Source organism: Saccoglossus kowalevskii, chromosome 1 (genome assembly GCF_978046115.1).
Source record: "Saccoglossus kowalevskii chromosome 1, keSacKowa6.1, whole genome shotgun sequence".
Classification (NCBI taxonomy): Eukaryota; Metazoa; Hemichordata; class Enteropneusta; family Harrimaniidae; genus Saccoglossus; species Saccoglossus kowalevskii.
Window position 1 is genome coordinate 45,749,335 of NC_140641.1, and position 60,948 is coordinate 45,810,282.

The following is a 60,948-nucleotide window of genomic DNA, read 5'->3' on the forward strand; positions in this document are numbered from 1 at the left end:
GGCTAAGTCTCAGAACAGCGACAGGGATTATGTTTTGCCACGGTTAAATCTCAGAACAGCGACAGGGATTATGTATTGCCATGGCTAAGTCTCAGAACAGCGACAGGGATTATGTATTGCCACGGCTAAGTCTCAGAACAGCGACAGGGATTATGTATTGCCATGGCTAATTCTCAGAACAGCGACAGAGATTATGTATTGCCACGGTTAAGTCTCAGAACAGTGACAGGGATTATGTATTGCCATGGCTAAGTCTCAGAACAGCGACAGAGATTATGTATTGCCATGGCTAAGTCTCAGAACAGTGACAGGGATTATGTATTGCCATGGTTAAGTCTCAGAACAGCGACAGGGATTATGTATTGCCACGGCTAAGTCTCAGAACAGCGACAGGGATTATGTATTGCCATGGCTAAGTCTCAGAACAGCGACAGGGATTATGTATTGACATGGTTAAGTCTCAGAAAAGCGACAGGGATTATGTATTGCCATGGTTAAGTCTCAGAACAGCGACAGGGATTATGTATTGCCATGGCAAAATCTCAGAACAGCGACAGGGATTATGTATTGCCACGGTTAAGTCTCAGAACAGCGATAGGGATTATGTATTGCCACGGCTAAGTCTCAGAACAGCGACAGGGATTATGTATTGCCATGGCTAAATCTCAGAACAGCGACAAGGATTATGTATTGCCACGGTTAAGTCTCAGAACAGCGATAGGGATAATGTATTGCCACGGCTAAGTCTCAGAACAGCAACAGGGATTATGTATTGCCACGGCTAAGTCTCAGAACAGCGACAGAGATTATGTATTGCCACGGTTAAGTCTCAGAACAGCGACAGGGATTATGTATTGCCACGGCTAAGTCTCAGAACAGCGACAGGGATTATGTATTGCCACGGCTAAGTCTCAGAACAGCGACAGGGATTATGTATTGCCACGGCTAAGTCTCAGAACAGCGACAGGGATTATGTATTGCCACGGTTAAGTCTCAGAACAGCGACAGAGATTATGTATTGCCACGGTTAAGTCTCAGAACAGCGACAGTGATTATGTATTGCCATGGTTACGTCTCAGAACAGCGACAGGGATTATGTATTGCCATGGCTAAGTCTCAGAACAGCAACGGGGATTATGTATTGCCACGGTTAAGTCTCAGAACAGCGACAGGGATCATGTATTGCCACGGCTAAGTCTCAGAACAGCGACAGGGATTATGTATTGCCACGGTTAAGTCTCAGAACAGCGACAGGGATTATGTATTGCCACTGTTAAGTCTCGGAACAGCGACAGGGATTATGTATTGCCACGGCTAAGTCTCAGAACAGTGACAGAGATTATTGTATTGCCACGGTTAAGTCTCAGAACAGCGACAGGGATTATGAATTGCCACGGTTAAGTCTCCGAACAGCGACAGAGATTATGTATTGCCACGGCTAAGTCTCAGAACAGCAACAGGGATTATGTATTGCCATGGTTAAGTCTCAGAACAGCGACAGGGATCATGTATTGCCATGGCTAAGTCTCAGAACAGCGACAGGGATTATGTTTTGCCACGGTTAAGTCTCAGAACAGCGACAGGGATTATGTATTGCCACGGCTAAGTCTCAGAACAGCGACAGGGATTATGTATTGCCACGGCTAAGTCTCAGAACAGCGACATGGATTATGTATTGCCATGGCTAAGTCTCAGAACAGCGACAGGGATTATGTATTGCCACGGTTAAGTCTCAGAACAGCGACAGAGATTATGTATTGCCATGGTTAAGTCGCAGAACAGCAACAGGGATTATGTATTGCCACGGTTAAGTCTCAGAACAGCGACAGGGATTATGTATTGCCACGGCTAAGTCTCAGAACAGCGACAGGGATTATGTATTGCCACGGTTAAGTCTCAGAACAGTGACAGGGATCATGTATTGCCACGGCTAAGTCTCAGAACAGCGACAGAGATTATGTATTGCCATGGTTAAGTCTCAGAACAGCGACAGGGATTATGTATTGCCACTGTTAAGTCTCGGAACAGCGACAGGGATTATGTATTGCCACGGTTAAGTCTCAGAACAGCGACAGGGATTATGTATTGCCACGGCTAATTCTCAGAACAGCGACAGGGATTATGTATTGCCACGGTTAAGTCTCAGAACAGCGACAGGGATTATGTATTGCCACGGTTAAGTCTCGGAACAGCGACAGGGATTATGTATTGCCACGGCTAAGTCTCAGAACAGCGACAGAGATTATGTATTGCCACGGTTAAGTCTCAAAACAGCGACAGGGATTATCTATTGCCACGGTTAAGTCTCAGAACAGCGACAGGGATTATGTATTGCCACGGCTAAGTCTCAGAACAGCAATAGGAATTAGGTATTGCCACGGTTAAGTCTCAGAACAGCGACAGGGATCATGTATTGCCATAGCTAAGTCTCAGAACAGCGACAGGGATTATGTTTTGCCACGGTTAAGTCTCAGAACAGCGACAGGGATTATGAATTGCCACGGTTAAGTCTCAGAACAGCGACAGGGATTATGTATTGCCACGGCTAAGTCTCAGAACAGCGACAGGGATTATGTATTGCCATGGTTAAGTCTTAGAACAGCGACAGGGATTATGTATTGCCACGGCTAAGTCTCAGAACAGCGACAGGGATTATGTATTGCCACGGCTAAGTCTCAGAACAGCGACAGGGATTATGTATTGCCATGGTTAAGTCTCAGAAAAGCGACAGGGATTATGTATTGCCACGGTTAAGTCTCAGAACAGCGACAGGGATTATGTATTGCCATGGCTAAATCTCAGAACAGCGACAGGGATTATGTATTGCCACGGTTAATCTCAGAACAGCGATAGGAATTATGTATTGCCACGGCTAAGTCTCAGAATAGCGACAGGGATTATGTATTGCCATGGCTAAATCTCAGAACAGCGACAGGGATTATGTATTTCCACGGTTAAGTCTCAGAAAGGCGATAAGGATTATGTATTGCCACGGCTAAGTCTCAGAACAGCAACAGGGATTATGTATTGCCACGGCTAAGTCTCAGAACAGCGACAGAGATTATGTATTGCCATGGTTAAGTCTCAGAACAGCGACAGGGATTATGTATTGCCATGGCTAAGTCTCAGAACAGCGACAGGGATTATGTATTGCCATGGCTAAGTCTAAGAACAGCGACAGGGATTATGTATTGCCACGGTTAAGTCTCAGAACAGCGACAGAGATTATGTATTGCCACGGTTAAGTCTCAGAATAGCGACAGGGATTATGTATTGCCATGGCTAAATCTCAGAACAGCGACAGGGATTATGTATTTCCACGGTTAAGTCTCAGAAAGGCGATAAGGATTATGTATTGCCACGGCTAAGTCTCAGAACAGCAACAGGGATTATGTATTGCCACGGCTAAGTCTCAGAACAGCGACAGGGATTATGTATTGCCACGGCTAAGTCTCAGAACAGCGACAGGGATTATGTATTGCCACGGCTAAGTCTCAGAACAGCGACAGGGATTATGTATTGCCACGGTTAAGTCTCAGAACAGCGACAGAGATTATGTATTGCCACGGTTAAGTCTCAGAACAGCGACAGTGATTATGTATTGCCATGGTTAAGTCTCAGAACAGCGACAGGGATTATGTATTGCCATGGCTAAGTCTCAGAACAGCAACGGGGATTATGTATTGCCACGGTTAAGTCTCAGAACAGCGACAGCGATCATGTATTGCCACGGCTAAGTCTCAGAACAGTGACAGGGATTATGTATTGCCACGGTTAAGTCTCAGAACAGCGACAGGGATTATGTATTGCCACTGTTAAGTCTCGGATCAGCGACAGGGATTATGTATTGCCACGGCTAAGTCTCAGAACAGTGACAGAGATTATGTATTGCCACGGTTAAGTCTCAGAACAGGGACAGGGATTATGAATTGCCACGGTTAAGTCTCAGAACAGCGACAGGGATTATGTATTGCCACGGCTAAGTCTCAGAACAGCAACAGGGATTATGTATTGCCATGGTTAAGTCTCAGAACAGCGACAGGGATCATGTATTGCCATGGCTAAGTCTCAGAACAGCGACAGGGATTATGTTTTGCCATGGTTAAGTCTCAGAACAGCGACAGGGATTATGTATTGCCACGGCTAACTCTCAGAACAGCGACAGGGATTATGTATTGCCACGGCTAAGTCTCAGAACAGCGACATGGATTATGTATTGCCATGGCTAAGTCTCAGAACAGCGACAGGGATTATGTATTGCCACGGTTAAGTCTCAGAACAGCGACAGAGATTATGTATTGCCATGGTTAAGTCGCAGAACAGCAACAGGGATTATGTATTGCCACGGTTAAGTCTCAGAACAGCGACAGGGATTATGTATTGCCACGGCTAAGTCTCAGAACAGCGACAGGGATTATGTATTGCCACGGTTAAGTCTCAGAACAGCGACAGGGATCATGTATTGCCACGGCTAAGTCTCAGAACAGCGAAAGGGATTATGTATTGCCATGGTTAAGTCTCAGAACAGCGACAGGGATTATGTATTGCCACTGTTAAGTCTCGGAACAGCGACAGGGATTATGTATTGCCACGGTTAAGTCTCAGAACAGCGACAGGGATTATGTATTGCCACGGTTAAGTCTCAGAACAGCGACTGGGATTATGTATTGCCATGGCTAAGTCTCAGAACAGCAACAGGGATTATGTATTGCCACGGTTAAGTCTCTGAACAGCGACAGGGATCTTGTATTGCCACGGCTAATTCTCAGAACAGCGACAGGGATTATGTATTGCCACGGTTAAGTCTCAGAACAGCGACAGGGATTATGTATTGCCACGGTTAAGTCTCGGAACAGCGACAGGGATTATGTATTGCCACGGCTAAGTCTCAGAACAGCGACAGAGATTATGTATTGCCACGGTTAAGTCTCAAAACAGCGACAGGGATTATCTATTGCCACGGTTAAGTCTCAGAACAGCGACAGGGATTATGTATTGCCACGGCTAAGTCTCAGAACAGCAATAGGAATTAGGTATTGCCACGGTTAAGTCTCAGAACAGCGACAGGGATCATGTATTGCCATGGCTAAGTCTCAGAACAGCGACAGGGATTATGTTTTGCCACGGTTAAGTCTCAGAACAGCGACAGGGATTATGTATTGCCACGGTTAAGTCTCAGAAAAGCGACAGGGATTATGTATTGCCATGGCTAAGTCTCAAAACAGTGACAGGGATTATGTATTGCCACGGCTAAGTCTCAGAACAGCGACAGGGATTATGTATTGCCATAGCTAAGTCTCAGAACAGCGACAGGGATTATGTATTGCCATGGTTAAGTCTTAGAACAGCGACAGGGATTATGTATTGCCACGGCTAAGTCTCAGAACAGCGACAGGGATTATGTATTGCCACGGCTAAGTCTCAGAACAGCGACAGGGATTATGTATTGCCATGGTTAAGTCTCAGAAAAGCGACAGGGATTATGTATTGCCACGGTTAAGTCTCAGAACAGCGACAGGGATTATGTATTGCCATGGCTAAATCTCAGAACAGCGACAGGGATTATGTATTGCCACGGTTAATCTCAGAACAGCGATAGGGATTATGTATTGCCACGGCTAAGTCTCAGAATAGCGACAGGGATTACGTATTGCCATGGCTAAATCTCAGAACAGCGACAGGGATTATGTATTTCCACGGTTAAGTCTCAGAAAGGCGATAAGGATTATGTATTGCCACGGCTAAGTCTCAGAACAGCAACAGGGATTATGTATTGCCACGGCTAAGTCTCAGAACAGCGACAGAGATTATGTATTGCCACGGTTAAGTCTCAGAACAGCGACAGGGATTATGTATTGCCACGGCTAAGTCTCAGAACAGCGACAGGGATTATGTATTGCCATGGCTAAGTCTAAGAACAGCGACAGGGATTATGTATTGCCACGGTTAAGTCTCAGAACAGCGACAGAGATTATGTATTGCCACGGTTAAGTCTCGGAACAGTGACAGGGATTATGTATTGCCACGGCTAAGTCTCAGAACAGCGACAGAGATTATGTATTGCCACGGTTAAGTCTCAGAACAGCGACAGGGATTATGTATTGCCACGGTTAAGTCTCAGAACAGCGACATGGATTTTGTATTGCCACGGCTAAGTCTCAGAACAGCAACAGGGATTATGTATTGCCACGGTTAAGTCTCAGAACAGCGACAGGGATCATGTATTGCCATGGCTAAGTCTCAGAACAGCGACAGGGATTATGTATTGCCATGGCTAAGTCTCAGAACAGCGACAGGGATTATGTATTGCCACGGCTAAGTCTCAGAACAGCGACAGGGATTATGTATTGCCATGGCTAAGTCTCAGAACAGTGACAGGGATTATGTATTGCCACAGTTAAGTCTCAAAACAGCGACAGAGATTATGTATTGCCATGGTTAAGTCGCAGAACAGCAACAGGGATTATGTATTGCCCCGGTTAAGTCTCAGAACAGCGACAGGGATTATGTATTGCCACGGCTAAGTCTCAGAACAGCGACAGGGATTTTGTATTGCCACGGTTAAGTCTCAGAACAGCGACAGAGATTATGTATTGCCACGGTTAAGTCTCAGAACAGCGACAGGGATTATGTATTGCCACGGCTAAGTCTCAGAACAGCGACAGGGATTATGTATTGCCACGGCTAAGTCTAAGAACAGCGACAGAGATTATGTATTGCCACGGTTAAGTCTCAGAACAGCGACAGGGATTATGTATTGCCACGGTTAAGTCTCGGAACAGTGACAGGGATTATGTATTTCCACGGCTAAGTCTCAGAACAGCGACAGAGATTATGTATTGCCACTGTTAAGTCTCAGAACAGCGACAGGGATTATGTATTGCCACGGTTAAGTCTCAGAACAGCGACATGGATTATGTATTGCCACGGCTAAGTCTCAGAACAGCAACAGGGATTATGTATTGCCACGGTTAAGTCTCAGAACAGCGACAGGGATCATGTATTGCCATGGCTAAGTCTCAGAACAGCGACAGGGATTATGTATTGCCACGGTTAAGTCTCAGAACAGCGACAGGGATTATGTATTGCCATGGCTAAGTCTCAGAAAAGCGACAGCGATTATGCATTGCCATGGCTAAGTCTCAGAACAGCGACAGGGATTATGTATTGCCACGGCTAAGTCTCAGAACAGCGACAGGGATTATGTATTGCCACGGCTAAGTCTCAGAACCGCGACAGAGATTATGTATTGCCACGGTTAAGTCTCAGAACAGTGACAGGGATTATGTATTGCAACGGCTAAGTCTCAGAACAGTGACAGGGATTATGTATTGCCATGGCTAAGTCTCAGAACAGCGTCAGGGATTATGTATTGCCACGACTAAGTCTCAGAACAGCGACAGGGATTATGTATTACCACAGCTAAGTCTCAGAACAGCGACATGGATTATGTATTGCCATGGCTAAGTCTCAGAACAGTGACAGGGATTATGTATTGCCACGGTTAAGTCTCAGAACAGCGACAGAGATTATGTATTGCCATGGTTAAGTCGCAGAACAGCAACAGGGATTATGTATTGCCCCGGTTAAGTCTCAGAACAGCGACATGGATTATGTATTGCCACGGCTAAGTCTCAGAACAGCGACAGGGATTTTGTATTGCCACGGTTAAGTCTCAGAACAGCGACAGGGATTATGTATTGCCTCAGTTAAGTCTCAGAACAGCGACAGGGATTATGTATTGCCATGGTTAAGTCTCAGAACAGCGACAGGGATTACGTATTGCCACGGTTAAGTCTCAGAACAGCGACAGGGATTATGTATTGCCATGGCTAAATCTCAGAACAGCGACTTGGATTATGTATTGCCACGGCTAAGTCTCAGAACAGCGACAGGGATTATGTATTGCCACGACTAAGTCTCAGAACAGCGACAGGGATTATGTATTGCCACGGTTAAGTCTCAGAACAGCAACAGCGATTATGTATTGCCACGGTTAAGTCTCAGAACAGCGACAGGGATTATGTATTGCCACGGTTAAATCTCAGAACAGCGACAGGGATTATGTATTGCCACGGCTAAGTCTCAGAACAGCAACAGGGATTATGTATTGCCATGGCTAAGTCTCAGAACAGCGACAGGGATTATGTATTGCCACGGCTAAGTCTCAGAACAGCGACAGGGATTATGTATTGCCACGACTAAGTCTCAGAACAGCGACAGGGATTATGTATTGCCACGGTTAAGTCTCAGAACAGCAACAGAGATTATGTATTGCCACGGTTAAGTCTCAGAACAGCGACAGGGATTATGTATTGCCATGGTTAAATCTCAGAACAGCGACAGGGATTATGTATTGCCACGGCTAAGTCTCAGAACAGCAACAGGGATTATGTATTGCCATGGCTAAGTCTCAGAACAGCGACAGGGATTATGTATTGCCACGGTTAAGTCTCAGAACAGCGACAGGGATTATGTATTGCCACGGCTAAGTCTCAGAACAGCGACATGGATTATGTATTGCCACGGCTAAGTCTCAGAACAGCGACAGGGATTATGTATTGCCACGGTTAAGTCTCAGAACAGCGACAGAGATTATGTATTGCCACGGCTAAGTCTCAGAACAGCGACAGAGATTATGTATTGCCACGGTTAATTCTCAGAACAGCGACAGGGATTATGTATTGCCACGGCTAAGTCTCAGAACAGCGACAGGGATTATGTATTGCCACGGCTAAGTCTCAGAACAGCGACAGGGATTATGTATTGCCACGACTAAGTCTCAGAACAGCGACAGGGATTATGTATTGCCACGGTTAAGTCTCAGAACAGCAACAGAGATTATGTATTGCCACGGTTAAGTCTCAGAACAGCGACAGGGATTATGTATTGCCATGGTTAAATCTCAGAACAGCGACAGGGATTATGTATTGCCACGGCTAAGTCTCAGAACAGCGACAGGGATTATGTATTGCCACGGTTAAGTCTCAGAACAGCGACAGGGATTATGTATTGCCACGGCTAAGTCTCAGAACAGCGACAGGGATTATGTATTGCCACGGCTAAGTCTCAGAACAGCGACATGGATTATGTATTGCCACGGCTAAGTCTCAGAACAGCGACAGGGATTATGTATTGCCACGGTTAAGTCTCAGAACAGCGACAGAGATTATGTATTGCCACGGTTAAGTCTCAGAACAGCGACAGAGATTATGTATTGCCACGGTTAAGTCGCAGAACAGCAACAAGGATTATGTATTGCCACGATTAAGTCTCAGAACAGCGACAGGGATTATGTATTGCCACGGCTAAGTCTCAGAACAGCGACAGGGATTATGTATTGCCACGGTTAAGTCTCGGAACAGCGACGGCGATTATGTATTGCCACGGCTAAGTCTCAGAACAGCGACAGGGATTATGTATTGCCACGGTTAAGTCTCGGAACAGCGACGGCGATTATGTATTGCCATGGCTAAGTCTCAGAACAGCGACAGGGATTATGTATTGCCATGGTTAAGTCTCAGAACAGCGACAGGGATTATGCTCTGCCACGGCTAAGTCTCTGAACAGCGACAGGGATTATGTATTGCCACGGCTAAGTCTCAGAACAGCGACAGGGATTATGTATTGCCACGGTTAAGTCTCAGAACAGCGACAGGGATTATGTATTGCCACGGTTAAGTCTCAGAACAGCGACAGGGATTATGTATTGCCACGGTTAAGTCTCAGAACAGCGACAGAGATTATGTATTGCCATGGTTAAGTCGCAGAACAGCAACAGGGATTATGTATTGCCCCGGTTAAGTCTCAGAACAGCGACAGGGATTATGTATTGCCACGGCTAAGTCTCAGAACAGCGACAGGGATTTTGTATTGCCACGGTTAAGTCTCAGAACAGCGACAGAGATTATGTATTGCCATGGTTAAGTCTCAGAACAGCGACAGGGATTATGTATTGCCACGGCTAAGTCTCAGAACAGCGACAGGGATTATGTATTGCCACGGCTAAGTCTAAGAACAGTGACAGGGATTATGTATTGCCATGGCTAAGTCTCAGAACAGCGTCAGGGATTATGTATTGCCACGGCTAAGTCTCAGAACAGCGACAGGGATTATGTATTGCCACAGCTAAGTCTCAGAACAGCGACATGGATTATGTATTGCCATGGCTAAGTCTCAGAACAGTGACAGGGATTATGTATTGCCACGGTTAAGTCTCAGAACAGCGACAGAGATTATGTATTGCCATGGTTAAGTCGCAGAACAACAACAGGGATTATGTATTGCCCCGGTTAAGTCTCAGAACAGCGACACGGATTATGTATTGCCACGGCTAAGTCTCAGAACAGCGACAGGGATTTTGTATTGCCACGGTTAAGTCTCAGAACAGCGACAGGGATTATGTATTGCCTCAGTTAAGTCTCAGAACAGCGACAGGGATTATGTATTGCCATGGTTAAGTCTCAGAACAGCGACAGGGATTACGTATTGCCACGGTTAAGTCTCAGAACAGCGACAGGGATTATGTATTGCCATGGCTAAATCTCAGAACAGCGACAGGGATTATGTATTGCCACGGTTAAGTCTCAGAACAGCGATAGGGATTATGTATTGCCACGGCTAAGTCTCAGAACAGCGACAGGGATTATGTATTGCCATGGCTAAATCTCAGAACAGCGACAGGGATTATGTATTGCCATGGTTAAGTCTCAGAACAGCGATAGGGATTATGTATTGCCACGGCTAAGTCTCAGAACAGCGACAGAGATTATGTATTGCCATGGTTAAGTCGAAGAACAGCAACAGGGATTATGTATTGCCCCGGTTAAGTCTCAGAACAGCGACATGGATTATGTATTGCCACGGCTAAGTCTCAGAACAGCGACAGGGATTTTGTATTGCCACGGTTAAGTCTCAGAACAGCGACAGGGATTATGTATTGCCTCAGTTAAGTCTCAGAACAGCGACAGGGATTATGTATTGCCATGGTTAAGTCTCAGAACAGCGACAGGGATTACGTATTGCCACGGTTAAGTCTCAGGACAGCGACAGGGATTATGTATTGCCATGGCTAAATCTCAGAACAGCGACTTGGATTATGTATTGCCACGGCTAAGTCTCAGAACAGCGACAGGGATTATGTATTGCCACGACTAAGTCTCAGAACAGCGACAGGGATTATGTATTGCCACGGTTAAGTCTCAGAACAGCAACAGAGATTATGTATTGCCACGGTTAAGTCTCAGAACAGCGACAGGGATTATGTATTGCCACGGTTAAATCTCAGAACAGCGACAGGGATTATGTATTGCCACGGCTAAGTCTCAGAACAGCAACAGGGATTATGTATTGCCATGGCTAAGTCTCAGAACAGCGACAGGGATTATGTATTGCCACGGCTAAGTCTCAGAACAGCGACAGGGATTATGTATTGCCACGACTAAGTCTCAGAACAGCGACAGGGATTATGTATTGCCACGGTTAAGTCTCAGAACAGCAACAGAGATTATGTATTACCACGGTTAAGTCTCAGAACAGCGACAGGGATTATGTATTGCCATGGTTAAATCTCAGAACAGCGACAGGGATTATGTATTGCCACGGCTAAGTCTCAGAACAGCAACAGGGATTATGTATTGCCATGGCTAAGTCTCAGAACAGCGACAGGGATTATGTATTGCCACGGTTAAGTCTCAGAACAGCGACAGGGATTATGTATTGCCACGGCTAAGTCTCAGAACAGCGACATGGATTATGTATTGCCACGGCTAAGTCTCAGAACAGCGACAGGGATTATGTATTGCCACGGTTAAGTCTCAGAACAGCGACAGAGATTATGTATTGCCACGGCTAAGTCTCAGAACAGCGACAGAGATTATGTATTGCCACGGTTAATTCTCAGAACAGCGACAGGGATTATGTATTGCCACGGCTAAGTCTCAGAACAGCGACAGGGATTATGTATTGCCACGGCTAAGTCTCAGAACAGCGACAGGGATTATGTATTGCCACGACTAAGTCTCAGAACAGCGACAGGGATTATGTATTGCCACGGTTAAGTCTCAGAACAGCAACAGAGATTATGTATTGCCACGGTTAAGTCTCAGAACAGCGACAGGGATTATGTATTGCCATGGTTAAATCTCAGAACAGCGACAGGGATTATGTATTGCCACGGCTAAGTCTCAGAACAGCGACAGGGATTATGTATTGCCACGGTTAAGTCTCAGAACAGCGACAGGGATTATGTATTGCCACGGCTAAGTCTCAGAACAGCGACAGGGATTATGTATTGCCACGGCTAAGTCTCAGAACAGCGACATGGATTATGTATTGCCACGGCTAAGTCTCAGAACAGCGACAGGGATTATGTATTGCCACGGTTAAGTCTCAGAACAGCGACAGAGATTATGTATTGCCACGGTTAAGTCTCAGAACAGCGACAGAGATTATGTATTGCCACGGTTAAGTCGCAGAACAGCAACAGGGATTATGTATTGCCACGATTAAGTCTCAGAACAGCGACAGGGATTATGTATTGCCACGGCTAAGTCTCAGAACAGCGACAGGGATTATGTATTGCCACGGTTAAGTCTCGGAACAGCGACGGCGATTATGTATTGCCACGGCTAAGTCTCAGAACAGCGACAGGGATTATGTATTGCCACGGTTAAGTCTCGGAACAGCGACGGCGATTATGTATTGCCACGGCTAAGTCTCAGAACAGCGACAGGGATTATGTATTGCCACGGTTAAGTCTCAGAACAGCGACAGGGATTATGCTCTGCCACGGCTAAGTCTCAGAACAGCGACAGGGATTATGTATTGCCACGGCTAAGTCTCAGAACAGCGACAGGGATTATGTATTGCCACGGTTAAGTCTCAGAACAGCGACAGGGATTATGTATTGCCACGGTTAAGTCTCAGAACAGCGACAGGGATTATGTATTGCCACGGTTAAGTCTCAGAACAGCGACAGAGATTATGTATTGCCATGGTTAAGTCGCAGAACAGCAACAGGGATTATGTATTGCCCCGGTAAAGTCTCAGAACAGCGACAGGGATTATGTATTGCCACGGCTAAGTCTCAGAACAGCGACAGGGATTTTGTATTGCCACGGTTAAGTCTCAGAACAGCGACAGAGATTATGTATTGCCATGGTTAAGTCTCAGAACAGCGACAGGGATTATGTATTGCCACGGCTAAGTCTCAGAACAGCGACAGGGATTATGTATTGCCACGGCTAAGTCTAAGAACAGCGACAGAGATTATGTATTGCCACGGTTAAGTCTCAGAACAGCGACAGGGATTATGTATTGCCACGGTTAAGTCTCGGAACAGTGACAGGGATTATGTATTGCCACCGCTAAGTCTCAGAACAGCGACAGAGATTATGTATTGCCACGGTTAAGTCTCAGAACAGCGACAGGGATTATGTATTGCCGCGGTTAAGTCTCAGAACAGCGACATGGATTATGTATTGCCACGGCTAAGTCTCAGAACAGCAACAGGGATTATGTATTGCCACGGTTAAGTCTCAGAACAGCGACAGGGATCATGTATTGCCATGGCTAAGTCTCAGAACAGCGACAGGGATTATGTTTTGCCACGGTTAAGTCTCAGAACAGCGACAGGGATTATGTATTGCCACGGTTAAGTCTCAGAACAGCGACAGGGATTATGTATTGCCATGGCTAAGTCTCAGAAAAGCGACAGCGATTATGCATTGCCATGGCTAAGTCTCAGAACAGCGACAGGGATTATGTATTGCCACGGCTAAGTCTCAGAACAGCGACAGGGATTATGTATTGCCACGGCTAAGTCTCAGAACCGCGACAGAGATTATGTATTGCCACGGTTAAGTCTCAGAACAGTGACAGGGATTATGTATTGCAACGGCTAAGTCTCTGAACAGTGACAGGGATTATGTATTGCCATGGCTAAGTCTCAGAACAGCGTCAGGGATTATGTATTGCCACGGCTAAGTCTCAGAACAGCGACAGGGATTATGTATTGCCACAGCTAAGTCTCAGAACAGCGACATGGATTATGTATTGCCATGGCTAAGTCTCAGAACAGTGACAGGGATTATGTATTGCCACGGTTAAGTCTAAGAACAGCGACAGAGATTATGTATTGCCATGGTTAAGTCGCAGAACAGCAACAGGGATTATGTATTGCCCCGGTTAAGTCTCAGAACAGCGACATGGATTATGTATTGCCACGGCTAAGTCTCAGAACAGCGACAGGGATTTTGTATTGCCACGGTTAAGTCTCAGAACAGCGACAGGGATTATGTATTGCCTCAGTTAAGTCTCAGAACAGCGACAGGGATTATGTATTGCCATGGTTAAGTCTCAGAACAGCGACAGGGATTACGTATTGCCACGGTTAAGTCTCAGAACAGCGACAGGGATTATGTATTGCCATGGCTAAATCTCAGAACAGCGACAGGGATTATGTATTGCCACGGTTAAGTCTCAGAACAGCGATAGGGATTATGTATTGCCACGGCTAAGTCTCAGAACAGCGACAGGGATTATGTATTGCCATGGCTAAATCTCAGAACAGCGACAGGGATTATGTATTGCCATGGTTAAGTCTCAGAACAGCGATAGGGATTATGTATTGCCACGGCTAAGTCTCAGAACAGAGACAGAGATTATGTATTGCCACGGTTAATTCTCAGAACAGCGACAGGGATTATGTATTGCCATGGCTAAGTCTCAGAACAGCGACAGGGATTATGTATTGCCACGGCTAAGTCTCAGAACAGCGACAGGGATTATGTATTGCCACGACTAAGTCTCAGAACAGCGACAGGGATTATGTATTGCCACGGTTAAGTCTCAGAACAGCAACAGAGATTATGTATTGCCATGGTTAAGTCTCAGAACAGCGACAGGGATTATGTATTGCCACGGTTAAATCTCAGAACAGCGACAGGGATTATGTATTGCCACGGCTAAGTCTCAGAACAGCAACAGGGATTATGTATTGCCATGGCTAAGTCTCAGAACAGCGACAGGGATTATGTATTGCCACGGTTAAGTCTCAGAACAGCGACAGGGATTATGTATTGCCACGGCTAAGTCTCAGAACAGCGACAGGGATTATGTATTGCCACGGCTAAGTCTCAGAACAGCGACATGGATTATGTATTGCCACGGCTAAGTCTCAGAACAGCGACAGGGATTATGTATTGCCACGGTTAAGTCTCAGAACAGCGACAGAGATTATGTATTGCCACGGCTAAGTCTCAGAACAGCGACAGAGATTATGTATTGCCACGGTTAATTCTCAGAACAGCGACAGGGATTATGTATTGCCATGGCTAAGTCTCAGAACAGCGACAGGGATTATGTATTGCCACGGCTAAGTCTCAGAACAGAGACAGAGATTATGTATTGCCACGGTTAATTCTCAGAACAGCGACAGGGATTATGTATTGCCATGGCTAAGTCTCAGAACAGCGACAGGGATTATGTATTGCCACGGCTAAGTCTCAGAACAGCGACAGGGATTATGTATTGCCACGACTAAGTCTCAGAACAGCGACAGGGATTATGTATTGCCACGGTTAAGTCTCAGAACAGCAACAGAGATTATGTATTGCCATGGTTAAGTCTCAGAACAGCGACAGGGATTATGTATTGCCACGGTTAAATCTCAGAACAGCGACAGGGATTATGTATTGCCACGGCTAAGTCTCAGAACAGCAACAGGGATTATGTATTGCCATGGCTAAGTCTCAGAACAGCGACAGGGATTATGTATTGCCACGGTTAAGTCTCAGAACAGCGACAGGGATTATGTATTGCCACGGCTAAGTCTCAGAACAGCGACAGGGATTATGTATTGCCACGGCTAAGTCTCAGAACAGCGACATGGATTATGTATTGCCACGGCTAAGTCTCAGAACAGCGACAGGGATTATGTATTGCCACGGTTAAGTCTCAGAACAGCGACAGAGATTATGTATTGCCACGGCTAAGTCTCAGAACAGCGACAGGGATTATGTATTGCCACGGTTAAATCTCAGAACAGCGACAGGGATTATGTATTGCCACGGCTAAGTCTCAGAACAGCGACAGGGATTATGTATTGCCATGGTTAAGTCTCAGAACAGCGACAGGGATTATGTATTGCCACGGCTAAGTCTCAGAACAGCGACAGGGATTATGTATTGCCACGGCTAAGTCTCAGAACAGCGACATGGATTATGTATTGCCACGGCTAAGTCTCAGAACAGCGACAGGGATTATGTATTGCCACGGTTAAGTCTCAGAACAGCGACAGAGATTATGTATTGCCACGGTTAAGTCTCAGAACAGCGACAGAGATTATGTATTGCCACGGTTAAGTCGCAGAACAGCAACAGGGATTATGTATTGCCACGATTAAGTCTCAGAACAGCGACAGGGATTATGTATTGCCACGGCTAAGTCTCAGAACAGCGACAGGGATTATGTATTGCCACGGTTAAGTCTCGGAACAGCGACGGCGATTATGTATTGCCACGGCTAAGTCTCAGAACAGCGACAGGGATTATGTATTGCCACGGTTAAGTCTCGGAACAGCGACGGCGATTATGTATTGCCACGGCTAAGTCTCAGAACAGCGACAGGGATTATGTATTGCCACGGTTAAGTCTCAGAACAGCGACAGGGATTATGCTCTGCCACGGCTAAGTCTCAGAACAGCGACAGGGATTATGTATTGCCACGGCTAAGTCTCAGAACAGCGACAGGGATTATGTATTGCCATGGTTAAGTCTCAGAACAGCGACAGGGATTATGTATTGCCACGGTTAAGTCTCAGAACAGCGACAGGGATTATGTATTGCCACGGTTAAGTCTCAGAACAGCGACAGGGATTATGTATTGCCACGGCTAAGTCTCAGAAAAGCGACAGCGATTATGCATTGCCATGGCTATGTCTCAGAACAGCGACAGGGATTATGTATTGCCACGGCTAAGTCTCAGAACAGCGACAGGGATTATGTATTGCCACGGCTAAGTCTCAGAACCGCGACAGAGATTATGTATTGCCACGGTTAAGTCTCAGAACAGCGACAGGGATTATGTATTGCCACGGCTAAGTCTCAGAACAGTGACAGGGATTATGTATTGCCATGGCTAAGTCTCAGAACAGCGACAGGGATTATGTATTGCCACGGCTAAGTCTCAGAACAGCGACAGAGATTATGTATTGCCACGGTTAAGTCTCAGAACAGCGACAGGGATTATGTATTGCCACGGTTAAGTCTCAGAACAGCGACAGGGATTATGTATTGCCACGGCTAAGTCTCAGAACAGCAACAGGGATTATGTTTTGCCACGGTTACGTCTCAGAACAGCGACAGGGATTATGTATTGCCATGGTTAAGTCTCAGAACAGCGACAGGGATTATGTATTGCCACGGTTAAGTCTCAGAACAGCGACAGAGATTATGTATTGCCACAGTTAAGTCTCAGAACAGCGACAGAGATTATGTATTGCCATGGTTAAGTCTCAGAATAGCGACAGAGATTATGTATTGCCACGGTTAAGTCTCAGAACAGCGACTGTAGTACATGTGGCTTCGCTTCTTTTGTTTGGACTCGAACCAAAGTGAAACAATTGTTTAACTTATACAACAATGTAAGTAATTAGAGTGACAGTAAAAAAGGGGGCTACCTATGTGGAGTGATAAGCTAAAATATTGATAATAGTGTTTGTAAATTATTATTCATGAATTTACACTGATAATTTGCGGCTCTTTTTTCTATTTTTCGATTTTCAACTTCATGTTTAATTTGGTTCACAGTCATCCTTTGGTTCTTAATTTTGGATTTGTGTCCCTGACTCAGATTTGATGCATTATGCTGATTCTACACTTCCAGGTTAAGATTGGCAGAATTTATGTGACAACCTCTTTTCAATGTTTTGCGATTTACAACTGCCAGCATAGACTGTCAATCAGAGGTCATTTCTAAATGACTAAACTATTAATACTTAATTAATAATTACTGACCAGTTCTCGCGAGATTTGAGGTCATCGGGGATGACAATAGTTGATTGCTTAGTGCCAATTTCTATCAATACGAAGTATTTTTTTTCAACAACATATGGCGCATCCCGGGAATGCTACCGCTAGTGGAGCTGGACAGATTCAAAGTAGTATGGAACGTCTACGTAAGTATCACCACATACACGATGGGAATTCACAATCAACACTCAAATTTATCTCATATTAATCTCCAAAAATACTGTCTAGCATTATTTAGCATATACAGGTCGCGGCTGGTACAGGGTCACCAGATAAAGTTCACTATATCTAAATAGTAAATATCCGTATTTTTAGATATATTTTTACAGGTGAAAAAATAATGGTCGTTTAATGACTAAACTGATGCACATCTAAAGTATACGCTTCTACATTATCAGTGAAATAAGAATTGCTTATAACTCAATAGTTGGCATTATAAAGAAATACATTTACACTTAAAATTTGTATTTATATGTTTGCTATATTTCTATATATTTAGAACAAAGAAATTCTAATTACACCCATATTATCAATATTAGTAATGTTTGGAATTTATGAAATCAAATGAATATAACCAAAGTATGGCCACACAACTAATTGGTAATATAACATACTAGTAATCATTAATGTCAATGGGGCTCTGTAGTAATTGGGTCACGTGGATAAACACTGACTGCCATACACGGTCATACCCTGCGCCCTCATACGTTCATATCAAGACTAAATAAATGATTATTTGGTTTGCAGAATTAGATAACACCACGGCTAAAATACGGATAGAGACTGGTGACATTAAAGACTGTGGAACTAATGCACAAGTATATGTAACTATATATGGTGATAAGGGAAATACAGGGGAGATCTCACTAGGTCAACCAGATGGTGGATATTTTGAGCAGGGTGTTACTTCAGTATTCGGAGTAAGTGGATTTTACAACACATACATATATTTTGAATTGTTGAGCCCCATTACTAAAACAATGTCTTATGTTAGCATAGTGCTGCTTGAATTCAGGTATCTAGATCATTATTTACATATTTATTTATTTTCTTTTTACCAACAATAAAAACTATTAATATTTTAATATATAAGATAATATTTGTTCACGTGGGTTAAAAGTAATAAAATGTAACCTGTGTTTACGTTTGGTGAGACCAATATTGAGCTAACATCTGATGTAATTATAGTAATAAGTTTAACAAGGTTATACTCAAGCAGACTAATAGTTCAATTCTATTAGTGTATATGTTTATAAAATCACAGATACACTTAAACGTAAAAAAAACATGTTTGAATTCCAGTTGAATAGTCTGATGAACTAAAATTGCAAGCGTATCCAGACGTGAAAGCGATCCAGACGACGCGGTCACGTTCATCTTGAATAAGCTTATTAAGCGATCAGCGGTGCGTTACCCTACTCCTCCAGGAATAAACCACAGCCCCTGTCACCCTTCGTTTTTACTGATCGGGGGGTGGTACTAGCAAGAACTTTCCAGCCAGGCATCTAAGGGGTCTATAAATTATGTACCATATCTAGCAAGGGGTCATTGTTTACAAGATTTTGAACTAGTGTATATTTGTATTGTTATATTCAGTTGACTATATTTTGTTATTAACTATACGATTTCATGTTGAAATAAAGATATTAACTAAACAATGTAATATGATGGTTTTTTGATTCAAGGGATAGATTTTTTATTTAAAATTTGTTTCAGCGGTACTTTTTATGAATTTGGTCCCCCGGACTATGATTTTCACTAAAACTTGGTGCCTCGAATAAACATACATATTAATAATTGATGTCGTTCATTAGCAAAGGTCCGAGGTTTTCACTTACCACAACAATATTTTTCTCTCAAGATGATTCACCCGATATGCATTGTTATATCTGCTATACATACACGATATGCATTGTTGTATCTGGTATACATACACGATATGCATTATTATATCTGGTATACATACACGATATGCATTGTTATATATGGTATACATACACGATATGCATTATTATATCTTGTACACATACACGATATGCATTGTTGTATATGGCATACATACACGATATGCATTGTTATATATGGCATACATTCACGATATGCATTGTTATATCTGATATGCATACAGGATATGCATTTTTATATCTGATATACATACACGATATGCATTATTATATCTGGTATACATACACGATATGCATTGTTATATATGGTATACATACACGATATGCATTATATCTGGTATACATACACGATATGCATTGTTATAACTGGTATACATACACGATATCCATTATTATATCTGGTATACATACATGATATGCATTGTTGTATATGGCATGCATACACGCTATGCATTGTTATATATGGCATACATACACGATATGCATTGTTATATATGGCATACATACACGATATGCATTGTTATATTTGGTATACATCCACGATATGCATTGTTATATCTGGTATACATACACGATATGCATTGTTATATCAGGTATACATCCATAATATGAATTGTTGTATCTGGTATACATACACGATGTGCATTTTTATATCTGGTATACATATATGATATGCATTGTTATATCTGGTATACATCAATAATATTCATTGTTATATCTGCTATACATACACGATATGCATTGTTATATCTGGTATACATACACGATATGCATTATTATATCTGGTATACATACACGATATGCATTGTTATATCTGGTATACATACACGATATGCATTCTTATATATGGCATACATACACGATATGCTTTGCTATATATGGTATACGTACACGATATGCATTGTTATATATGGCATGCATACACGTTATGCATTATTATATCTGGTATACATACACGATATGCATTATTTTATCTGATATACATACACGATATGAATTGTTATATCTGGTATACATACACGATATGCATTATTATATCTGGTATACATACACGATATGCATTGTTATAACTGGTATACATAAACAATATACAATGTACGGCAAAGCAGTGGCAAAATATTGCAAAGTAGTGGTAAAGTACGGCAAAGTAGTGACAAAGTATGCGAAGTAGTGGTAAAGTAGTGCAAAGTAGATATGCATTGTTATATATGGTATACATACACGATATGAATTGTTATATATGGCATACATACACGAAATGCATTGTTATATCTGGTATACATACACTATATGCATTGTTATATCTGGTATGCATACACGATATGCATTGTTATATCTGGTATACATATACGATATGCATTATTATATCTGGTATACATAAACGATATACAAAGTACGGAAAAGTAGTGACAAAGTATGCAAAGTAGTGGTAAAGTAGTGCAAAGTAGATATGCATTGTTATATGTGGTATACATACACGATATGCATTGTTATATATTGCATACGTACACGATATGCATTGTTATATATGGCATGCATACACGCTATGCATTATTATATCTGGTATACATACACGATATGCATTATTTTATCTGATATACATACACGATATGAATTGTTATATCTGGTATACATACACGATATGCATTGTTATATATGGCATACGTACACGATATGAATTGTTATATATGGCATACATACACGATATGCATTGTTATATCTGGTATACATACACGATATGCATTGTTATAACTGGTATACATACACGATATGCATTATTATATCTGGTACACATACATGATATGCATTGTTGTATATGGCATGCATACACGCTATACATTGTTATATATGGCATACATACACGATATGCATTGTTATATATGGCATACATACACGATATGCATTGTTATATTTGGTATACATCCACGATATGCATTGTTATATCTGGTATACATACACGATATGCATTGTTATATCAGGTATACATCCATAATATGAATTGTTGTATCTGGTATACATACACGATGTGCATTTTTATATCTGGTATACATATATGATATGCATTGTTATATCTGGTATACATCAATGATATTCATTGTTATATCTGCTATACATACACGATATGCATTGTTGTATCTGGTATACATACACGATATGCATTATTATATCTGGTATACATACACGATATGCATTGTTATATATGGTATACATACACGATATGCATTATTATATCTTGTACACATACACGATATGCATTGTTGTATATGACATACATACACGATATGCATTGTTATATATGGCATACATTCACGATATGCATTGTTATATCTGATATGCATACACGATATGCATTGTTATATCTGATATACATACACGATATGCATTATTATATCTGGTATACATACACGATATGCATTGTTATATATGGTATACATACACGATATGCATTATATCTGGTATACATACACGATATGCATTGTTATAACTGGTATACATACACGATATGCATTATTATATCTGGTATACATACATGATATGCATTGTTATATATGGCATGCATACACGCTATGCATTGTTATATATGGCATACATACACGATATGCATTGTTATATATGCCATACATACACGATATGCATTGTTATATTTGGTATACATCCACGATGTGCATTGTTATATCTGGTATACATACACGATATGCATTGTTATATATGGCATACATACACGATGTGCATTGTTATATCTGGTATACATACACGATATGCATTGTTATGTCTGGTATACATACACGATATTCATTGTTATATCTGGTATACATACAAGAAATGCATTGTTATATCTGGTATAAATCCATGATATGAATTTTTATATCTAGTATACATACACGACATGCATTGTTATATATGGCATACATACACAATATGCATTGTTATATCTGGTATACATACACGATATGCATTGTTATATCTGGTATACATACACAATATGCATTGTTATATCTGGTATACATACACAATATGCATTGTTATATCTGGTATACATACACAATATGCATTGTTATATCTAGTATACATACACGACATGCATTGTTATATATGGCATGCATACACAATATGCATTGTTATATCTGGTATACATACACGATATGCATTGTTATGTATGGCATACGTACACGATATGCATTGTTATATATGGCATGCATACACGCTATGCATTATTATATCTGGTATACATACACGATATGCATTGTTATATCAGGTATACATCCATAATATGAACTGTTGTATCTGGTATACATACACGATATGCATTGTTATATCTGGTATACATACACGATATGCATTGTTATATATGGCATACATACACGATAAGAATTGTTATATATGGCATACATACACGATATGCATTGTTATATCTGTTATACAAACACGATATGCATTGTTATATGTGGTATACATATACGATATGCATTATTATATCTGGTATACATAAACGATATACAAAGTACGGCAAAGCAGTGGCAAAGTATGCGAAGTAGTGGTAAAGTAGTGCAAAGTAGATATGCATTGTTATATCTGGTATACATACACGATATGCATTATTATATCTGGTATACATACATGATATGCATTGTTATATATGGCATACATACACGATATGCATTGTTATATCTGGTATACATACACGATATGCATTATTATATCTGGTATACATACACGATATGCATTGTTATATATGGTATACATACACGATATGCATTATTATATCCGGTATACATACACGATATGCATTGTTATAACTGGTATACATACACGATATGCATTATTATATCTGGTATACATACATGATATGCATTGTTATATATGGCATGCATACACGCTATGCATTGTTATATATGGCATACATATGTTACAATGCATATCATGTATGTATGTATACCAGATATAATAATGCATATCGTGTATGTATACCAGTTATAACAATGTTATATCTGGTATACATATGCGATATGCATTGTTATATCTGGTATACATACACGATTTGCATTGATATATATGGCATACATACACGATATGCATTATTCTATCTGGTATACATAAACGATATGCATTGTTATATATGGTATACAAACACGATATGCATTATTATATCTTGTACACATACACGACATGCATTGTTGTATATGGCCTACATACACGATATGCATTGTTATATATGGCATACATACACGATATGAATTGTTATATATGGCATACATACACGATATGCATTGTTATATCTGGTATACATACACTATATGCATTGTTATATCTGGTATACATACACGATATGCATTGTTATATCTGGTATACATATACGATATGCATTATTATATCTGGTATACATAAACGATATACAATGTGCGGCAAAGCAGTGGCAAAATATTGCAAAGTAGTGTTAAAGTACGGCAAAGTAGTGACTAAGTATGCGAAGTAGTGGTAAAGTAGTGCAAAGTAGATATGCATTGTTATATATGGTATACATACACGATATGCATTGTTATATATGGCATACGTACACGATATGCATTGTTATATATGGCATGCATACACGCTATGCATTATTATATCTGGTATACCTACACGATATGCATTATTTTATCTGATATACATACACTATATGAATTGTTATATCTGGTATACATACACGATATGCATTGTTATATATGGCATACATACACGATAAGAATTGTTATATATGGCATACATACACGATATGCATTATTATATCTGGTATACATACACTATATGCATTGTTATATCTGGTATACATACACGATATGCATTGTTATATGTGGTATACATATACGATATGCATTATTATATCTGGTATACATAAACGATATACAAAGTACGGCAAAGCAGTGGCAAAATATTGCAAAGTAGTGGTAAAGTACGGCAAAATAGTGACAAAGTATGCGAAGTAGTGGTAAAGTAGTGCAAAGTAGATATGCATTGTTATATCTGGTATACATACACGATATGCATTATTATATCTGGTATACATACATGATATGCATTGTTATATATGGCATACATGCACGATATGCATTGTTATATCTGGTATACATACACGATATGCATTAGTATATCTGGTATACATACACGATATGCATTGTTATATATGGTATACATACACGATATGCATTATTATATCTGGTATACATACACGATAGGCATTGTTATAACTGGTATACATACACGATATGCATTATTATATCTGGTATACATACATGATATGCATTGTTATATATGGCATACATTCACGATATGCATTGTTATATCTTGTATACATACACGATATTCATTATTATATCTGGTATACGTACACGATATGCATTGTTATATATGGCATACGTACACGATATAAATTGTTATATCTGGTATACATACACGATATGCATTATTATATCTGGTAAACATACACGATATGCATTGTTATATCTGATATACATACACGATATTCATTGTTATATCTGGTATACATACACGACATGCATTGTTATATATGGCATACATACACGATATGCATTGTTATATCTGGTATACATCTATGATATGAATTGTTATATCTGGTATACATCCACGATATGCATTGTTCTATCTGGTATACATATACGATATGCATTGTTATATCTGGTATACATACACGATATGCATTGTTATATATGGCATACACACACGATATGCATTGTTATATTTGGGATACATCCACGATATGCATTGTTATATCTGGTATACATACACAATATGCATTGTTATATCAGGTATACATCCATAATATGAACTGTTGTATCTGGTATACATACACGATATGCATTGTTATATCTGGTATACATATGCGATATGCTTTGTTATATCTGGTATACATACACGATTTGCATTGATATAAATGGCATACATACACGATATGCATTATTATATCTGGTATACGTAAACGATATGCATTGTTATATATGGTATACATACACGATATGCATTATTATATCTCGTACACATTCACGATATGCATTGTTATATATGGTGGTCATACACGATATGCATTATTATATCTGGTATACATACACGATAGGCATTGTTATATTTGACATACATAACGATATGCATTGTTCTATCTGATATGAATACACGATATGCATTTTTATATCTGATATACATACACGATAGGCATTTTTCTATCTGATATACATATATATGCATAACATTTAAAGCTATGTCTCCTTTACAAATAAATCTGCAAAACTTAACTAAAATATAAAACTATAAAATCATTAAATAACAAACTATACCATTAATAAACATGTAATAAGTATTCAATAAATGTGTATGTTACAGTTGAAACTGCCAACTGATATTGGACGACCATATAAACTACGATTACGTCATGACAACAGTGGAAAGAAGGCCGACTGGTATGTGGACAAGGTAAGTAGAAATATAGCTATGCATCGAGTTACGGTAAAGTGAACAATGTAATGGCACACATACAGCAGTGGTCTAGGCACACACAGAAGTGATTTCTTACACATGTTTACTGATAGATAGTATTATACTGCCACACGTACAGAAGTTATTCCTTACACATGTCTACTGATAGATAGTATTATATTGCCACACGTACAGAAGTGATTCTTTACACATGTCTGCTGATAGATAGTATTATACTGCCACGCGTACAGAAGTGATTCCTTACACATGTCTACTGATAGATAGTATTATACTGCCACACGTACAGAAGTTATCCCTTACACATGTCTACTGATAGATAGTATTATACTGCCACACGTACAGAAGTTATCCCTTACACATGTCTACTGATAGATAGTATTATACTGCCACACGTACAGAAGTGATTCCTTACACTTGTCTGCTGATAGATAGTATTATACTGCCACGCGCACAGAAGTGATTCCTTACACATGTCTACTGATAGATAGTATTATACTGTCACAAGTACAGAAGTGATTCCTTACACATGTCTACTGATAGATAGTATTATACTGCCACACGTACAGAAGTGATTCCTTACACATGTCTACTGATAGATAGTATTATATTGCCACACGTACAGAAGTGATTCCTTACACATGTCTACTGATAGATAGTATTATACTGCCACACGTACAGAAGTGATTCCTTACACATGTCTACTGATAGATAGTATTATATTGCCACACGTACAGAAGTGATTCCTTACACATGTCTACTGATAGATAGTATTATACTGCCACATGTACAGAAGTGATTCCTTACACTTGTCTGCTGATAGATAGTATTATATTGCCACACGTACAGAAGTGATTCCTTACACATGTCTACTGATAGATAGTATTATACTGTCACACGTACAGAAGTGATTCCTTACACATGTCTGCTGATAGATAGTATTATACTGTCACACGTACAGAAGTGATTATTTACACATGTCTTCTGATAGATAGTACTATACTGCCACACGTACATAAGTGATTCCTTACACATGTATACTAATAGATAGTATTATACTGCCACACGTACAGAAGTGATTCCTTACACATGTCTACTGATAGATAGTAATATAGTGTCATACGTACAGAAGTGATTCCTTACACATGTCTGCTGATAGATAGTATTATACTGCCACACGTACAGAAGTGATTCTTTACACATGTCTTCTGATAGATAGTATTATACTGTCACAAGTACATAAGTGATTCCTTATACATGTCTACTGATAGATAGTATTATACTGCCACACGTACAGATGTGATCCCTTACACATGTCTACTTATAGATAGTATTATACTGCCACACGTACAGAAGTGATTCTTTACACATGTCTGCTGATAGATAGTATTATACTGTCACACGTACAGAAGTGATTCCTTATACATGTCTGCTGATATATAGTATTAAACTGCCACACGTACAGAAGTGATCCCTTACACATGTCTTCTGATAGATAGTATTATACTGCTACACGTACAGAAGGGATTCCTTATACATGTCTTCTGATAGGTAGTATTATACTGTCACACGTACAGAAGTGATTCCTTACACATGTATACTAATAGATAGTATTATACTGCCACACGTACGGAAGTTATTCCTTATACCTGTCTACTGATAGACAGTATTATACTGCCACACGTACGGAAGTTATTCCTTATACCTGTCTACTGATAGATAGTATTATACTGCCACACGTACAGAAGTGATTCTTTACACATGTCTACTGATAGATATAATTATACTTCCACATATAAAGAAGTGGCTCCTTACACAGGTATGCATATTGATAGTAATGTACTAGCACACTTTCAGAAGTTGCCTCAGGTTAAGGTGAATTTTCTTTCTAGGTGATATTAGAAAAAGAAAATTTCACATTGGATTTTTTGATTGATGGATGGTTATCAAATAAGAAAGGAAATAAAGTAATCATTACAGAAGTGGCTTCAACTGAATCCCGTTTAGAGGGTGAGGGGTATTCTTTAGTATTTTAGGTGATTGGAAGTGTCATTCACTGGTATTGTGGACAATTATATGAATGGTAAGTGTCATTGAATAGACGATTCCTGGACGGTAAGTGTCATTGATTGGTATTTTGGACAATTATCTGATCGGTAAGTGTCATTCACTGGTATTTTGGACGATCCTTGGACGTTAAGTGTCATTGATTGGTATTTTGGATGATTATCTTAAGGGTAAGTGTCATTCACTGGTATTTTGGACAATTATCTGAAAGGTAAGTGTCATTCACTGGTATTTTGGACAATTATCTGAAAGGTAAGTGTCATTCACTGGTATTTGTGACAATTATCTGAAGGGTAAGTGTCATTCCTGGTATTGTGGACAATTATCTGAAGGGTAAGTGTCATTGATTGGATGTATTCCTGGACGGTAAGTGTCATTGATTGGTATTTGGGACAATGATCTGAATGGTAAGTGTCATTCACTGGTATTTTGGACAATCATCTGAAAGGTAAGTGTTTATTCACTGGTATTGTGGATAATTATCTGAAGCGGGAGAGTCATTCACTGGTAGTTTAGACGATTTGTTGAAAGATAAGTGTCATTGATTGGTATTTTGGACAATTGTCTGAAAGGTAAGTGTCATTCCTGGTATTGTGGACAACTATCTGAAGGGTAAGTGTCATTGTTTGGACGTATTCCTGGACGGTAAGTGTCATTGATTGGACGTATTCCTGGACGGTAAGTGTCATTGATTGGTATTTGGGACAATTATCTGAAGACTAAGTGTCACTCACTGGTATTCTGGACAATTATCTGAAGGGTAAGTGTCACTCACTGATATTATGAACGATTCCTAGATGGTAAGTGTCATTGATTGGTATTTTGGACAATTATCTGAAGGGTAAGTGTCATTCACTGGTACTGTGGACAATTATCTGAAGGGTAAGTGGCATTCACTGGTATTTTGGACAATTATCTGAAAGGTAAGTGTCATTCCTCGTATTGTGGACAATTATCTGAAGGGTTAGTGTCATTCACTGGTAGTTTGGACAATTATCTGAAAGGTAAGTGTCATTCACTGGTATTTTGGACAATTATCTGAAAGGTAAGTGTCATTCACTGGTATTTTTGACAATTATCTGAAGGGTAAGTGTCATTCCTGTTATTGTGGACAATTATCTGAAGGGTAAGTGTCACTGATTGGACGTATTCCTGGACGGTAAGTGTCATTGATTTGTATTTGGGACAATTATCTGAAAGCTAAGTGTCACTCACTGGTATTCTAGGCAATTATCTGAAGGGTAAGTGTCATTCACTGGTATTTTGGACAATTATCTGAAAGGTAAGTGTCATTCACTGGTATTCTGGACAACTATCTGAAGGGTAAGTGTCATTGTTTGGACGTATTCCTGGACGGTAAGTGTCATTGATTGGACGTATTCCTGGACGGTAAGTGTCATTGATTGGTATTTGGGACAATTATCTGAAGACCAAGTGTCACTCACTGGTATTCTGGACAATTATCTGAAGGGTAAGTGTCACTCACTGATATTATGAACGATTCCTAGATGGTAAGTGTCATTGATTGGTATTTTGGACAATTATCTGAAGGGTAAGTGTCATTCACTGGTACTGTGGACAATTATCTGAAGGGTAAGTGGCATTCACTGGTATTTTGGACAATTATCTGAAAGGTAAGTGTCATTCCTCGTATTGTGGACAATTATCTGAAGGGTAAGTGTCATTCACTGGTAGTTTGGACAATTATCTGAAAGGTAAGTGTCATTCACTGGTATTTTGGACAATTATCTGAAAGGTAAGTGTCATTCACTGGTTTTTTTGACAATTATCTGAAGGGTAAGTGTCATTCCTGTTATTGTGGACAATTATCTGAAGGGTAAGTGTCACTGATTGGACGTATTCCTGGACGGTAAGTGTCATTGATTTGTATTTGGGACAATTATCTGAAAGCTAAGTGTCACTCACTGGTATTCTAGGCATTCAGTGTCATTCACTGGTACTGTGGACAATTATCTGAAGGGTAAGTGGCATTCACTGGTATTTTGGACAATTATCTGAAAGGTAAGTGTCATTCCTCGTATTGTGGACAATTATCTGAAGGGTAAGTGTCATTCACTGGTAGTTTGGACAATTATCTGAAAGGTAAGTGTCATTCACTGGTATTTTGGACAATTATCTGAAAGGTAAGTGTCATTCACTGGTATTTTGGACAATTATCTGAAAGGTAAGTGTCATTCACTGGTATTTTTGACAATTATCTGAAGGGTAAGTGTCATTCCTGTTATTGTGGACAATTATCTGAAGGGTAAGTGTCACTGATTGGACGTATTCCTGGACGGTAAGTGTCATTGATTTGTATTTGGGACAATTATCTGAAAGCTAAGTGTCACTCACTGGTATTCTAGGCAATTATCTGAAGGGTAAGTGTCATTCACTGGTATTTTGGACAATTATCTGAAAGGTAAGTGTCATTCACTGGTATTCTGGACAATTATCTGAAGGGTAAGTGTCATTGATTGAACAATTCCTGGACGGTAAGTGTCATTGATTGGTATTTGGGACAATGATCTGAATGGTAAGTGTCATTCACTGGTATTTTGGACAATCATCTGAAAGGTAAGTGTTTATTCACTGGTATTGTGGATAATTATCTGAAGAGTGAAAGTCATTCACTGGTAGTTTAGACGCTTTGTTGAAGGATAAGTGTCATTGATTGGTATTTTGGACAATTATCTGAAGGGTAAGTGTCATTGATTGGACGTATTCCTGGACGGTAAGTGTCATTGATTGGTATTTGGGAAAATTATCTGAAGACTAAGTGTCACTCACTGGTATTCTGGACAATTATCTGAAGGGTAAGTGTCACTCACTGATATTATGAACGATTCCTAGACGGTAAGTGTTATTGATTGGTATTTTGGACAATTATCTGAAGGGTAAGTGTCATTCACTGGTATTGTGGACAATTATCTGAAGGGTAAGTGGCATTCACTGGTATTTTGGACAATTATCTGAAGGGTAAGTGTCATTCCTCGTATTGTGGACAATTATCTGAAGGGTAAGTGTCATTCACTGGTAGTTTGGATAATTATCTGAAATGGTAAGTGTCACTCACTGATATTATGAACGATTCCTAGACGGTAAGTGTCATTGATTGGTATTTTGGACAATTATCTGAAGGGTAAGTGTCATTCACTGGAATTGTGGACAATTATCTGAAAGGTAAGTTGCATTCACTGGTATTTTGGACAATTATCTGAAGGGTAAGTGTCATTCCTCGTATTGTGGACAATTATCTGAAGGGTAAGTGTCATTCACTGGTATTTTGGACAATTATCTGAAAGGTAAGTGTCATTCACTGGTATTTTTGACAATTATCTGAAGGGTAAGTGTCATTCCTGGTATTGTGGACAATTATCTGAAGGGTAAGTGTCACTGATTGGACGTATTCCTGGACGGTAAGTGTCATTGATTGGTATTTGGGACAATTATCTGAAAGCTAAGTGTCATTCACTGGTATTCTAGGCAATTATCTGAAGGGTAAATGTCATTGATTGGACTATTCCTGGACGGTGAGTGTCATTGATTGGTATTTAGACAATTATCTGAATGGTAAGTGGCATTCACTGGTATTTTGGACAATTATCGGAAAGGTAAGTGTCATTCACTGGTATTCTGGACAATTATCTGAAGGGTAAATGTCATTGATTGGACTATTCCTGGACGGTGAGTGTCATTGATTGGTATATAGACAATTATCTGAATGGTAAGTGGCATTCACTGGTATTTTGGACAATTATCTGAAAGGTAAGTGTCATTCACTGGTATTCTGGACAATTATCTGAAGGGTAAATGTCATTGATTGGACTATTCCTGGACGGTGAGTGTCATTGATTGGTATTTAGACAATTATCTGAATAGTAAGTGGCATTCACTGGTATTTTGGACAATCATCTGAAAGGTAAGTGTTTATTCACTGGTATTTTGGATAATTATCTGAAGAGTGAGAGTCATTCACTGGTAGTTTAGACGATTTGTTGAAAGATAAGTGTCATTGATTGGTATTTTGGACAATTATCTGAAGGGTAAGTGTCACTCACTGATATTATGGACGATTCCTGGACGGTAAGTGTCATTGATTGATTTTTCGGACAACTATCTTAAGGGTAAGTGTCATTCATTGGTATTGTGGACAATTATCTGAAGAGTAAGTGGCATTCACTGGTATTGTGGACAATTATCTGAAGGGTAAGAGTCACTCACTGATATTATGGACGATTCCTGGACGGTAAGTGTCATTGATTGATTTTTCGGACAACTACCTTAAGGGTAAGTGTCATTCACTGGTATTGTGGACAATTATCTGAAGGGTAAGTGGCATTCACTGGTATTTTGGATAATTATCTGAAGGGTAAGTGTCATTCACTGGTATTTTTGACAATTATCTGAAGGGTAAGTGTCATTGATTGGACGATTCCTGGACGGTTGCTGTCATTAATTGGTATTTTGGACAATTATCTGAAGGGTAAGTGTCACTCACTGGTATTCTGGACAATTATCTGAAGGGTAAGTGTCATTGATTAGACGTTTCTCGGACGGTAAGTGTCATTGATTGGTATTTTGACAATTATCTGAACGATAAGTGTCATTCATAGGTATTTTGGTATGGTAATCTACCCAATCCGGTGTTTGTGTTTCAATCGTATTCTAGTTAACATTAAAGTAACCAAACAGTGTGCAACTTTAGTTCTCAGATATGACATTGCTGTGAAAACAGGAAAGGAAAGAAATGCTGGAACCGATGCCAACTGCTGGGTGAAAATATTTGGTGAACGAGGTGATACTGGTCAAAGATGGCTGAGTAATAATATCTACCTTAACAGGCGCATAGATAAGTTCGAAAAAGGCAAGGTATGCATAAGCAAGAACAAACACAATAGAAAAATAGTCACAATTATATTAAATTAATTATAAAAATAACGATTTTGATTCTAATGTGTGTTACGTTAAAACTTGCATTGAACATTGAATGCATTGCCTTCACAGACTGATAAATTTAAAATTCATGCAGTGGATCTTGGCAAAATTACAGATGTGGTCGTTGGCCATGACAGTAAAAAGAAGAGTGAGTTCTCATAGTTTTTTTAATACAGAAGCATATAGAAGATGAACATATTTAAATATAGAGAATGCACGGGACACAAAATTAAAATATGGGTTATAGACAAAACAAATGAAGAGAATGCATGGGATGTAGACAAGATGAAAGTAGAGTATGCATGAAATATAGACAAGATAAATGTAGAGAATGCAAGGGATATAGACAAGATTGTGTAAAGAATACATGAGATATAAACAAGATTAAAAGAAAGAATTCATGCGATATAGAGAAGATGAAAGTAGAGAATGCATAGGATATAGGCAAGATTTAAATAAAGAATGTATGAGATATAGACAAGATTAAAGTAGAGAATACATGGGATATAGACAAGATGAATGTAGAGAATGTGTGGATAATAGACAAGATGAATGTAGAGAATGTGTAGATAATATACAAGATGAATGTAGAGAATAAGTGGATAATAGACAAGATGAATGTGGAGAATGTGTGGATAATAGACAAGATGAATGTACAGAGAGTGTGGACAATAGACAAGATGAATGTAGAGAATGTGTAGATAATAGACAAGATGAATGTAGAGAATGTGTGGACAATAGACAAGCTGAATGTAGAGAATGTGTGAATAATAGACAAGATGAATGTAGAGAATGTGTGGATAATAGACAAGATGAATGTACAGAGAGTGTAGACAATAGACAAGATGAATGTAGAGAATGTGTGGATAATAGACAAGAAGAATGTACAGAGAGTGTGGACAATAGACAAGCTGAATGTAGAGAATGTGTGGATAATAGACAAGAAGAATGTAGAGAATGTGTAGATAATAGACAAGATGAATGTAGAGAATGTGTGGATAATAGACAAGGTGAATGTGGAGAATGTGTGGATAATAGACAAGATGAATGTACAGAGAGTGTGGACAATAGACAAGATGAATGTAGAGAATGTGTAGATAATAGACAAGGTGAATGTAGAGAATTTGTTGACAATTGACAAGGTGTATGTAGAGAATGTGTGGACAATAGACAAGATGAATGTAGAGAATGTGTCGACAATGGACAAGGTGAATGTAGAGAATGTGTGGACAATAGACAAGATGAATGTAGAGAATGTGTGGACAATAGACAAGATGAATGTAGAGAATATGTGGATAATAGACAAGAAGAATGTAGAGAATGTGTAGGTAATAGACAAGATGAATGTAGATAATGTGTGGACAATAGACAAGCTGAATGTAGAGAATGTGTGAATAATAGACAAGATGAATGTAGAGAATGTGTGGATAATAGACAAGATGAATGTACAGAGAATGTGGACAATAGACAAGATGAATGTAGAGAATGTGTAGATAATAGACGAGATGAATGTGGAGAATGTGTGGATAATAGACAAGATGAATGTACAGAGAGTGTGGACAATAGACAAGCTGAATGTAGAGAATGTGTGAATAATAGACAAGATGAATGTAGAGAATGTGTGGATAATAGACAAGAAGAATGTAGAGAATGTGAAGATAATAGACAAGATGAATGTAGAGAATGTGTGGATAAGAGACAAGATGAATGTAGAGAATGTGTGGACAATAGACAAGATGAAAGTAGAGAATGTGTGAATAATAGACAAGATGAATGTAGAGAATGTGTAGATAATAGACAAGATGAATGTAGAGAATGTGTGGATAATAGACAAGATGAATGTGGAGAATGTGTGGATAATAGACAAGATGAATGTACAGAGAGTGTGGACAATAGACAAGATGAATGTAGAGAATGTGTAGATAATAGACAAGGTGAATGTAGAGAATGTGTGGATAATAGACAAGATGAAAGTAGAGAATGTGTGGACAATAGACAAGGTGAATGTAGAGAATGTGTGGATAATAGACAAGATGAATGTAGAGAATGTGTGTACAATAGACAAAATGAATGTAGTGAATGTGTGGACAATAGACAAGATGAATGTAGAGAATGTGTGGATAATAGACAAGATGAATGTAGAGAATGTGTGTACAATAGACAAGATGAATGTGGAGAATGTGTGGATAATAGACGAGATGAATGTACAGAGAGTGTGGACAATAGACAAGATGAATGTAGAGAATGTGTAGATAATAGACAAGGTGAATGTAGAGAATGTGTGGACAATAGACAAGGTGAATGTAGAGAATTTAAAGACAATTGACAAGGTGTATGTAGAGAATATGTGGACAATAGACAAGGTGAATGTAGAGAATGTGTCGACAATGGACAAGGTGAATGTAGAGAATGTGTGGACAATAGACAAGGGGAATGTAGAGAATGTGTGGACAATAGACAAGATGAATGTACAGAATATGTGTACAATAGACAAGATGAATGTAGAGAATGTGTGGACAATAGACAAGATGAATGTAGAGAATGTGTGGATAATAGACAAGAAGAATGTAGAGAATGTGTAGATAATAGACAAGATGAATGTAGATAATGTGTGGACAATAGACAAGCTGAATGTAGAGAATGTGTGAATAATAGACAAGATGAATGTAGAGAATGTGTGCATAATAGACAAGATGAATGTACAGAAAGTGTGGACAATAGACAAGATGAATGTAGAGAATGTGTAGATAATAGACAAGATGAATGTAGAGAATGTGTGGATAATATACAAGAAGAATGTAGAGAATGTGTAGATAATAGACAAGATGAATGTAGAGAATGTGTGGATAAGAGACAAGATGAATGTAGAGAATGTGTGGACAATAGACAAGGTGAATGTAGAGAATGTGTGAATAATAGACAAGATGAATGTAGAGAATGTGTAGATAATAGACAAGATGAATGTAGAGAATGTGTGGATAATAGACAAGATGAATGTGGAGAATGTGTGGATAATAGACAAGATGAATGTACAGAGAGTGTGGACAATAGACAAGATGAATGTAGAGAATGTGTAGATAATAGACAAGGTGAATTTAGAGAATGTGTGGATAATAGACAAGATGAAAGTAGAGAATGTGTGGACAATAGACAAGGTGAATGTAGAGAATGTGTGGATAATAGACAAGATGAATGTAGAGAATGTGTGTACAATAGACAAGATGAATGTAGAGAATGTGTGGACAATAGACAAGATGAATGTAGAGAATGTGTGGATAATAGACAAGATGAATGTAGAGAATGTGTGGACAATAGACAAGGTGAATGTAGAGAATGTGTGGATAATAGACAAGATGAATGTACAGAGAGTGTGGACAATAGACAAGATGAATGTAGAGAATGTGTAGATAATAGACAAGGTGAATGTAGAGAATGTGTGGACAATAGACAAGGTGAATGTGGAGAATGTGTGGATAATAGACAAGATGAATGTACAGAGAGTGTGGACAATAGACAAGATGAATGTAGAGAATGTGTAGATAATAGACAAGATGAATGTAGAGAATGTGTGGACAATAGACAAGCTGAATGTAGAGAATGTGTGGACAATAGACAGGTGAATGTAGAGAATGTGTGGACAATAGACAAGGTGAATGTAGAGAATGTGTGGACAATAGACAAGATGAATGTAGAGAATGTGTGGACAATAGACAAGATGAATGTACAGAGAGTGTGGACAATAGACAAGATGAATGTAGAGAATGTGTAGATAATAGACAAGATGAATGTGGAGAATGTGTGGATAATAGACAAGATGAATGTACAGAGAGTGTGGACAATAGACAAGCTGAATGTAGAGAATGTGTGAATAATAGACAAGATGAATGTAGAGAATGTGTGGATAATAGACAAGAAGAATGTAGAGAATGTGTAGATAATAGACAAGATGAATGTAGAGAATGTGTAGATAATAGACAAGATGAATGTAGAGAATGTGTGGATAATAGACAAGATGAATGTGGAGAATGTGTGGATAATAGACAAGATGAATGTACAGAGAGTGTGGACAATAGACAAGATGAATGTAGAGAATGTGTAGATAATAGACAAGGTGAATGTAGAGAATGTGTGGATAATAGACAAGATGAAAGTAGAGAATGTGTGGACAATAGACAAGGTGAATGTAGAGAATGTGTGGATAATAGACAAGATGAATGTAGAGAATGTGTGTACAATAGACAAAATGAATGTAGTGAATGTGTGGACAATAGACAAGATGAATGTAGAGAATGTGTGGATAATAGACAAGATGAATGTAGAGAATGTGTGTACAATAGACAAGATGAATGTGGAGAATGTGTGGATAATAGACGAGATGAATGTACAGAGAGTGTGGACAATAGACAAGATGAATGTAGAGAATGTGTAGATAATAGACAAGGTGAATGTAGAGAATGTGTGGACAATAGACAAGGTGAATGTAGAGAATTTAAAGACAATTGACAAGGTGTATGTAGAGAATATGTGGACAATAGACAAGGTGAATGTAGAGAATGTGTCGACAATGGACAAGGTGAATGTAGAGAATGTGTGGACAATAGACAAGGGGAATGTAGAGAATGTGTGGACAATAGACAAGATGAATGTACAGAATATGTGTACAATAGACAAGATGAATGTAGAGAATGTGTGGACAATAGACAAGATGAATGTAGAGAATGTGTGGATAATAGACAAGAAGAATGTAGAGAATGTGTAGATAATAGACAAGATGAATGTAGATAATGTGTGGACAATAGACAAGCTGAATGTAGAGAATGTGTGAATAATAGACAAGATGAATGTAGAGAATGTGTGCATAATAGACAAGATGAATGTACAGAAAGTGTGGACAATAGACAAGATGAATGTAGAGAATGTGTAGATAATAGACAAGATGAATGTAGAGAATGTGTGGATAATATACAAGAAGAATGTAGAGAATGTGTAGATAATAGACAAGATGAATGTAGAGAATGTGTGGATAAGAGACAAGATGAATGTAGAGAATGTGTGGACAATAGACAAGATGAAAGTAGAGAATGTGTGAATAATAGACAAGATGAATGTAGAGAATGTGTAGATAATAGACAAGATGAATGTAGAGAATGTGTGGATAATAGACAAGATGAATGTGGAGAATGAGTGGATAATAGACAAGATGAATGTACAGAGAGTGTGGACAATAGACAAGATGAATGTAGAGAATGTGTAGATAATAGACAAGGTGAATTTAGAGAATGTGTGGATAATAGACAAGATGAAAGTAGAGAATGTGTGGACAATAGACAAGGTGAATGTAGAGAATGTGTGGATAATAGACAAGATGAATGTAGAGAATGTGTGTACAATAGACAAGATGAATGTAGAGAATGTGTGGACAATAGACAAGATGAATGTAGAGAATGTGTGGATAATAGACAAGATGAATGTAGAGAATGTGTGGACAATAGACAAGGTGAATGTAGAGAATGTGTGGATAATAGACAAGATGAATGTACAGAGAGTGTGGACAATAGACAAGATGAATGTAGAGAATGTGTAGATAATAGACAAGGTGAATGTAGAGAATGTGTGGACAATAGACAAGGTGAATGTGGAGAATGTGTGGATAATAGACAAGATGAATGTACAGAGAGTGTGGACAATAGACAAGATGAATGTAGAGAATGTGTAGATAATAGACAAGATGAATGTAGAGAATGTGTGGACAATAGACAAGCTGAATGTAGAGAATGTGTGGACAATAGACAGGTGAATGTAGAGAATGTGTGGACAATAGACAAGGTGAATGTAGAGAATGTGTGGACAATAGACAAGATGAATGTAGAGAATGTGTGGACAATAGACAAGATGAATGTACAGAGAGTGTGGACAATAGACAAGATGAATGTAGAGAATGTGTAGATAATAGACAAGATGAATGTGGAGAATGTGTGGATAATAGACAAGATGAATGTACAGAGAGTGTGGACAATAGACAAGCTGAATGTAGAGAATGTGTGAATAATAGACAAGATGAATGTAGAGAATGTGTGGATAATAGACAAGAAGAATGTAGAGAATGTGTAGATAATAGACAAGATGAATGTAGAGAATGTGTAGATAATAGACAAGATGAATGTAGAGAATGTGTGGATAATAGACAAGATGAATGTGGAGAATGTGTGGATAATAGACAAGATGAATGTACAGAGAGTGTGGACAATAGACAAGATGAATGTAGAGAATGTGTAGATAATAGACAAGGTGAATGTAGAGAATGTGTGGATAATAGACAAGATGAAAGTAGAGAATGTGTGGACAATAGACAAGGTGAATGTAGAGAATGTGTGGATAATAGACAAGATGAATGTAGAGAATGTGTGTACAATAGACAAAATGAATGTAGTGAATGTGTGGACAATAGACAAGATGAATGTAGAGAATGTGTGGATAATAGACAAGATGAATGTAGAGAATGTGTGTACAATAGACAAGATGAATGTGGAGAATGTGTGGATAATAGACGAGATGAATGTACAGAGAGTGTGGACAATAGACAAGATGAATGTAGAGAATGTGTAGATAATAGACAAGGTGAATGTAGAGAATGTGTGGACAATAGACAAGGTGAATGTAGAGAATTTAAAGACAATTGACAAGGTGTATGTAGAGAATATGTGGACAATAGACAAGGTGAATGTAGAGAATGTGTCGACAATGGACAAGGTGAATGTAGAGAATGTGTGGACAATAGACAAGGGGAATGTAGAGAATGTGTGGACAATAGACAAGATGAATGTACAGAATATGTGTACAATAGACAAGATGAATGTAGAGAATGTGTGGACAATAGACAAGATGAATGTAGAGAATGTGTGGATAATAGACAAGAAGAATGTAGAGAATGTGTAGATAATAGACAAGATGAATGTAGATAATGTGTGGACAATAGACAAGCTGAATGTAGAGAATGTGTGAATAATAGACAAGATGAATGTAGAGAATGTGTGCATAATAGACAAGATGAATGTACAGAAAGTGTGGACAATAGACAAGATGAATGTAGAGAATGTGTAGATAATAGACAAGATGAATGTAGAGAATGTGTGGATAATATACAAGAAGAATGTAGAGAATGTGTAGATAATAGACAAGATGAATGTAGAGAATGTGTGGATAAGAGACAAGATGAATGTAGAGAATGTGTGGACAATAGACAAGATGAAAGTAGAGAATGTGTGAATAATAGACAAGATGAATGTAGAGAATGTGTAGATAATAGACAAGATGAATGTAGAGAATGTGTGGATAATAGACAAGATGAATGTGGAGAATGTGTGGATAATAGACAAGATGAATGTACAGAGAGTGTGGACAATAGACAAGATGAATGTAGAGAATGTGTAGATAATAGACAAGGTGAATTTAGAGAATGTGTGGATAATAGACAAGATGAAAGTAGAGAATGTGTGGACAATAGACAAGGTGAATGTAGAGAATGTGTGGATAATAGACAAGATGAATGTAGAGAATGTGTGTACAATAGACAAGATGAATGTAGAGAATGTGTGGACAATAGACAAGATGAATGTAGAGAATGTGTGGATAATAGACAAGATGAATGTAGAGAATGTGTGGACAATAGACAAGGTGAATGTAGAGAATGTGTGGATAATAGACAAGATGAATGTACAGAGAGTGTGGACAATAGACAAGATGAATGTAGAGAATGTGTAGATAATAGACAAGGTGAATGTAGAGAATGTGTGGACAATAGACAAGGTGAATGTGGAGAATGTGTGGATAATAGACAAGATGAATGTACAGAGAGTGTGGACAATAGACAAGATGAATGTAGAGAATGTGTAGATAATAGACAAGATGAATGTAGAGAATGTGTGGACAATAGACAAGCTGAATGTAGAGAATGTGTGGACAATAGACAGGTGAATGTAGAGAATGTGTGGACAATAGACAAGGTGAATGTAGAGAATGTGTGGACAATAGACAAGATGAATGTAGAGAATGTGTGGACAATAGACAAGATGAATGTACAGAGAGTGTGGACAATAGACAAGATGAATGTAGAGAATGTGTAGATAATAGACAAGATGAATGTGGAGAATGTGTGGATAATAGACAAGATGAATGTACAGAGAGTGTGGACAATAGACAAGCTGAATGTAGAGAATGTGTGAATAATAGACAAGATGAATGTAGAGAATGTGTGGATAATAGACAAGAAGAATGTAGAGAATGTGTAGATAATAGACAAGATGAATGTAGAGAATGTGTGGATAAGAGACAAGATTAATGTAGAGAATGTGTGGACAATAGACAAGATGAAAGTAGAGAATGTGTGGATAATAGACAAGATGAATGTAGAGAATGTGTAGATAATAGACAAGATGAATGTCGAGAATGTGTGGACAATAGACAAGCTGAATGTAGAGAATGTGTGAATAATAGACAAGATGAATGTAGAGAATGTGTGGATAATAGACAAGATGAATGTACAGAGAGTGTGGACAATAGACAAGATGAATGTACAGAGAGTGTGGACAATAGACAAGCTGAATGTAGAGAATGTGTGAATAATAGACAAGATGAATGTAGAGAATGTGTGGATAATATACAAGAAGAATGTAGAGAATGTGTAGATAATAGACAAGATGAATGTAGAGAATGTGTGGATAAGAGACAAGATGAATGTGGAGAATGTGTGGACAATAGACAAGATGAAAGTAGAGAATGTGTGAATAATAGACAAGATGAATGTAGAGAATGTGTAGATAATAGACAAGATGAATGTAGAGAATGTGTGGATAATAGACAAGATGAATGTGGAGAATGTGTGGATAATAGACAAGATGAATGTACAGAGAGTGTGGACAATAGACAAGATGAATGTAGAGAATGTGTAGATAATAGACAAGGTGAATGTAGAGAATGTGTGGATAATAGACAAGATGAAAGTAGAGAATGTGTGGACAATAGACAAGGTGAATGTAGAGAATGTGTGGATAATAGACAAGATGAATGTAGAGAATGTGTGTACAATAGACAAGGTGAATGTAGAGAATGTGTGGACAATAGACAAGATGAATGTAGAGAATGTGTGGATAATAGACAAGATGAATGTAGAGAATGTGTGGACAATAGACAAGGTGAATGTAGAGAATGTGTGGATAATAGACAAGATGAATGTACAGAGAGTGTGGACAATAGACAAGATGAATGTAGAGAATGTGTAGATAATAGACAAGGTGAATGTAGAGAATGTGTGGACAATAGACAAGGTGAATGTGGAGAATGTGTGGATAATAGACAAGATGAATGTACAGAGAGTGTGGACAATAGACAAGATGAATGTAGAGAATGTGTAGATAATAGACAAGATGAATGTAGAGAATGTGTGGACAATAGACAAGCTGAATGTAGAGAATGTGTGAATAATAGACAAGATGAATGTAGAGAATGTGTGGACAATAGACAGGATGAATGTAGAGAATGTGTGGACAATAGACAAGGTGAATGTAGAGAATGTGTGGACAATAGACAAGGTGAATGTAGAGAATGTGTGGACAATAGACAAGGTGAATGTAGAGAATGTGTGGACAATAGACAAGGTGAGTGTAGAGAATGTGTGGACAATAGACAAGGTGAATGTAGAGAATGTGTGGATAATAGACAAGATGAATGTACAGAGAGTGTGGACAATAGACAAGATGAATGTAGAGAATGTGTAGATAATAGACAAGGTGAATGTAGAGAATGTGTGGATAATAGCCAAGATGAATGTACAGAGAGTGTGGACAATAGACAAGATGAATGTAGAGAATGTGTAGATAATAGACAAGATGAATGTAGAGAATGTGTGGACAATAGACAAGCTGAATGTAGAGAATGTGTGAATAATAGACAAGATGAATATAGAGAATGTGTGGATAATAGACAAGATGAATGTACAGAGAGTGTGGACAATAGACAAGATGAATGTAGAGAATGTGTAGATAATAGACAAGATGAATGTGGAGAATGTGTGGATAATAGACAAGATGAATGTACAGAGAGTGTGGACAATAGACAAGCTGAATGTAGAGAATGTGTGAATAATAGACAAGATGAATGTAGAGAATGTGTGGATAATAGACAAGAAGAATGTAGAGAATGTGTAGATAATAGACAAGATGAATGTAGAGAATGTGTGGATAAGAGACAAGATGAATGTAGAGAATGTGTGGACAATAGACAAGATGAAAGTAGAGAATGTGTGGATAATAAACAAGATGAATGTAGAGAATGTGTAGATAATAGACAAGATGAATGTCGAGAATGTGTGAACAATAGACAAGCTGAATGTAGAGAATGTGTGAATAATAGACAAGATGAATGTAGAGAATGTGTGGATAATAGACAAGATGAATGTACAGAGAGTGTGGACAATAGACAAGATGAATGTAGAGAATGTGTAGATAATAGACAAGATGAATGTGGAGAATGTGTGGATAATAGACAAGATGAATGTACAGAGAGTGTGGACAATAGACAAGCTGAATGTAGAGAATGTGTGAATAATAGACAAGATGAATGTAGAGAATGTGTGGATAATAGACAAGAAGAATGTAGAGAATGTGTAGATAATAGACAAGATGAATGTAGAGAATGTGTGGATAAGAGACAAGATGAATGTAGAGAATGTGTGGACAATAGACAAGATGAAAGTAGAGAATGTGTGGGTAATAGACAAGATGAGTGTAGAGAATGTGTAGATAATAGACAAGATGAATGTAGAGAATGTGTGGATAATAGACAAGATGAATGTGGAGAATGTGTGGATAATAGACGAGATGAATGTACAGAGAGTGTGGACAATAGACAAGATGAATGTAGAGAATGTGTAGATAATAGACAAGGTGAATATAGAGAATGTGTGGACAATAGACAAGGTGAATGTAGAGAATTTGTAGACAATTGACAAGGTGTATGTAGAGAATGTGTGGACAATAGACAAGGTGAATGTAGAGAATGTGTCGACAATGGACAAGGTGAATGTAGAGAATGTGTGGACAATAGACAAGGGGAATGTAGAGAATGTGTGGACAATAGACAAGATGAATGTACAGAATATGTGTACAATAAACAAGATGAATGTAGAGAATGTGTGGACAATAGACAAGATGAATGTAGAGAATGTGTGGATAATAGACAAGAAGAATGTAGAGAATGTGTAGATAATAGACAAGATGAATGTAGATAATGTGTGGACAATAGACAAGCTGAATGTAGAGAATGTGTGAATAATAGACAAGATGAATGTAGAGAATGTGTGGATAATAGACAAGATGAATGTACAGAAAGTGTGGACAATAGACAAGATGAATGTAGAGAATGTGTAGATAATAGACAAGATGAATGTGGAGAATGTGTTGATAATAGACAAGATGAATGTACAGAGAGTGTGGACAATAGACAAGCTGAATGTAGAGAATGTGTGAATAATAGACAAGATGAATGTAGAGAATGTGTGGATAATAGACAAGAAGAATGTAGAGAATGTGTAGATAATAGACAAGATGAATGTAGAGAATGTGTGGATAAGAGACAAGATGAATGTAGAGAATGTGTGGACAATAGACAAGATGAAAGTAGAGAATGTGTGAATAATAGACAAGATGAATGTAGAGAATGTGTAGATAATAGACAAGATGAATGTAGAGAATGTGTGGATAATAGACAAGATGAATGTGGAGAATGTGTGGATAATAGACAAGATGAATGTACAGAGAGTGTGGACAATAGACAAGATGAATGTAGAGAATGTGTAGATAATAGACAAGGTGAATGTAGTGAATGTGTGGATAATAGACAAGATGAAAGTAGAGAATGTGTGGACAATAGACAAGGTGAATTTAGAGAATGTGTGGATAATAGACAAGATGAATGTAGAGAATGTGTGTACAATAGACAAGATGAATGTAGAGAATGTGTGGACAATAGACAAGATGAATGTAGAGAATGTGTGGATAATAGACAAGATGAATGTAGAGAATGTGTGGACAATAGACAAGGTGAATGTAGAGAATGTGTGGATAATAGACAAGATGAATGTACAGAGAGTGTGGACAATAGACAAGATGAATGTAGAGAATGTGTAGATAATAGACAAGGTGAATGTAGAGAATGTGTGGACAATAGATAAGGTGAATGTGGAGAATGTGTGGATAATAGACAAGATGAATGTACAGAGAGTGTGGACAATAGACAAGATGAATGTAGAGAATGTGTAGATAATAGACAAGATGAATGTAGAGAATGTGTGGACAATAGACAAGCTGAATGTAGAGAATGTGTGAATAATAGACAAGATGAATGTAGAGAATGTGTGGACAATAGACAGGATGAATGTAGAGAATGTGTGGACAATAGACAAGGTGAATGTAGAGAATGTGTGGACAATAGACAAGGTGAATGTAGAGAATGTGTGGACAATAGATAAGGTGAATGTAGAGAATGTGTAGATAATAGACAAGATGAATGTGGAGAATGTGTGGATAATAGACAATATGAATGTACAGAGAGTGTGGACAATAGACAAGCTGAATGTAGAGAATGTGTGAATAATAGACAAGATGAATGTAGAGAATGTGTGGATAATAGACAAGAAGAATGTAGAGAATGTGTAGATAATAGACAAGATGAATGTAGAGAATGTGTGGATAAGAGACAAGATTAATGTAGAGAATGTGTGGACAATAGACAAGATGAAAGTAGAGAATGTGTGGATAATAGACAAGATGAATGTAGAGAATGTGTAGATAATAGACAAGATGAATGTCGAGAATGTGTGGACAATAGACAAGCTGAATGTAGAGAATGTGTGAATAATAGACAAGATGAATGTAGAGAATGTGTGGATAATAGACAAGATGAATGTACAGAGAGTGTGGACAATAGACAAGATGAATGTACAGAGAGTGTGGACAATAGACAAGCTGAATGTAGAGAATGTGTGAATAATAGACAAGATGAATGTAGAGAATGTGTGGATAATATACAAGAAGAATGTAGAGAATGTGTAGATAATAGACAAGATGAATGTAGAGAATGTGTGGATAAGAGACAAGATGAATGTAGAGAATGTGTTGATAATAGACAAGATGAATGTACAGAGAGTGTGGACAATAGACAAGCTGAATGTAGAGAATGTGTGAATAATAGACAAGATGAATGTAGAGAATGTGTGGATAATAGACAAGAAGAATGTAGAGAATGTGTAGATAATAGACAAGATGAATGTGGAGAATGTGTTGATAATAGACAAGATGAATGTACAGAGAGTGTGGACAATAGACAAGCTGAATGTAGAGAATGTGTGAATAATAGACAAGATGAATGTAGAGAATGTGTGGATAATAGACAAGAAGAATGTAGAGAATGTGTAGATAATAGACAAGATGAATGTAGAGAATGTGTGGATAAGAGACAAGATGAATGTAGAGAATGTGTGGACAATAGACAAGATGAAAGTAGAGAATGTGTGAATAATAGACAAGATGAATGTAGAGAATGTGTAGATAATAGACAAGATGAATGTAGAGAATGTGTGGATAATAGACAAGATGAATGTGGAGAATGTGTGGATAATAGACAAGATGAATGTACAGAGAGTGTGGACAATAGACAAGATGAATGTAGAGAATGTGTAGATAATAGACAAGGTGAATGTAGTGAATGTGTGGATAATAGACAAGATGAAAGTAGAGAATGTGTGGACAATAGACAAGGTGAATTTAGAGAATGTGTGGATAATAGACAAGATGAATGTAGAGAATGTGTGTACAATAGACAAGATGAATGTAGAGAATGTGTGGACAATAGACAAGATGAATGTAGAGAATGTGTGGATAATAGACAAGATGAATGTAGAGAATGTGTGGACAATAGACAAGGTGAATGTAGAGAATGTGTGGATAATAGACAAGATGAATGTACAGAGAGTGTGGACAATAGACAAGATGAATGTAGAGAATGTGTAGATAATAGACAAGGTGAATGTAGAGAATGTGTGGACAATAGATAAGGTGAATGTGGAGAATGTGTGGATAATAGACAAGATGAATGTACAGAGAGTGTGGACAATAGACAAGATGAATGTAGAGAATGTGTAGATAATAGACAAGATGAATGTAGAGAATGTGTGGACAATAGACAAGCTGAATGTAGAGAATGTGTGAATAATAGACAAGATGAATGTAGAGAATGTGTGGACAATAGACAGGATGAATGTAGAGAATGTGTGGACAATAGACAAGGTGAATGTAGAGAATGTGTGGACAATAGACAAGGTGAATGTAGAGAATGTGTGGACAATAGATAAGGTGAATGTAGAGAATGTGTAGATAATAGACAAGATGAATGTGGAGAATGTGTGGATAATAGACAATATGAATGTACAGAGAGTGTGGACAATAGACAAGCTGAATGTAGAGAATGTGTGAATAATAGACAAGATGAATGTAGAGAATGTGTGGATAATAGACAAGAAGAATGTAGAGAATGTGTAGATAATAGACAAGATGAATGTAGAGAATGTGTGGATAAGAGACAAGATTAATGTAGAGAATGTGTGGACAATAGACAAGATGAAAGTAGAGAATGTGTGGATAATAGACAAGATGAATGTAGAGAATGTGTAGATAATAGACAAGATGAATGTCGAGAATGTGTGGACAATAGACAAGCTGAATGTAGAGAATGTGTGAATAATAGACAAGATGAATGTAGAGAATGTGTGGATAATAGACAAGATGAATGTACAGAGAGTGTGGACAATAGACAAGATGAATGTACAGAGAGTGTGGACAATAGACAAGCTGAATGTAGAGAATGTGTGAATAATAGACAAGATGAATGTAGAGAATGTGTGGATAATATACAAGAAGAATGTAGAGAATGTGTAGATAATAGACAAGATGAATGTAGAGAATGTGTGGATAAGAGACAAGATGAATGTAGAGAATGTGTGGACAATAGACAAGATGAAAGTAGAGAATGTGTGAATAATAGACAAGATGAATGTAGAGAATGTGTAGATAATAGACAAGATGAATGTAGAGAATGTGTGGATAATAGACAAGATGAATGTGGAGAATGTGTGGATAATAGACAAGATGAATGTACAGAGAGTGTGGACAATAGACAAGATGAATGTAGAGAATGTGTAGATAATAGACAAGGTGAATGTAGAGAATGTGTGGATAATAGACAAGATGAAAGTAGAGAATGTGTGGACAATAGACAAGGTGAATGTAGAGAATGTGTGTATAATAGACAAGATGAATGTAGAGAATGTGTGTACAATAGACAAGATGAATGTAGAGAATGTGTGGACAATAGACAAGATGAATGTAGAGAATGTGTGGATAATAGACAAGATGAATGTAGAGAATGTGTGGACAATAGACAAGGTGAATGTAGAGAATGTGTGGATAATAGACAAGATGAATGTACAGAGAGTGTGGACAATAGACAAGATGAATGTAGAGAATGTGTAGATAATAGACAAGGTGAATGTAGAGAATGTGTGGACAATAGACAAGGTGAATGTGGAGAATGTGTGGATAATAGACAAGATGAATGTACAGAGAGTGTGGACAATAGACAAGATGAATGTAGAGAATGTGTAGATAATAGACAAGATGAATGTAGAGAATGTGTGGACAATAGACAAGCTGAATGTAGAGAATGTGTGAATAATAGACAAGATGAATGTAGAGAATGTGTGGACAATAGACAGGATGAATGTAGAGAATGTGTGGACAATAGACAAGGTGAATGTAGAGAATGTGTGGACAATAGACAAGGTGAATGTAGAGAATGTGTGGACAATAGACAAGGTGAATGTAGAGAATGTGTGGACAATAGACAAGGTGAATGTAGAGAATGTGTGGACAATAGACAAGGTGAATGTAGAGAATGTGTGGATAATAGACAAGATGAATGTACAGAGAGTGTGGACAATAGACAAGATGAATGTAGAAAATGTGTAGATAATAGACAAGGTGAATGTAGAGAATGTGTGGATAATAGCCAAGATGAATGTACAGAGAGTGTGGACAATAGACAAGATGAATGTAGAGAATGTGTAGATAATAGACAAGATGAATGTAGAGAATGTGTGGACAATAGACAAGCTGAATGTAGAGAATGTGTGAATAATAGACAAGATGAATATAGAGAATGTGTGGATAATAGACAAGATGAATGTACAGAGAGTGTGGACAATAGACAAGATGAATGTAGAGAATGTGTAGATAATAGACAAGATGAATGTGGAGAATGTGTGGATAATAGACAAGATGAATGTACAGAGAGTGTGGACAATAGACAAGCTGAATGTAGAGAATGTGTGAATAATAGACAAGATGAATGTAGAGAATGTGTGGATAATAGACAAGAAGAATGTAGAGAATGTGTAGATAATAGACAAGATGAATGTAGAGAATGTGTGGATAAGAGACAAGATGAATGTAGAGAATGTGTGGACAATAGACAAGATGAAAGTAGAGAATGTGTGGATAATAGACAAGATGAATGTAGAGAATGTGTAGATAATAGACAAGATGAATGTCGAGAATGTGTGGACAATAGACAAGCTGAATGTAGAGAATGTGTGAATAATAGACAAGATGAATGTAGAGAATGTGTGGATAATAGACAAGATGAATGTACAGAGAGTGTGGACAATAGACAAGATGAATGTAGAGAATGTGTAGATAATAGACAAGATGAATGTGGAGAATGTGTGGATAATAGACAAGATGAATGTACAGAGAGTGTGGACAATAGACAAGCTGAATGTAGAGAATGTGTGAATAATAGACAAGATGAATGTAGAGAATGTGTGGATAATAGACAAGAAGAATGTAGAGAATGTGTAGATAATAGACAAGATGAATGTAGAGAATGTGTGGATAAGAGACAAGATGAATGTAGAGAATGTGTGGACAATAGACAAGATGAAAGTAGAGAATGTGTGGGTAATAGACAAGATGAGTGTAGAGAATGTGTAGATAATAGACAAGATGAATGTAGAGAATGTGTGCATAATAGACAAGATGAATGTGGAGAATGTGTGGATAATAGACGAGATGAATGTACAGAGAGTGTGGACAATAGACAAGATGAATGTAGAGAATGTGTAGATAATAGACAAGGTGAATATAGAGAATGTGTGGACAATAGACAAGGTGAATGTAGAGAATTTGTAGACAATTGACAAGGTGTATGTAGAGAATGTGTGGACAATAGACAAGGTGAATGTAGAGAATGTGTCGACAATGGACAAGGTGAATGTAGAGAATGTGTGGACAATAGACAAGGGGAATGTAGAGAATGTGTGGACAATAGACAAGATGAATGTACAGAATATGTGTACAATAGACAAGATGAATGTAGAGAATGTGTGGACAATAGACAAGATGAATGTAGAGAATGTGTGGATAATAGACAAGAAGAATGTAGAGAATGTGTAGATAATAGACAAGATGAATGTAGATAATGTGTGGACAATAGACAAGCTGAATGTAGAGAATGTGTGAATAATAGACAAGATGAATGTAGAGAATGTGTGGATAATAGACAAGATGAATGTACAGAAAGTGTGGACAATAGACAAGATGAATGTAGAGAATGTGTAGATAATAGACAAGATGAATGTGGAGAATGTGTGGATAATAGACAAGATGAATGTACAGAGAGTGTGGACAATAGACAAGCTGAATGTAGAGAATGTGTGAATAATAGACAAGATGAATGTAGAGAATGTGTGGATAATAGACAAGAAGAATGTAGAGAATGTGTAGATAATAGACAAGATGAATGTAGAGAATGTGTGGATAAGAGACAAGATGAATGTAGAGAATGTGTGGACAATAGACAAGATGAAAGTAGAGAATGTGTGAATAATAGACAAGATGAATGTAGAGAATGTGTAGATAATAGACAAGATGAATGTAGAGAATGTGTGGATAATAGACAAGATGAATGTGGAGAATGTGTGGATAATAGACAAGATGAATGTACAGAGAGTGTGGACAATAGACAAGATGAATGTAGAGAATGTGTAGATAATAGACAAGGTGAATGTAGAGAATGTGTGGATAATAGACAAGATGAAAGTAGAGAATGTGTGGACAATAGACAAGGTGAATTTAGAGAATGTGTGGATAATAGACAAGATGAATGTAGAGAATGTGTGTACAATAGACAAGATGAATGTAGAGAATGTGTGGACAATAGACAAGATGAATGTAGAGAATGTGTGGATAATAGACAAGATGAATGTAGAGAATGTGTGGACAATAGACAAGGTGAATGTAGAGAATGTGTGGATAATAGACAAGATGAATGTACAGAGAGTGTGGACAATAGACAAGATGAATGTAGAGAATGTGTAGATAATAGACAAGGTGAATGTAGAGAATGTGTGGACAATAGATAAGGTGAATGTGGAGAATGTGTGGATAATAGACAAGATGAATGTACAGAGAGTGTGGACAATAGACAAGATGAATGTAGAGAATGTGTAGATAATGGACAAGATGAATGTAGAGAATGTGTGGACAATAGACAAGCTGAATGTAGAGAATGTGTGAATAATAGACAAGATGAATGTAGAGAATGTGTGGACAATAGACAGGATGAATGTAGAGAATGTGTGGACAATAGACAAGGTGAATGTAGAGAATGTGTGGACAATAGACAAGGTGAATGTAGAGAATGTGTGGACAATAGACAAGGTGAATGTAGAGAATGTGTGGACAATAGACAAGGTGAATGTAGAGAATGTGTGGACAATAGACAAGGTGAATGTAGAGAATGTGTGGATAATAGACAAGATGAATGTACAGAGAGTGTGGACAATAGACAAGATGAATGTAGAGAATGTGTAGATAATAGACAAGGTGAATGTAGAGAATGTGTGGACAATAGACAATGTGAATGTGGAGAATGTGTGGATAATAGCCAAGATGAATGTACAGAGAGTGTGGACAATAGACAAGATGAATGTAGAGAATGTGTAGATAATAGACAAGATGAATGTAGAGAATGTGTGGACAATAGACAAGCTGAATGTAGAGAATGTGTGAATAATAGACAAGATGAATGTAGAGAATGTGTGGATAATAGACAAGATGAATGTACAGAGAGTGTGGACAATAGACAAGATGAATGTAGAGAATGTGTAGATAATAGACAAGATGAATGTGGAGAATGTGTGGATAATAGACAAGATGAATGTACAGAGAGTGTGGACAATAGACAAGCTGAATGTAGAGAATGTGTGTATAATAGACAAGATGAATGTAGAGAATGTGTGGATAATAGACAAGAAGAATGTAGAGAATGTGTAGATAATAGACAAGATGAATGTAGAGAATGTGTGGATAAGAGACAAGATGAATGTAGAGAATGTGTGGACAATAGACAAGATGAAAGTAGAGAATGTGTGGATAATAGACAAGATGAATGTAGAGAATGTGTAGATAATAGACAAGATGAATGTCGAGAATGTGTGGACAATAGACAAGCTGAATGTAGAGAATGTGTGAATAATAGACAAGATGAATGTAGAGAATGTGTGGATAATAGACAAGATGAATGTACAGAGAGTGTGGACAATAGACAAGATGAATGTAGAGAATGTGTAGATAATAGACAAGATGAATGTGGAGAATGTGTGGATAATAGACAAGATGAATGTACAGAGAGTGTGGACAATAGACAAGCTGAATGTAGAGAATGTGTGAATAATAGACAAGATGAATGTAGAGAATGTGTGGATAATAGACAAGAAGAATGTAGAGAATGTGTAGATAATAGACAAGATGAATGTAGAGAATGTGTGGATAAGAGACAAGATGAATGTAGAGAATGTGTGGACAATAGACAAGATGAAAGTAGAGAATGTGTGGATAATAGACAAGATGAATGTAGAGAATGTGTAGATAATAGACAAGATGAATGTAGCGAATGTGTGGATAATAGACAAGATGAATGTGGAGAATGTGTGGATAATAGACGAGATGAATGTACAGAGAGTGTGGACAATAGACAAGATGAATGTAGAGAATGTGTAGATAATAGACAAGGTGAATGTAGAGAATGTGTGGACAATAGACAAGGTGAATGTAGATAATTTGTAGACAATTGACAAGGTGTATGTAGAGAATGTGTGGACAATAGACAAGGTGAATGTAGAGAATGTGTCGACAATGGACAAGGTGAATGTAGAGAATGTGTGGACAATAGACAAGGGGAATGTAGAGAATGTGTGGACAATAGACAAGATGAATGTACAGAATATGTGTACAATAGACAAGATGAATGTAGAGAATGTGTGGACAATAGACAAGATGAATGTAGAGAATGTGTGGATAATAGACAAGAAGAATGTAGAGAATGTGTAGATAATAGACAAGATGAAAGTAGATAATGTGTGGACAATAGACAAGCTGAATGTAGAGAATGTGTGAATAATAGACAAGATGAATGTAGAGAATGTGTGGATAATAGACAAGATGAATGTACAGAAAGTGTGGACAATAGACAAGATGAATGTAGAGAATGTGTAGATAATAGACAAGATGAATGTGGAGAATGTGTGGATAATAGACAAGATTAATGTACAGAGAGTGTGGACAATAGACAAGCTGAATGTAGAGAATGTGTGAATAATAGACAAGATGAATGTAGAGAATGTGTGGATAATAGACAAGAAGAATGTAGAGAATGTGTAGATAATAGACAAGATGAATGTGGAGAATGTGTGGATAAGAGACAAGATGAATGTAGAGAATGTGTGGACAATAGACAAGATGAAAGTACAGAATGTGTGAATAATAGACAAGATGAATGTAGAGAATGTGTAGATAATAGACAAGATGAATGTAGAGAATGTGTGGATAATAGACAAGATGAATGTGGAGAATGTGTGGATAATAGACAAGATGAATGTACAGAGAGTGTGGACAATAGACTAGACGAATGTAGAGAATGTGTAGATAATAGACAAGGTGAATGTAGAGAATGTGTGGATAATAGACAAGATGAAAGTAGAGAATGTGTGGACAATAGACAAGGTGAATGTAGAGAATGTGTGGATAATAGACAAGATGAATGTAGAGAATGTGTGTACAATAGACAAGATGAATGTAGAGAATGTGTGGACAATAGACAATATGAATGTAGAGAATGTGTGGATAATAGACAAGATGAATGTAGAGAATGTGTGGACAATAGACAAGGTGAATGTAGAGAATGTGTGGATAATAGACAAGATGAATGTACAGAGAGTGTGGACAATAGACAAGATGAATGTAGAGAATGTGTAGATAATAGACAAGGTGAATGTAGAGAATGTGTGGACAATAGACAAGGTGAATGTGGAGAATGTGTGGATAATAGACAAGATGAATGTACAGAGAGTGTGGACAATAGACAAGATGAATGTAGAGAATGTGTAGATAATAGACAAGATGAATGTAGAGAATGTGTGGACAATAGACAAGCTGAATGTAGAGAATGTGTGAATAATAGACAAGATGAATGTAGAGAATGTGTGGACAATAGACAGGATGAATGTAGAGAATGTGTGGACAATAGACAAGGTGAATGTAGAGAATGTGTGGACAATAGACAAGGTGAATGTAGAGAATGTGTGGACAATAGACAAGGTGAATGTAGAGAATGTGTGGACAATAGACAAGGTGAATGTAGAGAATGTGTGGGCAATAGACAAGATGAATGTAGAGAATGTGTGGACAATAGACAAGATGAATGTAGAGAATGTGTAGATAATAGATAAGGTGAATGTAGAGAATGTGTGGACAATAGACAAGGTGAATGTAGAGAATTTGTAGACAATTGACAAGGTGTATGTAGAGAATGTGTGGACAATAGAGAAGGTGAATGTAGAGAATGTGTCGACAATGGACAAGGTGAATGTAGAGAATGTGTGGACAATAGACAAGGGGAATGTAGAGAATGTGTGGACAATAGACGAGATGAATGTACAGAATATGTGTACAATAGACAAGATGAATGTAGAGAATGTGTGGACAATAGACAAGATGAATGTAGAGAATGTGTGGATAATAGACAAGAAGTATGTAGAGAATGTGTAGATAATAGACAAGATGAATGTAGATAATGTGTGGACAATAGACAAGCTGAATGTAGAGAATGTGTGAATAATAGACAAGATGAATGTAGAGAATGTGTGGATAATAGACAAGATGAATGTACAGAGAGTGTGGACAATAGACAAGATGAATGTAGAGAATGTGTAGATAATAGACAAGATGAATGTGGAGAATGTGTGGATAATAGACAAGATGAATGTACAGAGAGTGTGGACAATAGACAAGCTGAATGTAGAGAATGTGTGAATAATAGACAAGATGAATGTAGAGAATGTGTGGATAATAGACAAGAAGAATGTAGAGAATGTGTAGATAATAGACAAGATGAATGTAGAGAATGTGTGGATAAGAGACAAGATGAATGTAGAGAATGTGTGGAAAATAGACAAGATGAAAGTAGAGAATGTGTGAATAATAGACAAGATGAATGTAGAGAATATGTGGACAATAGACAAGGTGAATGTAGAGAATGTGTGGACAATAGACAAGGTGAAAGTAGAGAATGTGTGAATAATAGACAAGATGAATGTAGAGAATATGTGGACAATAGACAAGGTGAATGTAGAGAATGTGTGGACAATAGACAAGGTGAATGTAGAGAATGTGTGGACAATAGACAAGGTGAATGTAGAGAATGTGTGGACAATAGACAAGGTGAATGTAGAGAATGTGTGGACAATAGACAAGGTGAATGTAGAGAATGTGTGGACAATAGACAAGATGAATGTAGAGAATGTGTGGACAATTGACAAGATGAATGTAGAGAATGTGTAGATAATAGACAAGGTGAATGTAGAGAATGTGTGGACAATAGACAAGGTGAATGTAGAGAATTTGTAGACAATTGACAAGGTGTATGTAGAGAATGTGTGGACAATAGACAAGGTGAATGTAGAGAATGTGTCGACAATGGACAAGGTGAATGTAGAGAATGTGTGGACAATAGACAAGGGGAATGTAGAGAATGTGTGGACAATAGACGAGATGAATGTACAGAATATGTGTACAATAGACAAGATGAATGTAGAGAATGTGTGGACAATAGACAAGATGAATGTAGAGAATGTGTGGATAATAGACAAGAAGTATGTAGAGAATGTGTAGATTATAGACAAGATGAATGTAGATAATGTGTGGACAATAGACAAGCTGAATGTAGAGAATGTGTGAATAATAGACAAGATGAATGTAGAGAATGTGTGGATAATAGACAAGATGAATGTACAGAGAGTGTGGACAATAGACAAGATGAATGTAGAGAATGTGTAGATAATAGACAAGATGAATGTGGAGAATGTGTGGATAATAGACAAGATGAATGTACAGAGAGTGTGGACAATAGACAAGCTGAATGTAGAGAATGTGTGAATAATAGACAAGATGAATGTAGAGAATGTGTGGATAATAGACAAGAAGAATGTAGAGAATGTGTAGATAATAGACAAGATGAATGTAGAGAATGTGTGGATAAGAGACAAGATGAATGTAGAGAATGTGTGGACAATAGACAAGATGAAAGTAGAGAATGTGTGAATAATAGACAAGATGAATGTAGAGAATATGTAGATAATAGACAAGATGAATGTAGAGAATGTGTGGATAATAGACAAGATGAATGTGGAGAATGTGTGGATAATAGACAAGATGAATGTACATTGAGTGTGGACAATAGACAAGATGAATGTAGAGAATGTGTAGATAATAGACAAGGTGAATGTAGAGAATGTGTGGATAATAGACAAGATGAAAGTAGAGAATGTGTGGACAATAGACAAGGTGAATATAGAGAATGTGTGGATAATAGACAAGATGAATGTAGAGAATGTGTGTACAATAGACAAGATGAATGTAGAGAATGTGCGGACAATAGACAAGATGAATGTAGAGAATGTGTGGATAATAGACAAGATGAATGTCGAGAATGTGTGGACAATAGACAAGGTGAATGTAGAGAATGTGTGGATAATAGACAAGATGAATGTACAGAGAGTGTGGACAATAGACAAGATGAATGTAGAGAATGTGTAGATAATAGACAAGGTGAATGTAGAGAATGTGTGGACAATAGACAAGGTGAATGTGGAGAATGTGTGGATAATAGACAAGATGAATGTACAGAGAGTGTGGACAATAGACAAGATGAATGTAGAGAATGTGTAGATAATAGACAAGATGAATGTAGAGAATATGTGGACAATAGACAAGCTGAATGTAGAGAATGTGTGAATAATAGACAAGATGAATGTAGAGAATGTGTGGACAATAGACAGGATGAATGTAGAGAATGTGTGGACAATAGACAAGGTGAATGTAGAGAATGTGTGGACAATAGACAAGGTGAATGTAGAGAATGTGTGGACAATAGACAAGGTGAATGTAGAGAATGTGTGGACAATAGACAAGGTGAATGTAGAGAATGTGTGGACAATAGACAAGATTAATGTAGAGAATGTGTGGACAATAGACAAGATGAATGTAGAGAATGTGTAGATAATAGACAAGGTGAATGTAGAGAATGTGTGGACAATAGACAAGGTGAATGTAGAGAATTTGTAGACAATTGACAATGTGTATGTAGAGAATGTGTGGACAATAGACAAGGTGAATGTAGAGAATGTGTCGACAATGGACAAGGTGAATGTAGAGAATGTGTGGACAATAGACAAGGGGAATATAGAGAATGTGTGGACAATAGACGAGATGAATGTACAGAATATGTGTACAATAGACAAGATGAATGTAGAGAATGTGTGGATAATAGACAAGAAGAATGTAGAGAATGTGTAGATAATAGACAAGATGAATGTAGATAATGTGTGGACAATAGACAAGCTGAATGTATAGAATGTGTGAATAATAGACAAGATGAATGTAGAGAATGTGTGGATAATAGACAAGATGAATGTACAGAGAGTGTGGACAATAGACAAGATGAATGTAGAGAATGTGTAGATAATAGACAAGATGAATGTGGAGAATGTGTGGATAATAGACAAGATGAATGTACAGAGAGTGTGGACAATAGACAAGCTGAATGTAGAGAATGTGTGAATAATAGACAAGATGAATGTAGAGAATGTGTGGATAATAGACAAGAAGAATGTAGAGAATGTGTAGATAATAGACAAGATGAATGTAGAGAATGTGTGGATAAGAGACAAGATGAATGTAGAGAATGTGTGGACAATAGACAAGATGAAAGTAGAGAATGTGTGAATAATAGACAAGATGAATGTAGAGAATATGTAGATAATAGACAAGATGAATGTAGAGAATGTGTGGATAATAGACAAGGTGAATGTAGAGAATGTGTGGACAATAGACAAGGTGAAAGTAGAGAATGTGTGAATAATAGACAAGATGAATGTAGAGAATATGTGGACAATAGACAAGATGAATGTAGAGAATGTGTGGACAATAGACAAGGTGAATGTAGAGAATGTGTAGATAATAGACAAGGTGAATGTAGAGAATGTGTGGACAATAGACAAGGTGAATGTGGAGAATGTGTGGATAATAGACAAGATGAATGTACAGAGAGTGTGGACAATAGACAAGATGAATGTAGAGAATGTGTAGATAATAGACAAGATGAATGTAGAGAATGTGTGGACAATAGACAAGCTGAATGTAGAGAATGTGTGAATAATAGACAAGATGAATGTAGAGAATGTGTGGACAATAGACAGGATGAATGTAGAGAGTGTGTGGACAATAGACAAGATGAATGTAGAGAATGTGTGGACAATAGGCAAGGTGAATGTAGAGAATGTGTGGACAATAGACAGGTGAATGTAGAGAATGTGTGGACAATAGACAAGGTGAATGTAGAGAATGTGTGGACAATAGACAAGATGAATGTAGAGAATGTGTGGACAATAGACAAGATGAATGTAGAGAATGTGCCGACAATAGACAAGGTGAATGTAGAGAATGTGTGGACAATAGACAAGGTGAATGTAGAGAATGTGTGGACAATAGACAAGGTGAATGTAGAGAATGTGTGGACAATAGACAAGATGAATGTAGAGAATGTGTGGACAATAGACAAGATGAATGTAGAGAATGTGTGGACAATAGACAAGATGAATGTAGAGAATGTGTGGACAATAGACAAGATGAATGTAGAGAATGTGTGGACAATAGACAAGATGAATGTTGAGAATGTGTGGACAATAGACAAGATGAATGTAGAGAATGTGTGGATAATAAACAAGATGACCACAGAGAAATAAGGGAGGTGTGGACATGACCATGAAGCGTAGAAGATTAATGCGGAAAACTCATAAAGATATTCATAGAGGTCCGTTAGCATATGTATCTGATTGGTTGCATTGTATTTCGAGAATACTTAATTTGGTTTAAACTGTCAGAGAGGAAATGTGTGAAATGCATTTCCATCTGCGTCGTTTTTAAACTGATGATATTGCCAGGCTTATCAGTTGAGACTTCTAGCTACACATTCTTTTTATCGTTGTCAGGTGATGACTGGTATCTAGAGCATGTTGTTGTCGAGTGTCCTAGTGATGGTCCACAATACTGGTTCCCATGTAGAAAGTAAGAATTACTTTTAGATCTTTCTCGGTTGTATCACAGTCGCATTTAACGCTTTTACCTTCAAAAATTAAGCTGTCTCAGTTATATAATGATTTTGCTTCAGGTGGATCCGTTCAGAAGGTAACAGAGAGAGGAAACTCGAATGCCAGGGAACTAGAAACGAAGTACCAGCAGATTCTGACTCTGATTAAATTATGAGCTCATCGTATTCTCAACTCAACCTTTACTTTCGTACACATACACAATAATTTTAATCAATCTCTGATGGATAAATATTAATTTATTATTCATTACTGACAAATAACTGTTGAATAATTGCGTTATTAATAGTTGTTAACAATCGCTGATATTGGTGTGTAATGAAGGCGTTGCTTAGTTATTGTTAAACAAATTTTAGTTATTGTTGTATTTTTGAAAGTGGTATTTAATAAATACGTTGTTAGTTATTTGTCAATATGCAAATTAGTTATCGTCACAATATGTTCACATAAAGAGAATGTGTAAACAATAAACAAATAACCACGGCTTCAGTTTGTGCATGTGTAAAATAGTGTCTAGCATTTCTGAACTTGGATCTACACCAAGTGTTTTTTGAATTTTAGAGGTGAATGTCGATACTGGCCTAAACTCCTGCCTTCCCTTTCAAACTTCGGCAGTCTAACCCTTAATTGTGACATCATATGTGCGAGGTAATTTGCGATTTTGGTGTACTTATTACACCATGAAAAAAAAATG

At 37.9% G+C, this 60,948-nt stretch overlaps 1 protein-coding gene across 1 annotated transcript; it reads left to right on the plus strand.

Moving 5' to 3' along the window:
• Positions 1–18,077: 18,077 nt before the first annotated feature.
• On the plus strand, positions 18,078–60,667 carry LOC144360581 (lipoxygenase homology domain-containing protein 1-like). The gene is made up of 8 exons (XM_085502569.1): positions 18,078–18,178; positions 18,780–18,952; positions 26,309–26,398; positions 28,312–28,429; positions 33,195–33,358; positions 33,494–33,572; positions 60,138–60,213; positions 60,317–60,667. The coding sequence occupies exons 1-8, from the start codon at positions 18,112–18,114 to the stop codon at positions 60,402–60,404; spliced, it is 855 nt and encodes a 284-aa protein (XP_085358695.1). The 5' UTR covers positions 18,078–18,111; the 3' UTR covers positions 60,405–60,667.
• The last annotated feature ends 281 nt before the right edge of the window (positions 60,668–60,948 follow it).

What these genes read in the sequence shown, in the direction of transcription:
- LOC144360581 (XM_085502569.1), top strand. Translation starts at nt 18,112, where the DNA reads ATGGCGCATCCCGGGAATGCTACCGCTAGTGGAGCTGGACAGATTCAA. An exon ending in GTGTTACTTCAGTATTCGGA is followed by an intron (nt 18,953 to 26,308) that starts GTAAGTGGATTT and finishes TGTATGTTACAG; the next exon opens with TTGAAACTGCCAACTGATAT. An exon ending in CCGACTGGTATGTGGACAAG is followed by an intron (nt 26,399 to 28,311) that starts GTAAGTAGAAAT and finishes TTTTCTTTCTAG; the next exon opens with GTGATATTAGAAAAAGAAAA.